Here is a 72,089-nt window from a genome sequence, read left to right as displayed (position 1 = left end):
CCTATTGCCAGATAGGACCCATGCAATAGATTGGCAGGGTTTACATACAGTTTAAACAATGGCAGACAAGAAATCTGAAGGAAAGGGGCTTAGAAGGCCCACTGCCAGAGGGAGGGGAAGTGTATGAGAAATTTCAGGGTGTATGATGTGGCCTTTGATATACAATCAGAAGGAGTTCTTGGTGATGGCCTGTTCAATTCAAGGCTTGATTATACAGATTTCTTCAATAAGAAAAGGATTAGTCCAAAGTTAGACAATAGGTGAAGATAAGGTTCACCTCCATAGTCACTTATCCTGCAATCAGATAAGTCTTTGATTGGTTTAAGGGTTACTGATTCCCTGCTTGTCCAGCTGGGTTTCCTCTTGGTCATGGCCATGCAAAGGGCAAAGGATTGTTAGTGGAGACCGTTGTTCTGGTTACCTGGATAATTGGGGGGCTCAAGCAAATCAGGGTACCCATTTTTACAACCTTGACTATTTTCCTTTCTTTTTCCCCACGCTGGAATCAATCAATCAATCAACAAGAACATGTTAAGCACTAATTATCTGCTGGACACTTTGCTGGATGCTAGGGATATGAGGACAAAGGAAAAACAGTTCCTATACTCACTTCCAGCAGGAAGGAGCATGGCAGAGAAGGGTTGACTAGCTGAGCAGCTTTGGGTGATGCCATTTTTCTTCCCATTGTCTCCCAAGGATTGGGGACTGATTTGAAAGGAAAATCACTTCTAGGGAGAGGAGGGGAAGAGATCTTGACTGGACTAGAATGACTTGCCCAAAGGGAGAAGGGACTAGGCTAATAAAATGAGAAGGGCACTCCCTTAGCTCCATAAATCATTACACTGCTATACATGAGAAACAATTCTTCTGGTTGACCTAGGTTTGCATTTAAAAATGGATGACATTAAAAAAAAATAGATAACATTAGGGGGCAACTAGGTGGTGCAGTGGATAGAGCACTGGCCCTGGAATCAGGAGAACCTGAGTTCAAATCCGGCCTCAGACACCTAACACTTACTAGCTGTGTCACCCTGGGTAAGTCACTTAACCCCAGTTGCCTCACTTAAAAAAAAAAATGTATGATATTCACATTGTTGTTATTTAGTCATTTTTCAGTTATGTCTGACTCTTTGCTGACCCCATTTGGACTTTTTTTTGACAGATACTGGAATGATTTGCCATTTCCTTCTCCAGCTCATTTGACAGGTTAAGAAAATGAGGCAAGGGGCAGCTAGGTGGCCCAGTGGCTAGAGTACTGGCCCTAGAGTCAGGAGGACCTGAGTTCAAATTTGACCTCAGACATTTGACACTTACTAGCTCTGTGACCCTGGGCAAGTCACTTAACCCCAATTGCCTCACTAAAAAAGAAAGAAAAAAGAAAATGAGGCAAACAGGATTAAGTGACTTGCCCAGGGTCATACAGCTAGTATGTTTTTGAGACCATATTTGAACTCAGGAAGGTGACTCTAGGTCTGGCACTCTATCGACTGGGTCACCTCACAGAGAAAACTAAGTTAGAAATTTAGAAGTGGTTCTTTTCTTTTTCTTTTTTTATTGTAAACCAGAAATTACACATTTGGGGGGGGGGCGGTGTATACATGTTTAGAAGTGTCATGAAGAATGTGAACCCAGAGTAACCTGTTTGGTGAAATGGGGCAGGGAATCCTTGAGTTAGGGACCTTTATAAACTTGGTGTGAAACAAGCATGCTTTGCGCACAGCTTCTTTGGGGTGTGTGCCTTTTCTTGCAAGATCATAATAAAGGCCTTCCTGCTTTGCACCAAACTGGGGGTCTTGCCTCAGTTTACCTGTTTCTTACAATTGGGGGCTGTGTGGGACAATTATGGATTTGAGTCAGATTAAACTCTGAGGATGGAGTCTGAAAGATACCTAGCCCCCCCCCCCAGAATAGCTAGCCTCTTGATTTGCCTAAAAGTTAGTTGCTTGTCAAATTCTCACTGTCTCCTTTAAGTTTTATTGTTGAGATAATGGACTTGGGACAGTTCTGTAAACTTTGGGGATGGGGTCTGGGAGATATCCAGTCCCCCAGTAAGTTTTATTACTTGTCACAGTTCTACCAATTAGCACTATTTACTTTACTTCTGCTTAGTTCCCACATGCCAGCTACACCTTAGTTTATGGCCTATAATAAAAAACTCCCCTCTCACATGTCAGAATCCCAGTCTCTGTCATGGCAGATAAGGGAGTGATTTCTGCCTCCCTCTTTCTTTGACATTCTTCAGACTTGTACCCCTTCCCCTTCTCCCCTTTGTTCTTGAACATGTCTCCATACATGGATCACGAGCTGGGTATGCATCTTGGGTGAGACAGGATTGGATGTTAGATTGTGAGCTCATCCACCCTAGGTATACATGGGGACAGTCCTTTTCAAGATTACTATAAAAACCTAGAGGATTGGGCATATCTTTGCAAGACTTCAATGTGTAATTGGGTTTTTTGTTTTTTTGTTTTTTAGTGAGGCAATTGGGGTTAAGTGACTTGCCCAGGGTCACACAGCTAGTAAGTGTCAAGTGTCTGAGGCCGGATTTGAACTCAGGTACTCCTGAATCCAGGGCCGGTGCTTTATTCACTGTGCCACCTAGCTGCCCCTGTAATTGGGTTTTGCCCGTCCTCATGAGGATGTAATAAATCTGTCTCTGCTTGACTTGGTGGTTTCCTCGAGTTATTTGGATAAACTGAGGCAGTTTGTCCCAAACAGGGGCCATCCGAGATTTGAAGGTGATTGGGTGGGAGGAGTTTCCACCAGTGATAATCACTGGAGGTGCCCCACTAGTGTTTTGTGGCTTCCCCTCTGACTAGCAACACTGGCCCAAGACTGTTGAATGGGATCTGATGCAAAACATGGAACTCAGGAGAGCTAGCTAATTGACCGGACCCCTGGGAGCAAGAAGAACAAGGTAAGAACCCAAATTAATGTCTTGTTGCTCTGGAGGGACCTAAGGGGAGACTGGTTGTGTGTTGTATGAATGAGACGCACCCAAGGTGAGTGGGAGTCCCAATTCGAAGTTCCGATAATCCACGAGGATTACTGTCGGAGACAGAGGAAGCGAGAGTATATTGAAAGGTACCAGTCAGAAAAGTGGTGGGATGGGGGGGGGGGGGCGTCAGGGATCCAAGGTACCCGAAAAATTAGGTGAACAGGATAAAATTCCTCCAGACAGCTCCCTAGGCAGAATGTTACACGATTGGAGGGAAGATGATAGAACTAAGAAAAACTCTTCCCCCTCGTTTTGTTCTGGGAGTTGCTCGGGAAGATCAGGGAGAAGTCCAAGGACCCTATTCTAAACTCTGGAAGGAATTGGAACAATGCTAGAAGTTTATTCAGAATTTCCCCCTTCCCGGGAAGGGAGCCACAAAGAAACCTGAATCCTCCTCCAACTCCAGGGGCACAGGAAAAGAGGCTCCCCAACAGGAATTATTCCCTCTTAGAGAAGTTCCCCTTGGCAGGGGAGAAATTGGTTTCGTTAATGGCTCACTTTCCATCTCAGAAGTAAGGTCCTTTAAGAAAGAGATGAGGTCACTGGTGGAAGACCCAGTGGGTTTAGCAGAACAATTAGATCAGTTTCTTGGACCTAATATATATACTTCGTCTGAGTTAATGTCTTATTTTCGGGAGAGGAAAACGGAATGATAAGAAGTGCTGCCATAAAATAATGGGAGGATGACAACCCTCCTGAGCCAGGGGTGGTCCCGGCAGGACCCCAGGTGGGATAATAATGATCAGGAAGATAGGGGTCATATGCAGGAACTCCGGAGAATGATTCTGTAGGGAATAAAGAAGGCAGGCCCAAAGGCTCAAAATTTGTCCAAGGCTTTCAAGGTCCAGCAGGATAAAGATGAAACCCCATCAGCTATCCAGGGAGTGCCCTGTGCTAGAGAAGGAAAGAAAGGTAATTACTCTCATGGCTGAAGATTTCACTGAAGACTAAGGGAGCCAGGGACTTTTTTTGGGGGGTGCAGGCAATGAAGGTTAAGTGACTTGCCCAGGGTCACACAGCTAGTTAAGTGTCAAGTGTCTGAGATTGGCTTTGAACTCAGCTCCTCCTGAATCCAGGGCCAGTGCTTTATCCACTGCACCACCTAGCTGCCCCCTGAATCTGGGACTCTTTAAGAAAGGTAAAGAATTGGTTCATGGGGATTTAGTGAAAGAAGTATTAAAAAACCTCCTCCTTCTTGAAGAAATTGTGGTGGTGCATGTGGGGGGACATCAGGCAGGATGCTTATTGGAGCCGAGGGGCAATAGGATGGCAGATGCTGAGGCCAAGCAAGTGGCTCTAAAAGAGGAAGGGGTTAAATTATTCCCTCTTATTCCATCAAACCCCACTCCTAAGGGTGTACCACAATTTACTGAATCAGAGAAAAAGTAACTAACTGAATTAGGAGCTATTGAAATTCAAGAGGCGAAGTAGGTGTTGCCAGACTGCTGAGAAATGTTTAACAAACCTGTGATGAGGGAAATGCTATCTTCCTTACATCAAGGCAGTCACTGGGGGGGGGGGGGTTCAAGCCATGTGTGACTTAGTACTAAAGAAATTCGGGTGCGAAGGAATTTATACATTAGCTAAGCAGGTCTGTGAGGGGTGTGTAGTATGTAAAAACGTAAACAAGAAAGTGATCAGAAAGACAACACCACAGCAAGGATGAGAACCAGGCTTAAGACCATTTCAAAGTATCCAGGTTGATTTTACTGAGATGCTAAAAATAGGGTAATAGTAGATCACCCAACGGGTTGGGTGGAAGCTCACCCCATGTCTTCTGCTACAGAACATTGGAACAAATATTTCCCCGATATGGACTAGTAGAAAGGATAGGTTTGGATAATGGCACACATTTTACCTCTGAGGTGCTGCAAAGAATCATGACAGGCTTGGTGTAAGGTTTAAACTTCTAGCTGTGATGTCTAAAATCTAATGAGTGGTCGCCTTAAATTAGAAAATGTATAGCACCAATCTTTGGGCATTAAGTACTTATTAAAGTAAATGAGATTTGTCTACTATCCCTATTCTGCCTGTCCCTGCCACCAAGCCACCATCTAGACATGCAAAGACCTTGCTTTCCCCGTAGCTTCTCCCAGAAGCCTCCTGTGAAACAGGAAACAGGGCTGTCCACACACACAGCTCCAAGCTAATTGGGTGGTAACACTGATTAACAGCACCCACGGGCAGCAGACATCACTTCCTGATGCCAATCTGACCTTCGAAACCCCAGAAAAGGTCACTTCCGGACACTAAGTCACATATGTTCTTTTCATGGTGGAGCTTCCCTGTAATTTCTTTCTCAGCAGGTTGGTAGCGCTCTAATTCTCACATTGGACATATCTTGGGAATTTCATGCTCCTTAGCATCCTCCCTCCTCTGGAAAGGTTGAAAGGATGGACCAGACTATTAAAAGGCAGATCTCCAAATTGATGCTCCAAACAAAATTACCATGGACCAAGTGCCTGCCCGTAGCCTTGCTCAGAATTAGAACAGTTCCTCAGAAGGACTTGGGTCTTTCTCCTTATGAAATGTTGTTTGGACTACCATATATGAGAGGGGCCAGAGAAATCCCTATGTTAGAAGCTAAAGATAGGTTTTTGAGAGACAATCTACTGGTACTGTCTTCTTCCTTATCAATTCTCAGGAAAAAAGGGTTGCTGATTCAGACACCACCCCTTGAATTCTTAGTTTACCATTTGCAGCCTGGCAACTGGGTCCTGATCAAGACATGGAAAAAGTCTAAATTTCAGCTAGAATGGGAAGGACCATTTCAAGTCCTCTTGACCACTGAAATGGCTGTCTGGACTATTGAAAAGGGTTGGACTCACCACACCAGAACTAAGGGACCTGTGCTGGAACCCCCCGAGGAATTGGCAAATAGCTTCCTCAGAACCACTAAGACTGAAACTGAAATGAACTTGAGTAAATGCAGGGGACATTCTAACAAGTACTATTATTAAGAGAGGGTGGAGTATTGGGATGATTTTGAATGATATTTATAGCCTCTCTGAAGGGTGGAATCACTTCCAGTGTAGGGAATAGATCAGGTCTATCAATAGCGCTTGGAAAAGTATGAGGGCTTTTTGGTGGGTTGTCTTTTCACTCACTCCATTGTCCGTTCCCATTCCCCCAGTCAGACAAGAAAATACCTTCCTTTAAGCTTGCAGAAGCTGTAGCAGCAGCCTTTAATCTCACCAAATATTGGGTTTGCGGGGGACTGCAGTCTGTGGGTTGGCCATGGATTTCAGTTCCTCTAGCACCCAAATGGAAACTGAGTAATAAGTCCAAAGTACGTAATGGAACTAGTTGGTGGGCAGAATATCATCAATGGACCCTAGGTCAAAGCATGGAAGGAGAATATTGTCTGCACCAGACTGGTGAGGGTTGGTTTTTGGGAAAGAGTGTTTGTGAGTGGACTTCCACCTGAAGGGTGGTTACCTCACCCCCTCTAAACTGTAGCAAGTATAGGGATCAATGGAATCAGACAGGAATTGGTCTCCCTAATGGCACTTGGCTTACAATCACCCCGCCACTCTTGATGTTAAGGGGTATTGATCTGGAGATTGTGCTCTTAAGGTGGCACACCCTCCCATCAGAGGTTTTGATTTCGCCATTCTAACTTGTCAAGACTATAACAGTAATGTGGGCAGAAATTTGGGGTCAAATTGATCGTGAGTCATCCCAAAAGAATTACAAGACTCAGTGACTCAGTTTACCAAGTTTTATTGAAATGCTGTGAGTGATCACAGGGAGAGAACTAGAAAAGTGGAAAGGTATCTCTCGTATAGTGAAAGTAAAGGTAGTTATATTTATAGTATAGATAAATTGATTTATCAGACTCATTATAATAATCTCTACCTTGGGGAGGTACCAGGGAGGGCCTGTCCTCATTATAATATTCTCCACCTTAGGGAGGTACAGGGGAGGGCTTGTCCTAATTTAAAGTTCCTGGGGTCCTAAGCCAACCCCCAAGGTGGGTACCTTTTTCAGTGGAGTTGTGTTTTGGGGGTTTATATGTCATAAGGTGAATCTGGGGACAAATTTGGCCTTTTCTGTGCATGTCTCTTTCTGGTTCCCATGACTAGTTTCAAAACATAATCATTTTTCTTTTTATTTCTGGTCTGAATTTCTATAGGCTGTCAATTCCTTTATTGTTATAGTCAGGTCTCCTCAGTCTAGCTCCCTCTGTTCCCATTATGGGTATTGATTTATGTGGGTACAAGAACCTAGCATCCTGACTTGTAAGTTATCCATTAACTGGGGTCTGACTCCCTTTTAGAGCTAATATATGAGTTAAAGCTTGGGTCTTAGGTTTTTCTCTTAACTCTTTTTTTTACCTTCTACATCCACAACACAAAGGAAATAGAAAGAGCTCCAAAATGGGCCTGGATGTGGGCTCATAAAAATGGAACTGTAAAGGCAGGTTTTCAGAATTTTGGGAGTTTGACGAATGTGAGTGGGAACTGGTTGTCAGACAGGTATGAATGGAAAGGAAATTCACAGCTATGGATGTGTGACTATAAGAAAAGGGTTGGTGTTACTACTATAGGACCACCCCTAGGAATACAGGACACTCAATACTTACTTTAGCAAACACTCAAGAAAGGATTTTTCTCAGTGTTAGACCAGCCTTCAGGGGACATTCCCGGATGTGTGGGCAAACAGCCTATACATATCTAGTCAGTAACTGGTCAGGGGTGTGTTATATTGGATTAATTTGAACACAGTTCTTTCTCCTGGAAAATATACAGGGGAAAGGGTTAGGAATACCTGTTTATGAAGAACTAGGGAGACAATGGAGAAGTATAGATACCAGTTTAACTAGTACAGGTGATGCCAATGGGTGGGGAGATGGACCCCCCCCCCCCAGAGAATCATCCAAACTTATGGGCCTGCCACCTGGGCACAGGATGGGAGATGGGGCCACAGGATCCCAATCTATATTTTAAATAGATTGATCAGGCTTCAGGTGGTATTAGAAATAATAACTAATCAAACTGCCTTAGCACTGGAATTGTTAACAGACCAGGTTTTTTTGTTTGTTTGTTTGTTTGTTTGTTTTTTGGTGAGGCAATTGGGGTTAAGTGACTTGCCCAGGGTCACACAGTTAGTAAGTGTTAAGTGTCTGAGGTCAGATTTGAACTCAGGTCCTCCTGAATGCTCCACTGTGCCACCTAGCTGCCCCTGTGTTGGCAGACCAAGTAACTCAAATGAGAGAAGGGATCTTGCAACACAGGTTGGTCCTGAACTACCAGTTAACAGAAGAAGGGGGATTTGGTGGAAAATTAAATCTGAGTACTTGCTGCCTACAAATTGACAATAATGGGAAAGCAGTTAAAGCTATAGCCACAGAAATTAGAAAAGTGGCTCCTGTACCTGTTCAGAAATGGAATTCTTGGTTTGAGGGTGGATGGTTTTCATGGCCAAATGGAAACTGGTGGAAGCAATTGGGGTCCTTTCTCCTATGTGCTCTGGCAGCTCTATTAGTCATACCCTGCCTAATTCCCTGCTTTATTAACTTAATTATTACAGTGGTAGAGGGAATACAGGTAATAACTCTACTGAAAAAAATCTGGAGAAGGATAATAATGATGATCCTCTGATGAGGGGTAGAACCAGATCTTTATCAGGAGGTGGAAGAAATGGTGGATAAGATTTACTTGGCTTGGGAGGAGAACAAAGGGTGAGGAGAGACACAAATGAACAAATAAAGAGATAAGGTATTGAGAGAATCAGACAGTTCTCCTCGTAAATTCAAAGGGGCTTTTTCCCTTTCCCCCACCATTCCTTCCCTTTTTCTGCTGAGTTAACCAGGAGAGGATGCTTCCCCCTTAGATAAGAGCAGACTTTATACATTATTCAAACCCCCAGGGGCTTATCTCCTTTCCCAAATCTCCCTTCCTGAGTTAAAGTTAGATAACAAAGAATCATAAAAATCTCAGGATCTGATTGTTCCACCGATGGGGGCAGCAGTGGCGCCACATCTGGGGAGGGGGGGGTGGTTTACATGTTTAGAAGTATCATGAAGAATGTAAAGCCAGAGTAACCTGCTTAGGTGAAATGGGGCAGTGAATCCTTGCGTTAGGGACCTTTATAAACTTGGTGTGAAACATGCATGCTTTGCGCACAACTTCTTTGGGGTGTATGCCTTTTCTTGCAAGATCATAATAAAGACCTTCCTGCTTTGCACCAGACTGGGGATCCTGCCTCAGTTTAGCTGTTTCTTACATTGACTGACTGATTATTCAAGAACTTGCCTGATTCCCTCACCCCAACTGTTAGCATCTCTCCCCCCGCCCCAATATTACCTTCTATTTATTATATGGCATTTATTATCTGGTAGGGATTGAGGCATATTGGTGTAGTATTAGGATAGAGTTAAGATAGAGTTCTATTAGGATAGAGTTTATAGGCTCATAGATTTAAAAGTAGAGGCAACTTAGAGGCCAGCTAGTCCAACCCCCTCATTTTATAGGTGAGGAAACTGAGGCATAGAGTGTGTAAATGATGTGCACAGTGACATATAATTAGTAAGTGTCTGAGGCTGGGTTTGAACCCAGTTTCCTGAATCTAAATCTTAGTTCATGAGATTTCCAGATCCCTCTCCTACCGTCCACCCCCAGGCAGTATTCTCTCCCCACTCAAATTCCTGTGCATAAATTTAGTTGCTTAATTGTAGAATGTAAGCCCTTTGAGAGCAGGGACTATTTTTATTTATTCTGTGTAACCCTGAAGCCTTGAACTTGGTATATGCTGAATAAATTCTCATTGGACTGGGTTGGACCAAAATGGATTCGTGCAAAACAGTCTTTACTGGTAGCATTTCAAATCAATTTCAGGCCTTATAGAAGCTGTTTGGGAACCAAACCTAAATCACCGGCCCACACTCTACCTTATGTTTAACCTTCATCCTGGGTTGTAATTTATTCCTTAGATGGGTTTCTGTCAGGAGGGAGAGAGAAAGAAAAAGGAAGAGTCAGTAACTTCCTTTGTTCTGCCATTCACTGACTTCCTTTTGTTTTTTCTTTTGTTTTTTTCTTTCCTTTGGCTGTCCTTGGCTCAGAGAGCTTACTATTATCACAGTGTTTACACAAGGATTTGGCAACATGAACCATTCTTTCCAGAAAGGTGAGCTTGTTGGCAGGACCCATCCTTCCAGGTAACTATGCCCTGCCCCTGCGACCTAGACTTGCATTCTTATGAAGTTTAGCAAGAAGATATAAATGCCAGCTCTGGCCTGACTTTCCTACTATCTGAAGGCTTTGTGATTCAGCATGAAGTTTTCAAGTGGCTTCCTCTTCCTCCTGGTACTCCTCACCTTCAACATGGACCAGCTAGAAGCTGGAGAGTTTTCTAGACGACGCGAGGGTAAGTCAGGAAAAAAGCATCTTTAAAAAGGCAGTCAGAAAGGAGGAAAATAGAAGCCCAAGGCAGGGAATCCTAAAACATCTTAGACATGGTATCACTAGACAAGGGATGCCTCTTTTCCATTCCCCTCCTTTCCACATAAAACTTTCCCTAGATCTTCACCCTTTATGACTTCTTTGTGAGTTACCTCAAGAGAAGTATCCTGACTCATTTCTAAAGGTTATGAGCTCTAGACCCAGAAGGGGTTTATCACACATTTAATCCAAGGGTTCTTGATCAGCTAGTCCTGGGGTCCATGAATTGGTTTTTCTAATGGCTGGATGATTGTATCCCAATGTAATTCTTTTCCTTTGTAAATGTATGTATTTTATTTTATGCATTTAAAATCATTATTCTGAGAAGGGGTCCATAGATTTCACCATGTCTAACACTTCCTAAGGTGTGCACAACACAAAAAAGGGCAAAGAACCCTTGATCTAATGTAACTCTCCTTTTTCAGCTGAAGAAATTAAGACCCAAGAGAGTTTATGTGACTTTCCCAATGTCACTCAAGTAGAACCAAGATTCAAATTCAGTTTCTCCACTCAAAAGCTAGTGATTTTTCTAATCCATTGAAATAAACTGATTGCACTTCCAACTCTAGTTAGATGATCCTTTTATCCTCTCCATTTGTGCCTTCAACCTCATCCCCTTCTACCTCTTCTATCAATCATTGTTTCTCTTCTCTCTCTAAACTTTTCCTCTCCATTGGTTTGCATGTGTCCCTTAAATTAAAGCGAATCTGCTAGCAAAAAAATCTTCCCACAAAACCTTAGACAGACAGGATCTGCTTTCCTATCTCTTTATTTCACTGCCAAATTTATAGGAAGAGTACTCTATACTCTTTACATCTACTTCTTCACCACCCACTGCTTCCTTGAATGATCTTTACATCATTCTCCTGAACTGTTCTCTCAAAGGCCAACAATAACACCTCAATCACCAAATTTAAATATGCCTCCCCCCACCAAGTCCTCATCCTCCTTGACTTAATGGATGAAACTTTTTGAAACTTTCTCCCTTGGGTTCCACAAAATTAGAGCAGCCTGATTCTCTATTTTCCCTCCCCTACCATGATATGGATGCTCCTTGTGCTTCTGTCCTCAGCTTTGCTGCTACATCTTTTCTACAGTCTCTCCTTCTATGATCCTATTCATTCTTATGGCTTCAATGATCGCCTTTATATGTAGGGTTCCCAAATCTGTAGCTCCAGTTTTGACTTATTTCCCAAACTCCAGAATTTACAATTGTGTCACACACACACACACACACACATACACACACACACATACATACAAATACAGACACACACACAAATACAGACACACACACACACCATCATCATCACCACAAACAACAACTTTATTGTTCATTATTAACAGCTCTGACCAAAGAGCCAAAGCCATCAAAGACACAGGAAGATCTTAAACTTTTACTGATTTTAAGATCATGGATCATAGATTTAGAGCTGGAATGGACCTTCATTTAAAAAAAAATCTTACTTGTATTAATATTTTGTTTTTGCATCATACTTATTTCCCAATCCATCCCTCCCTTATGCATGGAGGCATCCCTCGTGAAAAGTTGTCCCTTATAAAAAGAAGAAAGAAAAATCAGTTCAGCAAAATTAACTAATACAGACATCATGTCAAAACATATTCCAAGCTTAAATGACCTTCCTCCCCCCCAACCACTACAATTAAGAAAGGAAGTTACATTTTCTTATTTTTTTCCCAGGACCAAACTTGGTCACTATAATTAGACAATATTCTGTTTCTCTTTTGTTGTTATTGTTCTTTCTCTTGCATTGTTGTAGTTTTGTACCCTATTTCCTAGTTCTGCTTTCTTTACATTCTGTTAGTTCATATAAATCTTCTCAGGCTTCTCTGAATCTTTCATATTGATCACTTCTTACAGCTCAATAATTCCCTTACATCCATGTGCCATGATTTGTCTAGCCATTCCCCAACCAACTCCTTCATTTACAAATAAAAAAACTGAGGCATATTCAGGGTCACATAGGCTGGTCCTCTGATTCAAGAAATGATGGTGTTTTTTTTCTCTATTCCAAACAGCATCCCATCTTGTTTCCTTTCTTCCTGATAGTTATTTAAACTAAAAGTGCCAAACATTGAACCAAGGGCAGCAAAGCCACTAGGAACCAGAATAAAATTTAACTGGGAAATATTGAACGAAGCAAAAATACACCATAACAGAGATAATGTTAGCATGTGGTTTTCTAAGTCAATATACCACCTTCAGGGATCCTTAGGTACAGCTGGTCTTACTTGTTGTTACCTACCTACAACATGGCTTACTTTTTTCCCTTTGGCTCTTTCCTAATTTTAGGTACTGATTGTAAATACCACTGTCACAGTGACCATCATTGTAAAGGAGGTGAAATCTGTCTCCGCACTCATTGTGGAACTGCATGCTTTACACCTCGTAATTAGGTAAGAGGACTATTCCCTGCCCCTATTTCATTCCAAAAAAGTCATGTCATTGACTCAGCAGGTTTTCTTGAACATTCTAGTAAACCAGGGAGGAACAAAAACCTAACTGAGTCTCTGGGCAGCTCCTCCTTCTTGGGGGTCTCCTCATCACACTCTTGTCCCCCATCTCCACTGCCTTTCCCAAGGGAAATGTTGGCAATAAAGAGAAAGTTTGATTTCTCTAACATTGCATTCATCCCCCATCTTCTCTCTTCTAAATGATGAGGGAATACAAACCCCATAATAATCATAATAATAGTAATAAAATAATAATAATTTTAAAAAATACCAAAGAACCAACATGCTCCTTTCCATCTAAGTTAGGAAGTATTTTATCATGGTCCTTTCATCCAAGCACTTCCATGGATAGGGCAGGAGTCTATGAGGTTATTTAATCCATCCACCTCATTTTAGAGATAAGGAAACTGGGGCCCAGAAGCAGGAAGGGATTTGCTCAATGTCTCTTGGCTAGAAAGAAGCAAAGCCAGGAAGGAAGCAATGTCATAGAAGGAAATGATCCTTGACTCTGGATTCAGAAAATCTGGGTTCAAATCCTACCTCTGCTGCTTTCTTACCTGTGTGATCTGGGGCAAGTCACTTAAGTTCCACTGCTATCACATTCCTCATCTGTGCAATGAGGGGGATTGGATTAGATCACTTCTGAGGTCTCTTCCAGCTCTGGATCTGTAGGGGTTTTTTTGTTTTTGTTTTTTGTTTTACTTTTTGTGGGGCAATGAGTGTTGTGACTTGCCCAAGGTCACACAGCTAGTAAGTGTCAAGTGTCTGAGGCTGGATTTGAACTCAGGTCCTCCTGAATCCAAGGCCACTGCTTTATCCACTGTGCCACCCAGCTGCCTTGATCTGTAGTTTTTATCAACCAGATAGGATCCCTTTGGGGTTCCTTTCCAATTCTAGATCTATGGTCCAGTGATTTGAGTCAGGGTTCCCACTAATAAATCCCATGAACTTGCCCCACAAGGATCCTGACACCAAGGCTAGTCACTTGTCTACTTTTGTGACCTTGGTGTGGTCAGGCATTCTCACTAAACCCCAGCTTGTTCATCTGTAAAAGAGGCGAGTAGCCTCCCTGGATATTGTGACATTCAGATGTTTGTAAAATGCTTTGCAAATCTTAAAGGGCTGTTGGGATACCAGGTATTTTGATGATCTCCCCCTGCCTTGCTCTATAGGTAGTTATCTGCTGTAGTACATTCTAAGTGTATAAGCACACTGGGGGCAGGTTTTGTATCTTTCAGTGGGTTCATAAAGTGCCTAAAGCATTGTGATGACAGTTGTTCAGTGATGAAAGTAAAATACTGAGGAAACTGGAATGTGGGAGCTTGGGCTACTCCACTAATACCTGGCATCCATGACACAGACTACTGTAGAAAGGTGCCAGTTGGAACAAAAAATGGTCATCCATAGAAAGGAGATCCTTTCCTGCTTGGTCCACATGGGGCAGGGAGACCCTGGGGACCTCTTCAAGTATCTCTGGGCAAGGGAGACCAAGGTTCCCTAAGGACTCCTGTCACAGGCTTCTGTCAATATCAGGGTTGTGGACAGTGGGAAGCAATGAGAAAGGCCAGGACAGCTAGAGGCTCACTAGGGGTGGAAGATTCTTGCTTTAATTTTGCTTTTTTTTTTTTTTTTTCATTTACCAGGATCTCCCTAGAGAAGAACAACCCATTCAAGAAAAGGCCACTGGGAGTTGTTCTTATCTTGCTGGAGTTCTTACCTTAGAAAACTGGATAGATTGGAGAAGCTTATGGCAGGGGTAAGAGGGTGGGCAGGAGGTGAAAGATTAAAGGGTACAGTGGAGGGAAAGGGGAGACATGTCTTCTCACAAGCCCTTACCTTCTTAATAAACCATTAGCATTGCAAAAACTCTGACTATATGGTTATTCCTTAAGGGGTTCAGTGTTATTCCCTAAATCAAAGTAATGGCCCTCAAACTTTGCAAAGATTTGAAGACTGTGATATTGGCATTAAAGAGCCTTATTACTCACCCCATGTCCCTTGCCTCTCCTAGTTGTCTAGGCCCAGAGCACAGCAAGGAAATCACTTTCCCTCCTTAAAATAGGTGGGGGACACTGTGAGCCTGGCAGTAGGGCTATGACTGAGGGATTACACCTTCCATTGCTGCTCTGCAGGGTTCCTACTTTATTTAGTTTAATAGTATAATTTGGGGCAGCTAGGTGGTGCAGTGGATAGAGCACCGGCCCTGGATTCAGAAGGACCTGAGTTCAGATCCAGCCTCAGACCCTTGACACTTGCTAGCTGTGTGACCCTGGGCAAGTCACTTAACCCCAACTGCCTCACCCCCCCCCCCAAAAAAAAGAGTATAATTTGTTCACTCTCTCAGGCTAAGTCTGCATCCTAATAGTCATACCCATTCTTTCCTCTGTCAGTCAATATCTTCTCACCAACTTAATTACATTAAAAAAACACATAGTAAGAAACTTAATTAGATTATAAATTATTAATTATCATTCATTAGATTATAAACATATAGTAAATGTAGAATCTTTAATAGCACACAACATAGATTACACATGCCATTTAATCTCCAGCCCCAGCTCTAGAGGATCCATCAGGCTGTAGTTCATTCTCTCTGTCTCTCTCCCTCTGTATGTTTGGCTGTCTTATTGTCTCTCCCCTTTCTTCCTCCCTCCTATCTTTATTTTTCTCCCTCTATCTTATCTTCCCTCCTTTTCTCTGCCTCCTCTCTCTCTCTCTCTCTCTCTCTCTCTCTCTCTGTCTGTCTCTCTCTCTGTGTGTCTCTCTCAAACACACACACACACACATGCCCTCTATCTGTCTCTCTATCTAGATACATATGGGATTAATTTGCAATTATCTTTCTTCTTTGAGATTAGAAATACTGTAGAAGGTCCTCCTGGTCTCTGACATATTACAAAAGGGGGCGTCCAAGAAAACTACCATAAGCCCTAAAATGGTCTTGTCCACTGGGATCTGAAGTCTGCAACCTCCAGCTCTGAAATTCTGCTCAAATGTTCCAGAAGCAAAAGACCAATGGCAGACTTGACTCTCACAAATCTAATCCCACCAACAGTAGGAGGAGAGCTGCCTCAACTGCTGGTGTTCCTGCCTATTCCACCTTCAGACTCCTATGTTTTCTACATGAATCTTCCATAAGTCCATCAAACAAATCTGTCTCCATTCCAAAGGAGCAACATCAACAACCCTGAACCACATTCCAGTTGAGGAATGTAGTCTCCACCATGACCCCTCCCATCCTCATGTCCTATAGACCGGGTTGCAAAGGAAAAAGAAAAACCACATCAATCATCACTTCTTTCCCACAATAATTTTGCCATTACTCAAATTTATAATGAACTGTAATCTAGGAAGATCACAGATTAATTGTACCCACAATGTCTTCCTCCAACCAAACAGAGCTGAACAACACTGCCCACAGTAATTGAGTTTATTGTAAGAAAAGAGGCCACTGAAGCATGAGGGAACTGGAAATCTTCCCCCACTTGGTGGGGTCTCTCCCTTAGATAAAGTGCAATATATGACTCAGTGGGGATGAGGCTGCATGAGCAGGAGTGGAAGAGACATCTCACCTCCTACCCCCCACTCCCCAGCTGACTTCCACCCTCAGGGAAATGACTAAGATGCTGCTACTACCCTCTAGCTGCCTGGTGAAATGATGATATCTACCCACTCTCAGGGCAGTGCTGAATAAGAGCCTCAGCTCCTCCTCTAGCCTGCTAATGAAATTGTAAGAACTGCAGTTGGAAGCCTATCTTTGGATTCCAATGCAGAGGGATTCTGGAACTGAGGCTTGGGATTAGGAGCCCTGATTCCTGCCCCTTCCATGTAGCCTCATCAGCTTCTTCTTAGTCCTCAGGGACCCCTGCATATACACCAAATCATCATTACAGCATGGTGGCCTTCCCCTATTCATTTGTCCTTGCCCCATCTGACAACCCCCCAAAAGGTAACATGAAGAACTAGAAAGAGCATGGGATTTGTAGTCAGACAGCCTGCCTCTGCTACCTACTGGTTGTGTAACTCTGGAGGAGTAAAATGTAAAATGATTTGGAGAAAGAAATACCACACCACTCTAGTATCTCTGGAGTCAAAGAGAATCAGACAGGACTGAAAAAAATGACAATAACAAAGGTAGGTCCTGAGGGACATAAAAAATGGCAAAAGGATACTTGTGACCCTCAAGGTAACAAGATTCTACAGGGGTGGTGCTGGTTGTCGTGAGGATTGGGATAGAGAGGATACAACAGGTATACAGATAAATCAATACAAGGTAAGAAGGATGCCAGGCTCAGGTATCACTTGATAGCTATAAAGGCCCCCCTGTTAAATACCCTTCCATTAATTGCCCATTTGTAACACTGATCCTTTAGAAATAACCTAGACAGAGGGACAGAGTGTTGTAACCTAGAGAGCTCAAGAATTGAAGTTGGAGAACTGTGGTCACACCCAACCTCCTCCCCATCCTAAAGGAGAGAAGAAAGAAAGAAAAGAGAAGCAAGGAATCATTTCAAAAATGAGAAAAGAGCAGAAGAAAGTTCAGTACAATATTGGAAGTGCCATGCTGAATGAAATCCTATACACACAGGAAAACCTTTTTAGTGGGAAAAAACAAATTGACTTAACCAACTTTCACATGTGTGTGTGTACAAATATGTGTATTTGTGTGCATGCATATAGTTTCATATACAAACTTTTTTGCTTTTTCTTTATATGTTAAAGTACTTTATATTTGTTATGTTGATGTAACCCAAATTAAGTTAATAATTTGGGAAAAAAAATTTTTTAAGTGAGGCAATTGGGGTTAATGACTTGCCCAGGGTCACACAGCTAGTAAGTGTTAAGTGTCTGAGGCCAGATTTGAACTCAGGTACTCCTGACTCTAGGGCTGGTGCTCTATCCACTGCACCACCTAGCTGCCCCAGGGAATAAAATTTAAAAAAAAAGAACACAAATTCCTTGAAAGCTAGAACTGATTCACTATTGTCTTTGTATCCTTCCTCCTCCCTTAATAAATGCCTGATTTCCCAAAACAAGTGTTTAATCTATGTTCCTTGAATGAAAAGAGCTAATGTGATATAGCTGAGAAAGTGCAATGGAAAGAATCCTGAATTTGGAGGGAGCAAACATGGATTCAGATCCATGTTCTGCTATTTCTTTCCTTTCTGGGACTTAGTTTTTCCATCTGTAAAAAGAGATAGTTGGACTAGGTGGCTTTTGAGTCCCTTCTAGCTCTAAATCTATGTGTTTTCTAAATTATTTGTGGCTACTGTACTTTCTAAAATTGTTGATACTTATATATTAATGGCTATTGCACTGAATTTGGCAGTAAGTATTTCTTTTTAATTAATATCATATATACCAGTAAAAAATTGACCATGTGGCATTTAGCACACAGCCTTTCCCAAGAAGAGCCCCAAAAGACCCAAGCTGTCTCTCAGAGAGACTGCACATAGTCTCAAGCGGAGTTCAGAAGCCCTACAAAACTTACACTGACCTAAGAGGAGAGCTCCTACCAAGTGACAGAATTCCAAGCCAAAGGAGCAGGTCCAAGCACACCAAGATGGCATCTTTTATCCTCTTTTGATAAAGGTGAGTCACCATACATCGATCAAAGCTACTTTTGGAGCATCATTCAATTCCATTGGTTGACAAGACTTGAGGGTGTTCCAAATTAAAATGAGCTCTAGGGATGACATAAGGGGGAAGTGTGCAAGACTCTCACCTAATGGCAAATGGAACCCATCAGTCTTTCAATGAGCTAAACAAAAGGATCAATCTCCATCTCTGTTGTTCACCCTGGCTTATCCCAGGCAGAAGCTCAACTTTCTGGGGTGAGGGGGAGAAAGCAACTAAAACTGGGTCTCTGGGTCCCCCCAAAATTAATTATTTTTTATTTAAATTTTTTATTTTTTTGTGGGGCAATGAGAGTTAAGTTACTTCCCCAGGGTCACAGCCAGTATGTGTCAAGAGTCTAAGGCCAAATTTGAACTCAGGTCCTCCTGAATCCAAGGCTGATACTTAATCCACTTTGCCACCTAGCTGCCCCAAGAAATTAATTCTTAGTAATTATTTTCTCACACCTATGATCCCATCATCTAAGAGAAATGCTGTCTTGACAATGGCAAGGAAATCAGGACATCGGCGATATACAGGTGCTGGTTTGGACAGAAATCCCACCAGCATTTACCTCTTTCAAATTTCCCCCTAAAAATGTGGACTGAGGTGACTCACAGACATTTTCTCTCAGCCCATAATTAATCATGATTGGGGTAGCTGAAGCCTGAGGAGAAAATAAAACCTGTTTAAAATGAGAAGAAAAGGAGGAAGGGAGGGAGGGTGGGTAGGTAGGTAGCCCAAAGGGGAGCTGGCAAAACTGAATCAGCTGCAGCTTATAGTCAGGTGAGAGGGCTGAATGGCTAGTGGGGGCCGGAGGTGGGGTGTGGTGGTGATGGAAAATACAGGTGTGCCTGTGGGACATAAGAAGGAATTTGGCTATCCTACCCCAGCTGGGAACCAGGAAGAAATCTTAAGTGACAGAAGGCCCAGGTTGGGGAGGGGGGCTGGCTCCTTGGAGCTAAGAACCATAGCACACAAAGTTTTGCTGGCTGATTAATTGGCAAGTTGGCTTGAGGTTATCTTGGGACCAGAGAACAGGCCAGGTAAGAGAAAAACTTGCCCTTCCTCAAACTGAAATACCTGGGACCCTCTGAAGCTTGGGACAGTATAGCTTGGAAGTAGAGCCCCACTGTAAGAGGGAGTTAAAATTCAAGTAAAAGATGGCAAGACGAGCAAGCCAAGAAAGTTGAGAACCAAAGAAATTTCTTTAGCAGCAAGGAAGATCGAAATGCACCCTCAGAAGAGGATAGCAACGTCAGGGCCCCTACATCCAAAGCTTCCAAGAAAAATATTAATTGGTCTCAGTCCATGGAAGTGCTCAAAAGGGACTTTGAAGAGAAAGTAGTGTCATGGGGTGCAGAGCACCCCAGAAGTTCTCTGGGGCACACCAAGGAATCTTCTCCTTGAGAAACTAAACCAGAGGACAGATAACGCCTAGAGAGATAAGCTGAACCAAACCGGACTGAGCTAGCTTCGGATTCCTACCCTTCATTCTGGTCTCCCTTACCCTGGGGAGATAAGTTTGGGTGTGGCTTCGGCCATTGTGTTCTGAAGAGGGATCCGTAGCCACCCCTCACCCAATTCCTCTAGTCACTACCAGTGGGGGATGGTCCTCCACTTCTCATCCAATCCCCCCAGCTACCACCAGTGGGGGATGGTCCACCTTCACTAAAGGAACTTTCCACAGGCAGATGGTCCACCCCCATCAGGCCTCTATAAAAGTACCTTCCAGTCTCCTGTTCGAGGAGATTTGGTACCTCTGAGCCATGTGCTTTATGCCAAATGTCCCCATGAAAAGGCCAAGGATTTCTTTCATGGTTTCCCCCCACCACCACCCTTCCCTTCCTTTCTCTTGCTCCTAAATAAACTATCACTTATTCTAACTACGTTTTGTGTGCAAGAGGGTGTAATTCTTTAAAGAGGAATTCCTAAGAACCCCAACTCCTACCCCAACCCATATCAGTAGGAGAGATAGAAAGAAGATTTAGAGAGGTGGAGGAAAGAATGGAAAGAGAAATATGGGGGGAAAGATGACTTTCAGGTATTCAGGATGAAAAGCCCTGAACTGAATAGAAAATTTGACTTTCAAATACAAGACCCTAGAGAAGCATAAAAAGGTAAACAGGAAAAAGAAATCAAGAGGGATGTTGAAAGGTTAAACTGTTTACGTTCCTACATGGGAAGATGATACTTCTAACTCATAAGAACTTTTTTCAGTATTAGGGCAGATAATAGGAATAAATTTAGAGGGAGGGCATAAGGGATAAATTGATTATGAAGGGATATCTATCTGTAAAGCATTTATTTTTTGTTTATCAATTTTTTTTGTTGTTTGGGGCTGTTGGGGTTGGGTGGCATGCCTGGGGTTGAGAAGTGGGTGAGTGTCTTGTGTCTGAGGCTAGATTTGGGCTTGGGTCCTCCTGGGTCCAGGGTGGGTGCTTTGTCCTTTTTCTTTTCTTTTCTTTTCTTTCATTCTTTGGGCTGTCGTTGACTCAGAGAGCCTGTTTTAATCACAAAGTGTTTACACATGGATCTGGCAACATGAACCATTCTTTCCAGAGAGATGAGCTTGTTGGCAGGACCCATCCTTCCAGGTAACTATACCCTGCCCCTGTGTCCTAGACCTTCATTCCTATGAAGTTCAGCAAGAATATATAAATGCCAGCTCTAGCCTGACTTTCCTACTGTATGGAGCAAACTGCCTCAGTTTACCCAAATAACTCGAGGAGACCACCAAGTCAAGCAGAGACAGATTTATTACATCCTCATGAGGACGGGTAAAACCCAATTACACATTGAAGTCTTGCAAAGATATGCCCAATCCTCTAGGTTTTTATAGTAATCTTGAAAAGGACTGTCCCCACATACACCTAGGGTGGATGAGCTCACAATCTAACATCCAATCCTGTCTCACCCAGGGTGCGTGTTCAGCTCGTGATCAATGTATGGAGACATGCATACATGTTCCAGGAACAAGGGGGAAAAGGGGAGGGGAACAAGGTCAAACCAAAGGAAGAGGAAACGGGAGTGACAGTCAGATGTTTCAGATCTCACAGTTCCCACTGACTCCCCTCTCCAGGCCCCTGTCTCTACAGATATTCAACCTGAATAACAGGAAGAGTCACTCAGGTGCTTCAGCGTTGTTAAGGATGACAGGGTTAAAATTTATCTTCAGTTATGTTGGGAAGTCAAAGAAATAGAATAAAGAATAAAAGAATAACACATTGTTGGGACCCTAGGGTCAAGGGGATTCTGCTCTGAGAAAAAGAGACAATGTCACTTAACATCTGGTCTCAACTCAATGGCTGCATCCTGTGCCGAGCCCCGTCCTTTCTTCTTAAGTCCCGAGTATTGAATTGGTGGGCAAACTCCCTGACCCACTGACTGGGGTCCTGACACATGATGGATTGCAGACAAAACTAATATGTAGCTGACAAGTGGGGAGACTGAGCAGAAGTAAAAATACTGTTAATTGGCAATAAAACTTAAAGGAGACAGAATTTGACAAGCAATAAACTTCTAAACAAACTATACTGGGGCAGGGCTGGGTACCTTCCAGACCCCATCCTCAGGGTTTAAATCCATAATCATATCATACACTACTATCTGAAGGCTTTGTGATCCAGCATGAAGTTTTCAAGTGGCTTCCTCTTCCTCCTGGTACTCCTTACCTTCAATATGGACCAGCTAGAAGCTGGAGAACTTTCTTGAGGACACAAGGATAAGTCAGGAAAAAAAAGAGTCTTTAAAGAAGGCAGCCAGAAAGGAGGAAAATGGAAGCCCAAAGCAGGGAATCCTAAGATAATCTTACACATGGCATCACTAGACAAGAAATGCCTCTTTTGCATCCCCTCCTTTCCACACCAAACTTTCCCTAGATCTTTATGACCCTTTATGACTTCTTTGTGAGTTGCCTCAAGAGAAGTATCCCCAACACTATTTTTGGTCATTGACAAATTCCAGAATTCATCTTGACGAAGAGGAGTGAATGATGCCAACAAATTTATGGAAAACTGACTGATCCCCACCCAGGCAGGTGAATTGCTTGGGGCTGACCAGTCTTTGTTAATTCCAGTCTCTTGATCAATTTATGGACCTTTCCCCACCTTATTCCCCAGGACTTTGTTATTATGTAAAAGGACCCATCTACATTAAGTAGCATCTATTTAGAGTTAAGTAGCCTTTATACTTAACTCTAGAGCAGTTCTATAGTTTTTGTCAAAGGTTCGGTTACACTAAGTAGTTAAGTAGTTTCTGTACCAGACTCGGGAGAAGTCTTTTGGTTCACTTTTGTTCGGTTACCCCATAAAAACACTGTCCTCAGTTCCCATCTTTGGGTATCCCTAGCTTCTTGCTTTGCAATACCACAATTTGCCCAGATTAAAGAGCTTGTTTTCTCTTATATTGGTTGTCTCCTTAATCTACAGGTTAATAATACATGTAAGACATTCAAATACAAGTGAAATATTTCAAAATATCACCAAAAGCAGAAATCTTAAGCCTTTTCAAATTGCATATATATTCATTTGATCTTAGTGTTTTCTCAAAATTTTACTCAATTGCTTACTTTACTGTGAGGGAAAAATCAGTCCTCAATAATTCTCAGGAACTCAGCAGCAAAGTGACAAAGGCTCTTTATTTCCTCCTCACGAGAAGGAGGCACCCTAGTGTGCAGCTAGTGGATGCCCAGAATGGAGGCTTGCAGGCCCCATTTTATACCCTAGTCCCTAGTGCGAATAGATCCTCCTCTTTGTCATCACTAATTGATTACTCAAGGGTTACAATCTACCAGCAAAGACTAGCTAATCAGAATGCAGTATTCCCAACCCTAATTATTGACCTAATTGAGACCAGCTCAGGCTCCTAGGGTCATGTGATTTTGTTAGCCTGAGGGGGAGGAAAGGATCTGAGACCTTTGTCCTACAAGCAGGTCAGGAGGGGTATGATTGACTGTTATATCCTCATTGAGAGGAAACAACTACCCATTTTCTCACAATGCCTCCTCTTTATTTTGGACTATTGGTCTCCTCTCATTCCATTTATTGAACATCTCCTCTGCCTCTTGGTCTAAATCTGTAAATATTAACATTTGAGTGTTTTCCTTTACTTTCCCAAATGAAGTAACCTGTGTGAGAGAAGTCTCTATTAGCCTCTGTTTTAACCCTTTGAGGAAGGGAAGGATACAGTATCAAACTCCTGCCAATATAATGAGAGTGGTGAGGATTGAGGCAGTGAAATCTTTCCATTTCCCAAACCAGAATTCTACCCATCCCATCCAGGTGGCATCAACCCCTAAACATGTCTTTCATGTACTTTCTTCTTTTTCTGTATCACTAGAGGTGGCATTCCTCATCTTACTTAGTCCTTCAACACAGTCTTTAATGAACCCTTTGAATTCTTGGGAACCACCCCTGCCTGGCACACTTCTTGGCATGCCCACCTATGAACTCTAACCGCCTGGCACACTTCTTGGCATGCCCACCTATGGACTCTGACTGCCTGGCACACTGCTTGGCACATCCACAACCAAGAGAGAGAATCCAGGAACCCCAGGATCCTGCATCAGGATTTAGGCCATGCTAGAATTTTAAAAATACATTGCCCCTTTGACTTTCAAGATCACTTCTAACCAAGAAAACCTAAAATAACAGCTATTTTTCCAAATAGTAATTACAAATATATAACTTCCATGAATGCATATATAGAACAAAGTACAAGTGGAGGAATAAAAGACAATGAGAATCAAACTGGCTTAAACACAATCTTTTTTTTTTTTTACATATAAGGTATTTTATTTTTTCCGTTACAGGTAAAGATAGTTCTCAACTTTTGTTTACACATGCTTTACAATTTCAGATTTTTCTCCCTCCCTCCCCTCTCTCCCCCCTCCCCTAGACAGCAGGTAATCTGATATAGGTTATATCTATATATCTCTATACATATACATATAGATAGATATATATATATACACACACACATATATATATATACACATAATAACATTAATCTTATTTCTGCATTAATCCTGTTATAAGAGAAAAAATCAGGGCAGTAATGCAAAACCTCAAAATAGAAAAAAAACAAACCAACAGCACCCAAAACAAAAGAAATAGTATGGTTCAATCAGCATCTATACTCCACAGTTCTTTTTTTTTTTTTTCTTGGATTTGGAGATCCTCTTCTATCATGAGTTCCCTGGAACTCTTCTGTACCATTGCATTGGTGAGAAGAATATAGTCCATCACAGTAGGTCAACACTCAATGTTGATGATACTGTGTACAATGTTCTTCTGGTTCTGCTCATCTCACTCATCATCAGCTCACATAAGACCCTCCAGGTTTCTCTGAACTCCTCCTGCTCATCATTTCTTACAGCACAATAGTATTCCATTGTATTCATATACCACAACTTGTCTAGCCATTCCCCAATGGATGGGCACCCCCTCAACTTTCAATTCCTTGCTACCACGTAAAGAGCAGCTATAAATATTTTTGTACATGTGGGTCCCTTTCCCCTTTCCATGATTTCTTTGGGAAAAAGACCTAAAAGTGGAATTGCTGGGTCAAAGGGTATGCACAGCTTTATCGCCCTTTGGGCATAATTCCAAATTGCTCTCCAGAATGGTTGGATCAGTTCACAGCTCCACCAACAATGAATTAGTGTTCCAATTTTCCCACAGCTTCTCCAACATTTATTATCTTCTTTTTTTTGTCATTTTAGCCAATCTGATAGATGTCAGGTGGTACCTCAGAGTTGTTTTAATTTGCATCTCTCTAATCATTAGAGATTTAGAGCATTTTTTCATATGGGAATAGATAGCTTTGGTTTCTTCATCAGAAAACTGCCTGTTCATATCCTTTGACCATTTCTCAATTGGGGAATGACTTGGATTCTTATAAATTTGATTTAGTTCCCTATATATTTTAGAGATGAAGCCTTTATCAGAAGTACTGGCCTCAAAAATTGTTTCCCAGCTTTCTGTCTCCCTTCTAATTTTGGATGCATTGCTTCTGTTTGTACAGAAATTTTTAAATTTAATATCATAAACACAATCTTAAAAGAATGAAAATCTCTATGAATAAAAAACTTTTATCTGAGTCAATGAGGAGGAGGGCTACATAGGTACAATTAATTTTCTCCTAATTCTTCAGCCAGCATACTTAAGCCTTTCAAGGATCTAGTTATTGAACCATTAGGGGCAGTATTATTTGGAATAAAGGTGCAGCATTGGCCTCCCAGCATGGCACACACTCCCACATTTTCTGCTGACATCATATCAAGGGCTATTCTGTTTTCCCAAGCCATTTTTCTAGTTGTAGTCACATCCCTAATGTAATTGATGAACCTCTGTTCGTTCCAATCTACATTTTTAGTTATGGTTACCCACCATAGGTGAGATTCTGGCACACCCTGTGGGATTCCTATGCCATCTAGGCAGATTGGAACATCAGATGACACTTTTTGCACCTCTGGGCTGCATTTCTTTCTTGATTTAAACTTGGATTCAGAGAAATGCTCAGATGCCATGGTAAAGGTGGTGGCCAGCTGCACCAACTCACTAGTCCCAGCCCAGTTAGGGGGTAAGGTTGGTCTTCCACCAAAACACCACCATAGGTCAGCTCGGGGGAGGATCGGGGACGAAAAAAATCTACTGAATTGTTCTCGGTTATTTTCCATGTTTGGACACAGCTCATTATTACCCAAGACCAGAAAACCTTCTCTCACCCATCTGGAGAGATAGGTGGTATGATTTCCTGGGACTCAAACAAAGGTGGGTATGATCTTTTCTGCTGTCCTTTTTATTACAGGAAAGAGTAGCTGCAAATCCCTGAAACTCTCACCCTTTGCCAACCTGTTCTGGTATAATTGAAGGAGACACAGGAACCCCTCCAAGCTTAAATCTGGACTTAGAGCATGGGCAGCTGGTCTTCCCAAAGCACTGACCCATTCCATCTGAGCATTTGAATCTCCAAACCCAGTCTCTGTCTCCACTATCTGTACTATAGGGTTAGTTTCTCCTTCAGATGCCCATATACCAAATCCTTTTTGCTCCTCCACTACTTGTTTGCCTGAGCAGCTCCCACTACCCCAAAATGTTACTTCCTTTCCCCCTTTTTGTATCAGGCTTGGTATATTGTACATTAAAGTCTCTTAAAACTTTACCCTTGGTCCATTAGATTCCTTATTCACGGTCCACTGATCATGCTTTGGCTCTGGTTTTTCTTCTGGAAAAGGTGCCCTTTTTACTTGAGAGTAATGAGTAAAGTTTCGCTCCTCAGTCCTCACTGCAGTGTCAGTGAAAAGTAACACCAGGAATGGCCCTTCCCAATCAAGTTCCAACTTGTTGCTCTTCCAGGCTCTTATCAAAACCCAGTCTCCTGGCTTAAATTGGTAAGCTGGAAACTCGAGAGGAGGAGTCTGGGCTAGAAGTCCCTTCTTCTTACACAAAAGCTGCAGTGAAAGCTTTCAGTTAATCAATACACTCAAGCAGTATTTAACCTGTAGCAAAATGATAAAACCAATTTACAATAGCATGCAACAGTTGCTAAATATTACCATAATTTCCATCTGTCAACAGTTTACCAATTAAAACATGGAATCAACAGTTTTTAAAAAATGATTTCTCACAAAATAGCAAGCCAAATAATAAAGTTTTCTTAATATACCAATAAGTCCAGATTAAAACTTTCACAGTTTAGTGCAGCAATTTGGATGCCCTAGTAGAATGAGCCCCCTAAATCCCACAAGTGTTATATACATATAACTTTCTCTTTTCTAAGGCACTGAATTCCCACTCCCCTTCCCCAAACAAATGAATTGCATGGGGCTAACCTATCTTTGTTAATACCAGACTCTTGAAGGACCCATGGGAGTCCCCTGTTACTGCCATAGCCCCAAAGAATATTGCCTTCTTTTCTAGCTTTGAAAATTTTAATGAGTTATTTCAGGGTTGGGGAAGGAGTTTGAAGGAAGAAAAGAAATCTTTAGGATTCACAGTAGAGGTTTTATTCCACATTAAAATTTGAACTAGTTTACAAGGTACCATCAGAACAGAAAGATTCCTTCTTATCTTGGGAGTATGATGGGATGTTATCCATTACAAACAATCAAATAAACTTTCCTTCTAGACTGTGTACACAATTACAACTTCCAACAAGACACTTAAACACACATTAGAGACAAAGCAGACCCAGATGCACATGAGGAACAAACAAATGAACAACTGAGATAATGCTCCCAATATTAAGATTACTTCTTCCTGTTTCCTTATTAGGAATATCCAAAGGGGCCATATACCACACAAATACATATAGCCTAAGAGTTTATTATCATTTTTTCTTTTATCAATCATATCCCAAATAATCTAAACCATGTTATGTAGTGAGCAACTGCCATTTCAAAGTCTTTCTAAACAGTGCTGAAAGTTCTCATATTTGTCTACGTTAAAGATGTTTGAATTAAGTTTAAAATGCCCCTTTGACTAAAATTTTAGATGTTTGGCCCTATTGCCAGCATTACCCAGACACTTAAGCCCTTTTTCATAGTGCTGAAAGCTGTTACCCAAGGTATATGGAACTTGGACCCTCTTTCCAAAATCAAGGAAGACAATGTGAGGGCAAGGCAAGCCCTACAGAACCAGTTCCTCTTTCCTTTCACCCCAAAGACAGATATTTACCCAGGGTCTATGGAATTTGGACCCAGTTTCCAAAAGTATGGAAGACAGCCGGGGACAAGGGGATGAGCCCTAGAGGACCAGTTCCACTTTTCCTTTGCCCTCGAAGAAGGGAACAAAGAAGGAAGACAACCAGAGACCTACCCTAGGGGGAAAATAATAATTTACCAATCCTTCCTTGATAAAGGAAGGAAGCCCAAGGCCTTGTAACCAGTATCCTGATCATAAGGATAATAAAGGAGACCTCACCTGATAGAGATATGAGTGTGGCTTTGAATCTGGGTGACAGCTGACCACCCTGCCAAGGCCATGGTGGAGATAGGTTCGAGTTAGCTGTAGCAGGTTGAACTCCAACCTGGTATGGGAGGGCTAACTCACCCAAAGAATTGGAGGCTCAGAGCAAATCTTGTGATATAGAGACTTATTAGGAGAGAGGAATACATGGCCAGGAGGCAGAGTTCAGATGGAGACTGACTCTCAGAGTGAGGAAAGAGTTCATTTTACATATGTTTACAGACAAAGAATGCTATGAGTGAGGAGACTGCAAAACAACTGGGGAGGGGGTGCCTGAAATTTGAATAAAGGGCTATCAGTAAGATATGCAGCATTCATCCTGTTGACAAGGGGCCCAAATCTCAAAGTGTGGAATTTGCATATCATCTTTGCTCTTTGTAGACCTTGGTATGCTTCTCAGTGGTTTTACCATACTGCTTTTGTGAAGTGGGAGGCAAAGCCGTTTTTCACTTCTGGACTCTTTAGTTTTAATGTCCAAAGTAGAAGGATTCCTTAGGGGTTGGGGTCTCTAGGTTTCTTGGGGTCCTGCTTCCCACTACAGGCCCACAATAAAAACTCTATTTTAGCATCAAAATGTAAACTGAGGCAAACCTCTCTTAAATGGAATTTAGATCTCTCAATCCCCAAAGGGGAAGACTGAAGAACACAAAGTCCAGTTCTTGAGATTGAAATCAGAGAAAGACAATGTAGCTGTGTGACCCTGGGCAAGTCACTTAACCCCAATTGCCCCACCAAAAAGAAAAGAAAAAGAAAGAAAGAAAGACAATGCCTGTAAAACTTAAAAGAAAGCTTTTATTAAGCAGAGAAGAAAACCAAGCATGCTTATGGGTGCTATTCAGCCTATTGCCAAATAGAACCCCATGCAATAGATTGCAAGGGTTTACATGCAGTTTAAACAATGACAAGCAATAAATCTGGAGGAAAGGTGGGCTTAAAAGGCCCACTGCCAGAAGGAGGTGTTTGGAGGCAAACTGCCTCAGTTTACCCAAATAACTCGAGGAGACCACCAAGTCAAGCAGAGACAGATTTATTACATTCCTGCAGGAATGGGCAAACTCAATAACTGAGTCACAATAGCTAATACATGCCTTGACCTTTTATAGGGGAAGGCCCCACGCACACTAGGGCAAGCTCACAATCTAACATCCAATCCTGTCTCACCCAGGGTGCGTGTTTAGCTCGTGATCAATGTATGGAGACATGCACGTATTCCAGGAACAAGGGGGAAAAGGGGAGGGGGAACAAGGTCACACCGAAGGAAGAGGGAACGGGGGAGTGACAGTCAGATGTTTCAGATCTCACAGTTCTCACTGACACCCCCTTCCCCTCTCCAGGGCCCCTATCTCTAAAGATATTCAACTTGAATAACAGGAAGAGTCACTCAGGTGTTTCAGCATTGTTTTGTAGTCGTGTTAATTTTAGAAGGATGACAGGGCTAAAATTTATCTTTGGCTATGTTGGGAAATCAAAGAAATAGAATAAAGAATAAAAGAATAATCCATTCTTGGGACCCTAGGGTCAAGGGGATTCTGCACTGAGAAAAAGAAACATGTCACTTAACATCTGGTCTCAACTCAATTGCTGTATCCTGTGCTGAGCCCTGTGATCGCCTGCCCTTTCTTCTTGAGTCCCGAGTATTGAATTGGTGGGCAAACTTCCCGACCCACTCAACAGGGACGGGGGTTCTGACACATGATGGATTCCAGATAAAACTAAGATGTAGCTGACAAGTGGGGAGACTGAGCAGAAGTAAAAAATACTGTCAATTGGCAGTAAAACTTAAAGGAAACAGTGAGAATTTGACAAGCAATAAACTTTTAAACTAAATATACTGGCGCAGGGCTGGGTATCTTCCAGACCCCATCCTCAGAGTTTAATCTGACTCAAATCCATAATCATCTCATACAGAGGGGAAGTGTAAAAGAAGTTCCAGGGTGCAGGATGTGGCCTTTGAAACATAATCAGGGGGAGTTCTTGGTGATAGGCTGTTCAATTCAAGGCTTGATTATACAGATTTCTCCAATAAGAAAAGGATTGGTCCAAAGTTAGACAATAGGTGAAGATAAGGTTCATCTCCATAGTCACATATCCTGCAGTCAGATAAGTCTTTGATGCATATCCTGTAGTCAGATAAGTCTTTGATTGGTTTCAGGGTTACTGATTCCCTGCATGTCCAGCTGGGTTTATTCTTGGTCATGGCCATGCAAAGGGCAAAGGATTGTTAGTGAAGATAGTTGTTCTCATTACCTGGATAATTGGGGGGCTCAAGCAAATAAGGGTACACATTTTCTTTTTTTTTAATTAATTAAAGTATTTTATTATTTTCCAGTTACATATAAGGATAGTTTTCAACATTTGTTTTCACAGGATTTTTAGTTTCAAGTTTTTTTCCCACCCTCCCTTCCTTCCCTCCTCCCCAAGTCAGAAAGCAATCTGATATAGGTTATATATGTGTAATAAAATTAAACATATTTCTGCATTAGTCATCTTGTGAAAGAAGAATTAGAGCATAAGGGAAAAACCTCAAAAAAGAAGGAAAAAAAACCAGTTCAAAAGTAGAAACAGTATGGTTCAATCTGCATTCATAAGCCACAGTCCTTTTTTCTGGATGTTGAGAACATTTTCTATCATGAGCTGTGGTAGTTGGAATGACACCCATGCTGAGAGGAACATTGCAAGCTCTGACCTGAGGGGAGACATGATACATTAGCATCCGGAAGCCAAAAGTTGCGATGTTTTGATTACTTTTTGAAGATTCTTTTTCTTTCCTTTTTGTCATTTATGTGATTTTATTTTTCACATGTAATGCAAATTCATTTCCTATATATACTGTGTATGATGCTATGGTATTGTAGATTAAAAACAAAAAATAAGGGGGTTATTAAATATTGAAACCCTTTGTGATTTATGGCCCCCATGTGTGTATGTATATGTGTATTCATACATACATGCACACATATGTGTATATACGTGTGTATGTGTATACACACATGCATACATATCCACATATATTCAACACACACATACATGATTATATATTTATAAGACAGACACATATCTCTGTGGGGGGGGGGCGTAGGGCGGGGGTGTAACACATGATTTTCCCTTGGACTGGGGATCACTAAAAATCTCTTTCTGGTCTCTTTGCCTGTGCTTTCCCACAACTCAATCCTCTTCTAAAGTAAGGGCCAGGAGCCTGAGAGAAATGACTATGAGGAATCGGTGATGGAAGGTCTTTGGTCTGAAGCTTGGCTTTGGAAACAGAGCTGCCTGGCAAGGCAGAAGTCAGTCTTAGCCTCAGGCTCTCAAACTCTGTTAGGGAAGAAAGACAAGTGCAGACTGTTTCTACTTCCAAGCATTCCTCCTGCCCCAGTTCCCTATTCTACCTCCTCTCTGTAGGTCAAGTGCTGGGGTGGGGGTATGGTGGCAGGCACACAAGTAGCTAGAGGAAAATGATCCCTGGGGGTACTCCAATATCTCTCAGAGAACATAAAATTCCTTACATATTTTATGCCCTTTTTCGTGCTCATATTCTTTAGGTTCCTGTAAATCTCACTTCAAAAATACTGTTTGGCATTCAAAATTAAGGGCAGCTAGGGGGGACAGTGGACAGAACACTGGACTTGGAAACAGGAACTCTTCCTAGTTCAAATCTGGCCTCAGACACTTACTGGCTTTGTGACCCTGGGCAAGTCACTTAACCCTCTTTGCCTCAGTTTCCTCATCCATCAAATGAGCTGGAGAAGCAAATGGCAAACGCCTTCAGTATTCTTGTCAAGAAAACCCCAAATGGAATTTTTCTTGCCTCCTGGCTTCCTTTAAGTCCCAGTGAAAAGAATGATCTTCTACAGGAAGTTTTTCCAAAGCCCCTTTCATTCTAGTTTGTTCATATGAATGTTTGGATCATCTGGATTTGATGGAGGTGCCTTATTATCCTCAAGTATTTTTTAGGTTAATAGGAGCAAAATGTCCTTCAACTGAACTCCAAACTGAACCCAGATAGCTAGCAAGCAGATAAAAATCCCTACCTGGTGACTTCTTTCCTCAGGGTGGTAAGTCTCTATCTTAGGGGAACATCTGGGCGTCCTCATTCTTGCCAAACCCTTTTTTGGAATCCTGTAATCTTATCATGATGCTTCTTCTGTATTTCCTCCATACTTGTTATAACTGAAATTGTTAACCTGCTTTTGCTTCTGGGTTGAATTTGTATCATACTATTGAAACTGATAACACTCTGTAGCCAGTGGACAAAAAATCCTTATATACCCTCAGAAAGAGGGGGTCCCTGAGCTCTCTTCCTAGGAGGGAGTCTACACATGATCATGTTTCTTTCTTCATGGGACAAAATACATTGGTATTATGTTTTTCCTGTCTGTCTCTGTTCTGGTTTTTCCTGGAGGAGAAATTATGAAAATAATTTCTCTGATTTGTTCTGGTTTTTTCCTGTAGGAGACATGTTCTCTGATCTATCAGGTTGGGGTTTTTTTTTGGGTAGGAGATATTATAAAATTAATTTTCTCTGATCTGTTCATTAATTATTTTTTTTTTTGAGGGAGACAGGCAGATAAAAATATATTTAATTTTCTACAAGTTCCTTCCCTCTGTTGCTGAATTCCTATTGATTTTGCATGTAGCTGGATTGCATACAGTTGTTTGTATATCATTTCCTCCATTAGACTGTGAGCTCCTTGTTGCAGGGATTGGCATTTGCTTTTCTTTGTCTCCCCAGGTCTTAGTACAGTGCCTGGCACAAAGTGCTTAAAAGTGTTTACTGACTGACTGATTATTTGAGACCTTGCCTGACTCCCTTACCCCATCTGTTAGTACTTCCCCCCAAAATATGACCTTCTGTTTATTATGTGGCATTGATTTTGTGAGGGCCAAAATTTGATGTATGGAACATTATTTGGGTGACTCACCTTAATATTGGGGTCCCGGAAATATGAGCGACCTTTGAGGTTCACCCTCCCCTCTGAACTGCCCTTTTTAGATATTTTTCCCAGGCCAATAAGAAAAGAGCATTTAAGCTTTATTTCACAAAAGGATCAGATTTTATTAATTGGGCATTAATTAAACCACAAAGGTGAAACTAATGAAAATCAAAGATAAGGAAATAGGAAAATAGAAATACAGATAAATACTCTTAACTCTACACTCAACCAATTCAATCCTCAGACCATTTCCTATTAAGCTAGTTCAAAGGAATTTAGGGTTTTCTGTAATTAACTCACCAACACCTGGACGTTCTACAGTTGCTCGAACCACCAAGGAAAACAGCCACCCGAAGAAACAGAGAGAACTTGCGCCACCACCAGGGGAGAGGACCAAGGGACTGCATTCTGGAAGCTCCTTCCACCTCCCTTCAGGGAGCATTCAATCTTTCCTCCCCCAAAAGGGGAGGTCCTTCAAAAACTGCCTATGGAGAGTTCTCCTTCTCACCTCAGTAGCATATGTAACCTCAGGGTGGGCCAGGCGTGGGCCCTCCCAAATGAGTCAGCTAAAAACTGCGATATTAATCTTTACCACAAATAATTTTTACCACGATTATCCGGTAGGGACTTGCTGATTGAGGCATATTGATGTAGCATTAGTATAGAGTTAGGATAGAGTTCTGTTAGGATAGAGTTTATAGGCTCATAGATTTAGAACAAGAGGCAGCTTAGAGGCCAGCCTGTCCAACCCCCTCATTTTATAGGTGAGGAAACTGAGGCATAGAATGTGTAAACATTTTGCACAGTGACATATAATAACTAAGTGTCTGAGGCTGGGTTTGAACCCACAGTTTCCTGAATCTAAGTCTTAGTTTATGAGATTTCCAGATCCCTCTCCTACCGTCTACCCCCAGGCAGTATTTTCTCCCCACTCAAATTCCTGTGCATAAATTTAGTTGCTTAATTGTAGAATGTAAGCCCTTTGAGAGCAGGGACTATTTTTGTTTATTCTGTGTAACCCTGAAGCCTTGAACTTGGTAGATGCTGAGTAAATTCTCATTGGATTGGGTTGGATCAAAATGGTTTATTGCAAAACAGTCTTTACTGGTAGCATTTCAAATCATGTAGAAAAGTAAAGAATTTCAGGCCTTATAGATGCTTGGGGACCAAACCTAAATCACTGACCTACTCTCTACTTTATGTTTAACCTTCACCCTGGGCTGTAATTTATTCCTTAGATGGGTTTCTGTCAGGAGGGAGTGAGAAAGAAAAAGGAAGAGTCAGTAACTTTCTTTGTTCTGCCATTCATTGGCTCCCTTTTTCTTATTTTTTTTTCTTTATTTAGAATTTTATTTTCCCAAATTAAATGTAAATACAAGTTTTGACATGAATTTTGTAAAAATGTCATGTTCCAAATTCTTTCCCTCCCTCCCTCCCTCCCCACCCTTGAGAACTCAAACAATTCAATACAAGCTATACATGAGCAGTCATGCAAAACATTTCCACATTAGCCAGGTTGTGAAAGAAAACAAGAGAAAAACAAACCTTCAGATAAAGGAACTAACAAAAAAATTATGCTTCAATCTGTATTCAGACACCATCAGTTCTCTCTCTGTATATAGACTGCATTTTCACAAGACCTTCAGAGTTGTCTTGGATCATTGCATTGCTGAAAATAGCCAAGTCATTCACAGCAGATCATCTTACAGTATTGCTGTTATTTTGTATATGGTACATTTCATGTTGCATCAGCTCATGCAGGTCTTTCTGGGTTTTTCTGATAGCATTCTGCCCATTAATTAAATAGTTCTTTAAAGAGAGATTTCCTTATAATAAACCCATGAGGTTGTTTCTTGCAACAACAGTAATAGATAACATTTATATAATACCTAATACCTGACAAAGAATTTTCTTCACAGTAGGCCAGCAAAGTAAGCACCACATGTTTTGTGCTCATCATCAATCAGTCCTCATCTTCATCAATCACTCCTCATTGTCATTCAATCCTCAATCAATTCTCATCTTCATCCTATCATTATCAGTCCATCAATCATTCATCATCATCTTTCATTACACTTGCCTCTGCTTTAAAATTTTTTCACATTTACTATTGTAAACTGTTTCCCACCATCCTATTCCCTCCCCTATGATATTTACTGTATTTTCTATCTTCTTTCACCTTATCCCACTGCCCCCTCCCCCAATCTGCCCTCCCTTCTTTCACCCCTCTCTCCTTATCCCCTTCCCCTCCCACCCTCCTGCAGGGTTCCATAGATTACTCCACCCAATTGAGTGTGTATGTGTGGGATTTCACCCCATTTGACCTTTCTTCCCCCTCTTCCCAGTACAATCCTCGCATTCCTCAATTTTACCCTAAGATGTCATCATGGGGCAGTTGGGTGACACATGATCAAAACAAGAACTTAGACATCATCTTCCAAGAGATTGTCAGGGAAAATCGCCCTGATATTCTAGAAACAGAAAGTAAAATAGAGATTGAAAGAATCCACCAATCACATTCTGAAAGAGATCCAAAAATGAAAACCTCTAAGAATATTATAGCCAAATTCCAAAGTGCTCAGGTCAAGGAGAAAATATTGCAAGCAGCCAGAAAGAAACAATTCATGTACTTTGGAGCCACTTTCAGGATAGTGCAAGATCTAGAAGCTTCTAACTTAAAGGATCAGAGGGGATGGAATATTGTAGGCATTAAAATTAGCTTCAGGTTCCCTGAGCAGAGTTGCCCCTCCCCCACCCATTTCAGCTGAGGGGGTCCTCTGAGCCAGGCTAAGCAGTGAGGATGAAAAACCCCGGGTCCTGGGCATGGCAGGGATGGCTCATGCGCACAGCAGAGAGGCATGTGAAAAATCTCAGGGACGCCAGAATTTGCTTTGCCCAGACCCAGCTCCTATGGCGCACAGCATGGGGCTGGGCAGCAGCCCTGAGAGGGGACAGCCCGAGTTTCACCTGAGAGAGAAGGTTAATAAAAAGGGACCCAGGGAGACATCAAGGGGGATCGACAAAGTGAAGGGGGCTTTGAGTTAGAAGAAAGGAGTAGTGAAGCAGGGGGCATTTCAGTAATGTGGGGACGCTAGAAGAAGGCCGGTTGGTACAGAGGATGCTAAGGAGATGGAGGGGTGAGAGAGACAAGCAGGAAGGAGCCAAAGTTTAAAATGCAGTCAGGTCATATAACTTTGCATTTCTTTACCCTTATCTTTTCCATTTATTTTTATAGATAAACCCTGCTTTGATTATTTTAAATAAAAGAGGTGGTTTGCTTATCGATTGGGGAGGAGCAGTGTGGGATTTTATAAGAGGCCCATATTATATTAAAAGCAGTCAGATAGCCAGCCAAAAGTCCACAGATTAGGCCCAGTTAGTTAAAATATTTTTATAATATGATATTGCAGAGGGAAGAGGAATTGGGATTTGTAAAGAATTAATTGTCATTTGAGATTTTTATTACCCCATCTTTTGGCTAGAATTTACAAAACCCGGGTGTGTGCACTGGCCTGGGGCTCAGGAACAGCACCCTGGCAATGTGCATGGTGCTCCACCCCCTGGTTGTAGCCGTTGCCATGGTGCTGGCACCTCATGTGATCACCACTCGCCAATGCCTACGTGGGCCTGGCAAAATTAGAATGACTGGAAGCCCAGTGAGGGCAGTCATGTGACTGTCAGTCAGGGTTGTCAGTCAATTGGCTCGGGGCTGTGTGTGGTCAGCCTCGGGTCTGCTGGGAAGAAGGGAGGAGTTTCTTCATTCTAGCTTGAAGCTGGAAGGTGACAGGATGCCACCATGTGTTTGTTCTCAGCTGATTCCTGGGTGATGGTGTTATTTAGGTTGTATCATTTCCCTTCCCCCATTTTATTTCCTTTCCCTTAATTCTATTGTTCTTGCATGTGTTCAGTCTTGTTAATAAATCCTGTTCTATTTTTATGGGAGGCTGTCAGTCTCCTTCCTTGCCCCAATATTGCGGTGAGCCAAATAGCTAAGTCCCCAATTAAAAATTGGTCCCTACAGATTACAACCAAAAATCACCTTCTGAGCAAAACTGTGTATATTCTTTCAGGGGAAAAAAATGGGACTTCAGTGACAAAGAGGACTTTCAGGTATTGATGATGAAAAGACCTGAACTGAATAGAAAATTTGACTTCCAAATACAAGACCCTAGAAAAGCATAGAAAGGTAAACAGGAAAAGAAATCAAGAAGGAAATCAAGAAGGATGTTAAAAGGTTAAACTGTTTATATTTCTACATGGGAAGATGATACTTCTAACTCACCAGAACTTTGTCAGTATTAGGGCAGATGATAGGAATAAATTTAGACAGAGGGCATGGGCGGGAATTGATTATGAAAGGATGATATCTGTAAAGCATCTTTTTTTCTTTCTTTCTTTTCTTTTTTTTGGTGTGGGGTAGTTGGGGTTGGGTGGCATGCCTGAGGTTGAGAAGTGGGTAAGGGTCTTGTGTCTGAGGCTGGATTTGCGCTTGGGGTCTCCTGGATCCAGGGTGGGTGCTTTGTTCTTTTTCTTTCCTTTCTCCCTTTCCTTTCCTTTCTCCCTTTCCTTTCCTTTCCCCCTTCCCTTTCCTTTCCCCCTTCCCTTTCCTTTCCCCCTTCCCCTCCCCTTCCCCTCCCCTTCCCCTCCCTTCCCTTCCCTTCCCTTCCCTTCCCTTCCCTTCCCTTCCCTTCCCTTCCCTTCCCTTCCCTTCCCTTCCCTTCCCTTCCCTTCCCTTCCCTTCCCTTCCCTTCCCTTCCCTTCCCTTCCCTTCCCTTCCCTTCCCTTCCCTTCCCTTCCCTTCCCTTCCCTTCCCTTCCCTTCCCTTCCCTTCCCTTCCCTTCCCTTCCCTTCCCTTCCCTTCCCTTCCCTTCCCTCTTCCCTTCCCTCCCCTTCCCTTCCCTCCCCTCCCCTCCCCTTTCTCCCTTCCCTTCCCTTCCCTTCCCTTCCCTTCCCTTCCCTTCCCTTCCCTTCCCTTCCCTTCCCTTCCCTTCCCTTCCCTTCCCTTCCCTTCCCTTCCCTTCCCTTCCCTTCCCTTCCCTTCCCTTCCCTTCCCTTCCCTTCCCTTCCCTTCCCTTCCCTTCCCTTCCCTTCCCTTCCCTTCCCTTCCCTTCCCTTTTTCCTTCTTTCTTTCTTTCTTTTTGGCTGTCCTTGGCTCAGAGAACATGCTTTCATCACACAGTGTTTACACATGGATCTGGTAACATGAACCATTCTTTACAGAAACATGAGCTTGTTGCCAGTGCCTGTCCTAAACAAATATGCCCTGCCCCTGTGCCCTACACTTTCATTTTTATGAAGCTCAGCAAGAAGATATAAATGCCAGCTCTGGCCTGACTTTCCTACTATCTGAAGGCTTTGTGATTCAGCATGAAGTTTTCAAGTGGCTTCCTCTTCCTCCTGGTACTCATCACCTTCAACATGGACCAGCTAGAAGCTGGAGAGCTTTCTAGACGACGCGAGGGTAAGTCAGGAAAAAAGCATCTTTAAAAAGGCAGCCAGAAAGGAGGAAAATGGAAGCCCAAGGCAGGGAATCCTAAGACATCTTAGACATGGTATCACTAGACAAGGGATGCCTCTTTTCCATTCCCCTCCTTTCCACATAAAACTTTCCCTAGATCTTCACCCTTTATGACTTCTTTGTGAATTGCCTCAAGAGAAGTATCCTGACTCATTTCTAAAGGTTATGAGCTCTAGACCCAGAAGGGGTTTATCACACATTTAATCCAAGGGATCTTGATCAGCTAGTCCTGGGGTCCATGAATTGGTTTTTCTAATGGCTGGATGATTGTACCCCAATGTAATTCTTCTCCTTTTTAAACCTATATATTTTATTTTATGCTTTTAAAATCATTATTATGAAAAGGAGTCCATAGACTTCACTATGTCTAACACTTCCTAAGGTGTCCACAACACAAAAAAGGTAAGGAACCCTTGACCTAATCTAACTTTCCTTTTTCAGTTGAAGAAATTAAGATGCAAGAAAGTTTATATAACTTTCCCAATGTCACTCAAGTAGAACCAAAATTCAAATTCAGTTTCTCCACACAAAAGCTGGTGATTTTTCCTTTCTTTCTTTCTTTCTTAAAATTATTTTTATTTATTTATTTATTTTTGATGGGCCAGTGAGGGTTCAGTGATTTGCCCAGGGTCACACAGCTATTAAGTGTCAAGTGTCTGAGGCAGGATTTGAACTCAGGTCCTCCTGAATCTATGGCCAATGCTTTATCCACTGTGCCACCTAGCTGCCCTGAATTTTCTAATCCTTTGAAATAAACTGATAGCACTTCCAACTCTAGTTTGATGATATTTTTATCTTCTCCATTTGTGCCTTCAACCTAATCCCCTTCTACCTCTTCTATCAATCATTGTTTCTTGTTGCTGCTGCACCATTTCTACACTCTCTCCTTCTATGATCCTATTCATTTTTATGGCTTCAATGATCACCATTACATATAGGGTTCCCAAATCTATAGCTCCAGTTTTGAACTATTTCCCAAACTCCAGAATTTTCAATTGTGTCACACACAGACACACACACACACCATCACCATCACCATCACCATCACTTCTATTTAAAAATATTATCTTATTGGTATTGATAAATTTTGTTTTTACATCATGCTCATTTCTCAATTAATCCTTCCCTTATACATGGGGCCATCCCTTATAAAAAGAAGAAAGAAAAATCAGTTCAGCAAAATTAACTAATACAGACACCATGTCAAAACATATTCCAAGCTTAAATGACTTTCCTCCCTCCCAAACTCTCCAATAAAGAAACAGTTACATTTTCTTAATCTTTTCAATATTCAGTTTCTCTTTTCTCGTTGTGGTTCTTTCTCTTACATTGTTGTTATTTCCTAGTTCTACTTTCTTCATATTGTGTTAGTTCATATAAATCTTCCCAGACTTCTCTGAATCTTTAATATTGATCACTTCTTACAGCTCAGTAATTCCCTCATATCCATGTGCCTTGATTTCTCTAGCCATTCCCCAACAAAATCCTTCATTTAAAAATTAAAAAAAAAAAACTGTGGCCCAGAGATATTGTGACATATTTAGGGTCACACAACCTGGCCCTCTGATTCCAGAAGTGATAGGTTTTTTTCTTCCCCTATACTCAACAACCTCCCATGTTGTTTCCTTTATTCCTGATGGTTATTTAAACTAGAAGTGCCAACCATTGGGCCAAGGGCAGCAATGCCACCAGGAACCAGACTAAATTGTAATTGGGAAATACTGAACCAAGCAAAAATACACCTTAAAAGAGATAATGTTAGCATGTGGTTTTCTAAGCCAGTATGCCACCTTCAGGGATCCTTAAGCACAGTTGGTCTTACTTGTTGCTACCTACCTACAGCTTGGCTTACTTTTCTCCTTTTGGCTCTTTCCTAATATTAGATTCTGATTGTACAATCTACTGTAAAAATAACGAAGATTGTAAAGAGAATGAAAGCTGTCTCCGAACTGATTGTGGAACTGCATGCTTTGTTGATTAGGTAAGAGGACTAAGGATATTCCCTGCCCCTATTTTATTCCAAAAAAGTCATGCCACTGACTCAGAAGGTTTTCTTGAACATTCTAGTAAACCAGGGAGGAAAAAAAACCTAACTGGGTCTCTGGGCAGCTCTTGCTTCCTGGGGGTCTTCTTATCACAATCTTGCCCCCCACCTCCACTGCATTTCCCAAGGGAAATGTTGGCATTAAAGAGAAACCTTGATATTCATCTTTTCACCTTCCATCTTCTAAGTGAAAAGGTAATACAACCCATATAATAATAATAATAATAATAATTTTTAAATAACAAAGAACCAACATGCTTCTTTCCACCAAAGTTAGGAAGTATTTTATCATAGTCCTTTCAGCCAAGCACTTCCATGGATAGGGCAGGAGTCTATGAGGTTATTTAATCCATCCACCTCAATTTAGAGATAAGGAAACTGGGGCCCAGAAGCAGGAAGGGATTTGCTCAATGTCTCTTGGCTAGAAAGAAGCAAAGTCAGGAAGGAAGCAATGTCATAGAAGGAAATGATCCTTGACTCTGGATTCAGAAAATCTGGGTTCAAATCCTACCTCTGCTGCTTTCTTGCCTGTGTGACCAGGGGCAAGTCACTTAAGCTGCATTGCCATCACATTCCTCATCTATGCAATGAGGGGGATTGGATTAGATCACGTCTGAGGTCTCTTCCAGCTCTGGATCTGTAGTTTTTATCAACCAGATAGGATCCCTTTGGGGTTCCTTTCCAATTCTAGATTTATGGTCCAGTGATTTGAGCCAGGGTTCCCACTGGATGAATCCCATGAACTTGCCCCACAAGGATCCTGACACCAAGGCTAGTCACTTGACTATTTTTGTGACCTTGGTGTGGCCAGGCATTCTCACTAAACCCCAGCTTGTTCATCTGTAAAAGAGGCGAGTAGCCTCCCTGGATATTGTGACATTCAGATGTTTGTAAAATGCTTTGCAAATCTTAAAGGGCTGTTGGGATACCAGTTATTTTGATGATCTCCCCCTGCCTTGCTCTATAAGCACACTGAGGGCAGGTTTTGTATCTTTCAGTGGGTTCATAAAATGTCTAAAGCATTGTGATGACAGCTGTTCAGTGATGAAAGTAAAATACTGAGGAAACTGGAATGTGGGAGCTTGGGCTACTCCACTAATGCCTGGCATCCATGACACAGACTACTGTAGAAAGGTGCCAGTTGGAACAAAAAATGGTCATCCATAGAAAGGAGATCCTCTCCTGCTTGGTCCACATGGGGTAGGGAGACCCTGGGGACCTATTCAAGTATCTCTGGGCAAGGGAAACCAAGGTTCCCCCAGGACTCCTGTCATAGGCTTCTGTCAATATCAGGGTTGTGGACAGTGGGAAGCAGTGAGAAAGGCAGCTAGAGGCTCACTAGGGATGGAAGATTCTTGCTTTAATTTTGCTTTTTCTTTTTTTTTTTCATTTACCAGGATCTCCCTAGAGAAGAACCTACTCAAGAAAAGTCCACTGGGAGTTGTTCTTATCTTGCTGGAGTTCTTACCTTAGAAAACTGGATAGATTGGAGAAGCTTAAGGGGGATGAGGGGGTGGGCAGGAGGTGAAAGATTAAAAGGTATAGTGAAGAGAAAGGGGAGCCATGTCTTCTCAGAAGCCCTTCCCTTCTTAATAAACTATTAGCATTGCAAGAACTCAGCTATATGGTTATTCCTTAAGGGATTCAGTGTTATTCCCCAGTTCAAAGTAATGGCCCTCAAACTTTGCCAAGATTTGAACACTGTGATATTGGCATCAAAGAGCCTTATTACTCACCCCATATCCCTTGCCTTTCCTAGTTGTCTAGGCCCAGAGCACAGCAAGGAAATCACTTTCCCTCCTAAAAATAGGTGGGGGGCACTGTGAGCCTGGCAGTAGGGCTATGACTGAGGAAGCACACCTTCCACTGTTGCTTTCCAGGTTTCCTACTTTATCTAGTTCAAGAGTATAATTTATTCACTCTCTTAGGCTAATTCTGCATCCCAATTGTCACAACCAATCCTTCCTCTCAGAGCAAACTGTCAGTCAATATCTTCTCATCAACTTAATTAGATTAAATAAACACATAGTAAAAGTAGAATCTTTAATAGCATGTAACATAGATTACACATGCCATTCAATCTCCAGCCCCAGCTCCAGAGGTTCCATTATGCTCTAGTTCATTCTCTCTCTCTCTCTCTGTATATGTCTCTGTGTCCACTCTTTTTCTTCCTCCCTCCTCTCTTTATTTTTCTCCCACTCTCTTACCTTCCCTCCTTTTCTCTGAATCCTCTCTCTCTGTCTTTCTGACTCTGTTTTTCTCTCTCTCTTTCACACACACACACACACACACACACACAGAGGCACAAGCCCTCCCAGTCCATCTGTCTAGCTGACTGAGGTAAGGCCCCAAACCTCTAGAACTCAATTCCAGTACTACTTGCCTACTAATTGAAGAGAGGACCATCAGTAGCTAACAGATTCCTAGTTCAGGACAACTTTCCCCCTGGGTTACTACTCAGTCTCAACCCTGCAGCTATATTGGCATATCAAGCAAAAAGAGAGAAGCTAGTATGGGTATTTCTCTGTAGTACCCCATCTTTGGTACTCCTGGAACTTGCCCTTAACACATACAAGTTGGGTCACTAAAGGGTGGCTGCTATCTCAAGCTTCTAGAGATAATTTATACATACCCACTTCTAACACTAAAGCTCATCAGTCCCCACCAACTTCCTGTCCCCTAACAATCAGCTGGTAGACACAATTAACTCTTAGCAAAGGTATTTATAAAAATGGCATAATATAAAACATAGTTAAAAAGCATTATCTGTATAAATCTGGAGCTTACCTTTCCAGAAACACATATAACCTCCATGGGAAGAATGGATTCAGACTTAGAGAACCATGGAAGTGAGGCACATGGGTAGGAAGGCAACTCACAATTCCTGGTACTTCGAGATCTAGAAGTCCTTTTTGTAGCTCCATTTGGGAGCAAAACTTCTGCTTCGTGGGTCACTTAGCTGAGTTCCCAGAATCTCTTCAACACAGCTCTCTTATCTACTCAGAAATGTTGGAGGTGCACACCACTTGTACCACAGAGTTATATCAGGGCAATTAGCCCATCATGAACATGAGCAGGTTGGAACATCGAACCAATGAAGAACTTTGAAGAAAGCAGATCCAAAGATGTCATCAAAGAAATATAGGATAGGAATAGAAAAAAGATGAGCTGGCTCATCTCTTGTCATGGGTGGAAAGTCAGAATGCTCCACAGGGAGCTTCACAGCATAGTGGGTAGACTCCTGATGGACAGGCATGCATAGGTTACCATCTGGTCGATGGGAGGGAACTTCCAACTAGATTGAGTCACAGATCTATTGAACTGAAGTAGAGTTGATCAGCCCTTTGTTGGATCCCCACTAGTTTCAGATACAGGCAGAGATAACCAGAGAAGATTGCCCCAAACAATGTCATTCCTCTGTAATATTAATTCCTTATGACCACACATCACCAATGCGCCCTGAAAATGCAATTCAATTAAACAAACACTGATTGAACACCAGCAGGTGCTTAGCAAAGCACTAAGGTGGTTTCCAGGGCAGCTAGGTGTCTCACTGGACAGCATGCTGGGCCTGTAGTCAGGAGGACTCCTGTTCCTGAGTTCAAATCTGACCTTAGACACTTACTAGCTGGATGACCATGGGCTAGCTAGTCCCTTAACCCTGTTTGCCTCAGTTTCATCATCTGTAAAATGAGCTGGACAAAGAAATGCCACACCACTCAGACATGACTGAAAAAAAAAATGACAACAACAAAGGTAGTTCCTGGGGGACATAAAAAATTGCAAAAGAATACTTATTACCCTCAAGGTAACAAGATCTACTGGGCTGCTGGTGGTGGTGAGGATTGGGGTAGAGAGGCTACAATATGCATACAGATAAGAAGTATCCCAGGATCAGGCATCACTTGATAGTATCAATTGCCCATTTGTAACGCTGATCCTTTAGAAATAACCTAGACAGAAGGCCAGAGTGTTGAAGCCTAGAGAGCTCAAGAAGTGAAGCTGGAGAATTGTAGTCCCGCCCAGCCTCCTTTACATCTTAAAAAGAAAAGGAGAAGGGGCAGCTAGATGGCACAGTGGATAGAGCATCGGCCCTGGAATCAGGAGTACCTGAGTTCAAGTCCGGCCTCAGACACTTAACACTTAACTAGCTGTGTGACCCTGGGCAAGTCACTTAACCCCAATTGCCTCACTATAAAAAAAAAAAAAAAAGAAAAGGAGAAAAGGGAAGCAAGGAATCATTTAAAAAATGAGAATAGAGCAGAAGATAGTTCAGTAGGGAACCCAGACAATATTGGACCTGCCATACTGAAACTACACACACAAAGAGCTTTTTAGTGGCAACAAGCAAATTTTACTTAACCAGCTGTCCCATATATATGCGTGTGTCCATATCTGTGTGTGCATGCATGCATGCAGTTTCATATACACTCCTCTTTGTTGCTTTTCCTTATAGATTGATTTTTTAAATATGTTATGTTTATGTAGCCCAAATTAAGTTAATAATAAGGAATCAATTTTTTAAAAAGAATGCAAATTCCTTGAGAGCTAAAACTGATTCACTGTTGTCTTTGTATCCTTCCTCCTCCCTTAATAAATGCCTGATTGTCCCAAAACAAGTGTTCAATCAATGTTCCTTGAATGTAAAGAGCTAATGTGACATAGTTGAGAAAGGGCAGTGGAAAGAACCCTGAACTGGGAGGGAGCAAACGTGGATTCAGATCCATGTTCTGCTATTTCTCTTCTTTCTGGGTCTCAGTTTTCCATCTGTAAAAGGAGATCATTGGACTAGGTGGCTTTTGAGTCCCTTCTAGCTCTAAACCTATTGATGTAGGGGTGGATTTAATTGATCAGATTGATCATGAGGCATCCCAAAGAATTATTTTTTAAGTTTTTTTAAAGGCAATGAGGATTAAGTGACTTGCCCAGGGTCACACAGTAAGTGTCAAGTGTCTGAGGCTGGACCTGAACTCAGGTCCTCCTGAATCCAGGGCCAGTGCTTGATCCACTGTGCTACCTAGCTGCCCCCAGCATCCCAAAGAATTACAAGACTCAATGATTCAGTTTCCCAAGTTTTATTGGAAAACTGTTGACCACCAGGGGGTGGATCAAGCACTGGCCCTGGAGTCAGGAGTATCTGAGTTCAAATCAGGCCTCAGACACTTACCACTTACTAGCTGTGTGACCCTGGGCAAAGTCACTTAACACCAATTGCCTTACAATAAAAAAAGAAAGAAAGAAAGAAAGAAAGACTGTTGACCACATTGAGAGCACCATTGAAATAAGTGTCTCAAATAGGGGGAAGAATAGTTATATTTATAGTGAGAAAAAGAAGATTATCTCCCCCTTATCTTAATCTTCTCCTTGTGGGAGGTTCATGGGAGGTCTTATACTAATTTGGACTTCTTGAGGTCCTAAGACAACCTCCAAGGTGGGTACCTTTTTCCTTGGAGCTGTGCTTTTTTGGGTTTATTCGCTATAAGGTGAACCTAAGGACACATTTGGTCTTTTCTGTGCATGTTCCTAAAGACATGCTTAAACTTGTCAGACCCAGAGGGTCTCAGTGTTTATGATATCTCTTTAGATTTGGTTTCTAGGTGTCCTGTCATCTAGGAATATTAGTGGTTATTAATGGTTAATGGTTGGGGCAGCTAGGTGGTGCAACACCAGCCTTGGATTCAGGAGGACCTGAGTTCAAATCCAGCCTCAGACACTTGACAGTTACTAGCTGTGTGACCCTCAGCAAGTTACTTAACCCCAATTGCCTCACCAAAAAGAAAAAAATTAAAAAAATGAAGGAAGGAAAAAAAAATGGTTAATGGTCCCTGGTTACTGTCTAAGCCTCTATTGACAGTGTTGGTTGATAGGGATGAACCCTCTTGGTTACTGTAAGAACACAAACCTAAGTTTCTGTTAACACTTTTAAGTACTATTGATAACTCAAGTCTTAGGTTACTTATTAATCCTTTTAGCCTCCTCCATCACTTCGATCCTGTCATCTAAGAACAGTGCTGTCTTTATAATGGCAAGACACTGGGGACATATAGCTTATGGTTTGGACAGAAATCCCACCAGCATTTCCTTCTTTCAACTGTTCCCCTAAGCATGTGGCAGATGTGGGCTGACGTGACTCACAGACCTGTTCTCTCAGCCTATAATGAATTATATTTGTTTGTTTGTTTATTGTTGTTGTTGTTTGCATGGCAATGAGGGTTAAGTGACTTGCCCAGGGTCACACAGCTAGTAAGTATCAAGTGTCTGAGGCTGGATTTGAACTCAGCTCCTCCTGAATCCAGGACCAGTGCTTTATCCACTGCGCTATCTAGCTGCCCCTTTCCCTGTATTCTTAATTTTAAATAGTTTCTCATAAATAAACTCTGATATGATGATTTAGTTAAGAGGCTTTTTAATCCTTTGCTTATCAATTTGGGAGTGGAGCAGTGTGGTGGAACTTTATAAATGGCCCACATTAAATTAACAGCAGTCAGATAGTCAGTTAGTCAAAAGTCCCCAGATTAGTCCTCCAGTCAGTTTAGCCCCCCAATTAGGCCAGTAGTTCAAAATATTTCTACAAAAACTTATTTTTTTTTGCAGTTTTTAAACACATTGCCCTGGTGTCAGATATTTGGGGACAAAGGCATTTCTCTAGATTTAAATTAAACGAAATTATAAACTTTAGCTAAACCTGAATTATATTTAAGTGTCTCATTTAATGGATCTCACTTAAGATAATGGCTTTGCTCCTAAGACTCAATCCCAGGAGCCCACAGGGCTGCTGTAAGTATTGCCTGTACTTAGAAGTACTTATACAAGTTTTACAAAACAGTTGAAATCATTCCTGTTACCATCACCTTGGAGTATGCTGGGCTAAGTGTTATGAGTTATGGCTCTTGGAATTTCCTTACCCCAAGATTCTGGATGACTGACTTCTTTTCCCAGGCAGGTAAATCTAAGGGGTTTTCTGACAAGGTGTTGCCAGTTTTCCCAGGCCGAGATTTTGGAGAGCTTTTTGGTGGTTTCCTGATAACACAAAACTCTTCCCCTGTTATTGCCATAGCCCCCAAAGAATATTGCCTTCTTTTCTAGCTTTGAAAATTTTAATGAGTTATTTCAGGGTTGGGGAAGGAGTTTGAAGGAAGAAAAGAAATCTTTAGGATTCATAGAAGAGGTTTTACTCCATATTAAATTTTAAACTAGTTTACAAGGTACCATCAGAACAGAAAGATTCCTTCTTATCTTGGGAGTATGATGGGATGTTATCCGTTACAAACAATCAAATAAACTTTCCTTCTAGACTGTGTACACAATTACAACTTCCAACAAGACAGTTAAATACACATTAGAGACAAAGCAGATACAGACGCACATAAGAGACACAAATGAACAACTGAGATAATGCTCCCAATATTAAAGATTACTTCTTCCTGTCTACCTTATTAGGAATATTCAAAGGGGTCATATACCACACAAATACACACAAATACATGCAGCCCAAGAGATTATTATCATTTTTTCTTTTATCAATTATATCCTATATAATCTTTGTTTTTTAAACTATGTTATGTAGTAAGTAACTGCCATTTCAAAGTCTTTCTAAACAGTGCTGAAAGTTCTCATATTTGTCTAGGTTAAAGATGTTTGAATTAAGTTTAAAATGTCCCTTTGACTAAAATTTAAGATGTTTGGCCCTATTGCCAGTGATAAGGGGAAACCAATAGGAGAAAGCACGTGGGTCCTTAGGATTCCTCTGTAAAGAATTATACTCTCGCACAAGACCTAATCAGGAATAAGAGAACAGGTTTATTGGGGTACAAGAGAAACCGGCCGGGAGGAAGGTTTTGCCAGAACAAAACGCTTTCCCCCCCAACTGACTTGTGGGGTGCCATTTTGTAGGGTTTAGATGGGGGGTGAGTAAGAGTCTCTTATTGGGTGAGGGGCTGGTGGTCTTCCCGCGTTGCACTGTGGTAGGAAGAATCCCTCGTGAGAGATCTGGTGGTGGGTGTCAACTTTGTCCTGATGGGTCTAAGCAGTCTGCTGATGGGCGGTTCCAGGTGGTCTTCTCCTGGATTACCTCATCCAGATGCTTAGGAGGACTGGAATGTGGGGCATGCTCGGTTCAATCTGTGCCGCTTATCTCCGTTAGGTGAGTGTGTGCGTCCTTGATTGTGTTCAAGGAGAGGCCTACTTGATTTCAAGGGAAAACCCCTGAGGTTTCAAGGAAAAGGTTCCTTGAACCCCCCAGAGAATTGTTGGGGTGACCGGGGCCCATAATCCTCCCATGACACCAGCATTATCCAGACACTTAAGTCCTTTTTCATAATGCTGAGAGCTGTTACCCAAGGTCTATGGAACTTGGACCCTCTTTCCAAAATCAAGGAAGACAATGGGAGGGCAAGGTAAGCCCTCTTTCCCTTCACCCCAAAGAAAGGGGGGGAGACAACTAGAGACCTACCCTAGGGGGAAAAATAATTTACCAGTACTTCCTTGTTAAAGGAAGGATGCCCGAGGCCTTTAATCAGCATCCTGCTCAGTAAAAGAGGACAGGAGTCTGGCTCTGAGTCAGGGTCCCAGCAGACTACCCTGCCAAGGCCATGGTGGAGATGGGCTCCAGTTAGCTCCAGCAGGTACCATGCTCTCCTCCATGGCTGAGGCTATTGGTCCCCTGGGCCTGTTGTGGGAGAAATTCTAACCTGGTTCAAGAGGGCTAACTTACCCAAAGAACTGGAGACTCACAGCAAATCTTGTAAAATAGAGAGATTTATTAGGAGAGAGGAATACATGACCAGGAGGCAGAGTTCAGATGGAGACTGACTCCCAGAGTGAGGAAAGAGTTGATCTTATATATGTTTACAGACAAAGAAGGTTATGATTAAGGAGACTGCAAAACAACTGCAGAAGGGGTTCCATTAAATAATGGGCTACCAGCAAGATACACAGTACTCATTCTGCTGACAAGAGGCCCATATCTCAAACTTGCATATCATCTTTGTTCCTTGCAGACCTTGGTATGCTTCTCAGTATTAACACCATACTGAATTCTTAATGGGGGAGGCAAAGCTGTTTTTCATTTCTGGAGTCTTTGGTTTTAATGCCCAAAGTTTAAGGATTCCTTAGGGGTTGGGAACTCTAGGTTTCTTGGGATCCTGCTTCTCACCACAGACCTACAATAAAAACCCCACATTTGGGCTCCAATATTTAAAATCAGGGCAGCTAGGTGGTGCAGTGGATAAAGCAATGGCTCTGGATTCAGGAGGACCTGAGTTCAAATCCTACCTCAGGCACTTGACACTAGCTGTGTGGCCCTGGGCAAATCATTTAACCCTCATTGTCTTGCAAACAAAAAGCAAAAACAAAATTTAAACCAAGGCAAATTTCTCTTAAATGGAATTTAGATCTCTCATTCCCCAAAGGGGAAGACAGGAGAATGCAAATGCCAATTCTCCAGAGAACACAAAGGCCAGTTCTTGAGATTTAAATCCCCTCCTTCCTAAAAGGGAAGTAAAACCAGGGAAAGACAATGCCTGTAAAACTTAAAAGAAAGGTTTTATTAAGCAGAGAAGAAAATCAAGCATGCTTATGGGTCATATTCAGCCTATTGCCAATAGGACCCCATGCAATAGATTGTAAGGGTTTACATACAGTTTAAAGAAAAGCAGGTAAGAAATCTCAAGGAAAGGGGCTTAGAAGGCCCACTGCCAGAGGGAGGAGAAGAGTATGAGAAATTCCAGGGTGCAGGATGTGGCCTTTGAAACATAATCAGAGGGAGTTCTTGGTGATAGGCTGTTCATTTCAAGGCTTGATTATACAGATTTCTCCAATAAGAAAAGCATTGTTCCAAAGTTAGACAACAGCTGAGGATAAGGTCCATCTCCATAGTCACATATCCTGCAGTCAGATGAGTCTTTGATGCATATCCTGTAGTCACATAAATATTTGATTGGTTTCAGGGTTACTGATTCCCTGCGCGGTCAGCTGGGTTTACTCTTGGTCATGGCCATGCAAAGGGCAAAAGATTGTTAGTGAAGATAGTTGTTCTCATTACCTGGATAATTGGGGGGCTCAAACAAATCAGGGTACCCATTTTCAAAACCTTGACTACTTTTTTTTTTTTTGGTGGGGCAATGAGGGTTAAGTGACTTGCCCAGGGTCACACAGCTAGTAAGTGTCAAGTGTCTGAAGCCAGATTTGAACTCAGATCCCCCTGAATCCAGGGCCGGTGCTCTATCCACTGTGCCACCTAGCTGTGCGCCCCCCCCCCACCCCCCCCCACTTGCCCACTTTCTTGAATTTGTTAAGCACTACTTATCTGTTGGGCACTTTGCTAGATGCTAGGGATATGAGGGCAAAGCAAAAACAGTCCCTATCCTCACTGTGCTAATCCCCTTCCAACAGGAAAGAGGTGAGAGACTAGCATGGCAGAGAAGGGTTGACCAGCTGCGGAGTTTTGGGTGATGTCATTTTTCTTCTCATTGTCTCCCAAGGATTGGGAACTGATTTGAAAGGAAAATCATTTCTAGGGAGAGGAGGGGAAGAGGGCTTGGCTGGACTAGAAAGATTTACCCAAAGGGAGAAGGGACTCTGCTAAGAAAATGAGAAGGGCACTCCCTTAGTTCCATAAATCATTACACTGCTACACATGAGAAATAACTCTGCCAGGTGAACTAGGTTTGCATTTTTTTTTTTGGGTGAGGCAATTGGGGTTAAGTGACTTACCCAGGGTCACACAGCTAGTAAGTGTTAAGTATCTGAGGTCGGATTTGAATTCAGGTCCTCCTGACTCCAGGGCCAGTGTGCTATCCACTGTGCTATCTAGTTGCCCCTAGGTTTGCATTTTAAAATGGATGACATTAGTGCAGTCATATGAGTAACTACTAGGCCAAGGCCCAGTGCACATTGTGGTTATTTAGGCATTTTTCAGTCCTGTCTGACTCTTTGTTGACTCTATTTGGACTTTTCTTGACAAAGATACTGGAGTGGTTTGCCATTTCCTTCTCCAGCTCATCTGACAGGTTAAGAAAATGAGGTAAGGGGCAGCTAGGTGGCACAGTGGATGGAGCACCGGCCCTAGAGTCAGGAGTACCTGAGTTCAAAACCGGCCTCAGACACTTAACACTTATAAGCTTTGTGACCCTGGGCAAGTCACTTAACCCCAATTGTCTCACAAAAAAAAAAAAAGAAAATGAGGTAAACAGGATTAAGTGATTTGCCCATGGCCACACAGCTAATATGTTTCTGAGGCCATATTTGAACCCAGGAAGAGTAGTCTTCCTGACTCTAGGCCTGGCACTCTATCCACTGGGCCACCTCCCAGAGAAAACTAAATCAGAAATTTAGAAGTGGTTATTTTCTTTTTCTTTTTTTATGATGTGTTTTTTTTTTTATCATGAACTAGAAACTATCAGCAAACACAAACATTTTTGTATACAAAGAAGTCCAGGAAAAGAGAGATGTACATGAAAGAATGAATCCAATACAGGGCAGCTTGTTTATTAAAATATATCCATACATACATATGTGTATATACACACACATACATATCATAGATAAAATGTACCATGATAGCACCAACACTTTTTTCCTGTGTCTAAGAACTAGCTATTATTGTTTCCAGTTTTTGCTATAACAAAGAGTTTTTATAAACATTCTTATGAAGTGGTTGTTTTCAAAACAAAGAGACTTGCCTGTGGTTTTGTCAAGATAGCTTAGGTATATAACTATATATGGGTGTATATACATATATGTACATGCATGTGTGTAAACACACACATATGCACACATACATACATACACACATAAAGGGTAGGCCAAATGTCACAATGTTTTAATATCATTTTGAAAATTATTTTTCTTTCTTTTTTGCCATTTATGAGATGATTTTTCACCTGTAATGCAAATTCATTTCCTATGTATACTGTATAAGATGCTATGGTATTATAGATTACAAACAAAAAATAAAGCAGTTATTAAATATTGAAACCTCTTTGTGACTCCCCCTTGTGTATGTATGTGCCTGTATGTATGCATGCATGCATATATGTATGCAAGTATATATGTGTATATATACACATATACATGTACATATACACATATATTCACTACACACTGTAATGATTGGAATGATGCCACCTGCTGGAGACTTACTGTAGGAAAGCTCCACCATGAGGAGAAGTCCTCTGAGGGCAAGGCCATGCAGCTTTTCTTTGGCATCAGGAAGTGAAATTTGCTTGTGGGATGAAGAGGTGGTGAGGAGGGCTCTCTCACTCTCTTTCCTCAGGACTCTGGTGGAGAGCAGAGCTAGAAATGCGCTCTCCCTTTAATAGATAGATGAATCTAGACCTTTCTCTTTCTTTTCACCAAATTCTTATTCTCCTTAATAAATGCTTAAAAGTCTAACTCTTGCTAAAGTTTATAATTTATTAGAGACCACTCATTAGATATTTTAGACAGACTAGATAGAATTTTAGCCCCTTATAACACATACATTATATATTATATATTTATATAACTCACATACCTATCTGTGTGTGTGTGTGTGTGTGTGTGTGTGTGTGTGTGTGTGTGTATAAAACTTGACTTTTCCCTCAGACGGGGACTACTGAATGTTCCTTTCTGGTCTCTTTGCCTGTGCTTTCCCAGAACTCAATCCTCTTCTAAAGTAAGGGCCAGGAGCCTGAGGGAAAGGACTGTGAGGAGTCTGAGGAGCAGGTGTTGGAAGGTCTTTGGTCTGAAGCTTTGGAAACAGCTGCCTGGCAAGGCAGGAGTCAGTCTTAGCCTCAGGCTCTCAGACTCTGTTAGGAAGAGACTGTTTCTACTTTTTTTTTTTTTTGCTGGGACAATGAGGGTTAAATGACTTGCCCAGGATCACACAGCTAGTATGTTAGTATGTTCATTCTTTTTCTTTTCTTTTCTTTTTTTTTTTTTTTTTACTATTTCTACTTCTAAGCATTCCTCCTGCCCCAGTTCCCTACTCTCCCTCCTCCCTCCTCTCTGTAGGTCAAGTGCTGGGGTGGGGGTATGGTGGCAGGCACACAGGTAGATACAGGAAAACAATCCCTGGGGTTGTTCTAATATCTCTCAGAGAACATAAAATGCCTTGCATATTTTATGCCTGTCTTTGTGTTCATATTCTTTAGTTTTCTGTAAATCTCACCTCAAAAATACTGTTTGGCATTCAAAACTAAGTGCAGCCAGGTGGTGCAGTGGGGAGAACACTGGACTTGGAAACAGGAAGACTCCTCTTCCTGAGTTCAAATCTGACCTCAGACAGTTCTTAGCTGTGTGATCCTGGGCAAGTCACTTAACCCTGTTTGCCTCAGTTTCCTCCTCCATCAAATGAGCTGGAGAAACAAATGGCAAACCACTCCAGTATTCTTGTCAAGAAGACTCCAAATGGGGTTTGTCTTGCCTCCTGGCTTCCTTTAAGTCCCAGTGAAAAGAATGATCTTCTACAGGAAGTTTTTCCAAAGCCCCCTTAATTCTAGTTCTTTCCCTCTGTTGCTGAATTCCTATTGATTTTGCACGTAGTTGGATTGCACACAGTTGTTTGTATATCATTTCCCCCATTAGACTGTGAGCTCCTTGTTGCAGGGATTGGCATTTGCCTTTCTTTGTCTCCCCAGGTCTTAGCACAGTGCCTGGCACAAAGTGCTTAAAAATGTTTATTGACTGACTAACTGACTGATTATTTGAGACCTTGCCTGATTCCCTCACCCCAGCTGTTTACTCCCCCCAAAATATTACCTTCTGTTTCTTTTGTGGCATTTATTATCTGGTAGGGATTGAGGCATATTGGTGTAGTATTAGGACAGAGTTAGGATAGAGTTCTATTAGGATAGAGTTTATAGGCTCATAGATTTAGAACTAGAGGCAGCTTAGAGGCCAGCTAGTCCAACCCTCTCATTTTATAGGTGAGGAAACTGAGGTATAGAGTGTGTAAATGATTTGCACAGTGACATATAATTAGTAAGTGTCTGAGGCTGGGTTTGAACCCAGAGCTTCCTGAATCCAAGTCCAGTGCCCCACCTACTACAAGATTCTGACTTTCAGTTCCCTGGATCCCTGACCTGATCAATGTGGGTGTGCCTTCTAGCAATTCAAATTGTAATCCACCTGGGTCTTCTCATCCAGTGATGTTCTTTTCCAGGTTCCCCCAGAGATCCTACTCCATGGGGACTCCACTCAATGTGCTTAGGGTCTTTCTCTAAGACTTTTCCTCAGTAGGCACCAATGTAGAACTCAGCTTGTCCACCTCTCACCCTCCCAATTGATCTACTTCCTTTTCTGGTTATTCATTTCCTGTATTTCTTATGCTATTCTCTAACCTGGATCTTCCTAACATCATTGGAAATGTGCTGCAGCATTCCCTACATCTGTCTGTCTGTCTGTCTCTCTTGGGGCCACCAACAACTTGGATTTTCTTATCCTTAAGAATAAAAAATAACCTGACTAATGTTGAAATGGTTTGCATGACTACACATGTATAACTTATATTGAATTGCTTAAATTCTTAAGGGCGGTGTTGGGAGGGAGGGAGGAAGAGAATTTGGAACACAAAGTTTTAAAAATTGATGTTAAAATTTGTTTTTACATGTAATTTGGGGGGGAAATATAACAAGAAGGATGAAAAAGAACTAAGGAACATAGAACTTATCTGTTGCCACCAAAGGCCTCAAGTCCAAAGGTCCAAAGTTGGTCCTTATAAATCAGGCATTTATTTAGCTTCTACTAGGTACAAGCCATGACACTGGGTACAGTGGGGAAATAAAAAGGAAGCATGAGACATTCTACCCTGGGCAGCTACTCATGGGACTACTGAAGTTGTGTCTCAGGTTAAAAATGACTCAGCAGAAAACTCCCTCTTTTCACAGAGCTTGCATTTTAACTTGGGAGGCTGAACAAAAATAGGAAACAATTTAATCAATTTTTGAAGTAACATTGCAACAAGTGCACAATAATATGACACAAACTAAACCCATCTTTGTAGAGAGGATACAAAGAAAAGGAATAATCTGTTGAGTATAATTAATCTAAGAAGAGTTAGGTGAAAAGGTGAGCTTTTGAATATTCTAGAAAAAGATTGGTGAGAAGAGAGTAAAGATATTCCAGGGGCAAAGATATTAGATTAAGAAAAGAGTCAGGGGCAGCTAGGTGGCACAGTGGATAGAGCACTGGCCCTGGAGTCAGGAGTACCTGAGTTCAAATACTGCTTCAGACACTTAGCACTTACTACTGTGATGTTTACAATCTATATTGTGGTCGCCTTAAATTAGAAGCTTCAGCACCAGTCTTTGGGCATTAAACATTTATTAAAGCATATAGGTATTAACATGGAGTTCAGAAAGCTAAGAAAAGGTCTATCTAGCCTAGAGTTCCGGCCTGGTTGGATTATTCCTCAAGTCCTCCTCCACAAGCTGCTTTAATCAGGAACTCTACAGCAAGCTGATTGTGGAAGCTTTTTATAAGTCTGGAACAGAGGCAGTCCTTACACACTGCTTCAAACTGATTGGTTGGCATCATCCAAATCCATTGGTTTTGAAGGTGTTCTCAAGTTGAGTTCACAGTCTAGCTTCTGAGAACAATACCTTCTTAAGGGATAGCCAGATGTGATTACAATCCAATTAACTTGAAGTAGGCTTAATCAGCAGTCAATCACTCTCACTCGATTCAATCAGTCTAGATTAATCTCCAGGTGGGTCTTTGAGTATCTGCAAAATCCCATTATTTCATCACACTACTTACTAGCTGTGTGACCCTGGGCAAGTCACTTAACCCCAATTGCCTCACTAAAAAAAAAAAAGAAAAGAAAGAAAAGAGTCCTTTGGGAGCAGCTAGGTGGTACAGTGGATAAAGCACTGGCCCTGGATTCAGGAGGACCTGAATTCAAATCCGGCCTCAGACACTTGACACTTACTAATTGTGTGACCTTGGGCAACACTTAACCCTCATTGCCATACCAACAAATTAAAGTACTTTGCACACAGTAGACTTTGGAAGACCAGGCGGAAGATATAGGATTGAGAGCCGGAAGAAGGGAGGGAATAGTCAAGTGCTGCTAGAAGGCTTAGAGAAAATGGGGACTGAGAGTAGGCCCAGTGGATGTGGAGAGGAAATCAATGGTAAGGTAAGAAAACAATTTTAATTGAAGGGTGGGGATATAAACCAGATTGCTGGGGGTTACACAGGAAATGGCTAGTGAGAAAATGATGTTAGTGTTTGTTAGCCACTCACTCCAAAAATTCAACAGTAAAAGGAAGACAAGAAAAAGGAAAGGAGCTGAGGTAATCTACCAAAATTGGCTAGGGTTTTCAATGCAGGTAAAAGGAAGGGAATGAATGTTTTCAAACAAGAATGGAATCAATGAGGAAGGAAATATTTATAGCCATAGATGTGGTAGATATAGATAAAGATATGATCAAGGTGACTCAGATGCTGGGAAGAGATGGGGTTTATAGCATAGGAAAGGAAGGCATCTTTAGAGGAAGGACCTCTGTTTTTTCTCAGACTGGAGAGACGCATTAGAGGAATTATAGAGACAGAGATGTATTTGGGATAGAAGGAATGGTCATGACAAGCAGTGAGACAAGGGGCAAGATTGGCACTCCAGGAGAGTAATGTCCCCTTCTCTCCACTCACATAACTACTTCCCTAGATCCCCTTTGCCTAGACTATTGAAATGAAGCTCCTCATTGGTCTTCCTCCCTCACATCTCTCCCCTCTTCAATCCATCCTCTCCATAGCCCCAAAGTAATTTTCCTAAAATATGTCTCACTGTATTATATACCACCTCCACTCAATATACTCCAGTGGCTCTCTATTACCTTCAAGATCAAATAGAAACACTTCTGCTATGCTTTTAAGACCCTTCACAACAAGGCCCCTTCCCTATCTTCTTCTTCTTCTTCTTTTTATTTTGGGCGAGGCAATTGGGGTTAAGTGACTTGCCCAGGGTCACACTGCTAGTAAAGTGTTAAGTGTCTGAGGTCGGATTTGAACCCAGGTCCTCCTGAATCCAGGGCTGGTGCTCTATCTACTGCGTCACCTAGCTGCCCCCTCCCTTCCCTATCTTCTTATACATTACTCCCCCGACCCACTCCAGATCTAGCCATACTCACCTAACTTGCTGTTCCTTATATAAGGTCAGGACCTTCCATTTCTTGTCTCCCACATGTTTGCACTGTCTTGCATACTTCAAATGCTCTCTCTCCTGACCTCTACCTCTTGGAATCCCAAGTTCCCTTTGAGACTCAGCTCAGTTGCCACCTTCTGCAGGAGGTCTTATTTGGTCCACCTAGGTACTGGTGTCTTTTCCTCTAGGTCCATGTAATATCTACTTTGCATGTATTTTGATTTTATCTACATATGTATATGTGGTCTTCCCCTCTATCTTAGAAAGTAAACTTCCTGAGGGCAAGGACTGTATGTCTTCACATTCCTGGTACTTTGTCCAGTGCCTGGTATATAGTTGGTCCTTAATAAATGTTTATTGTTTGCTTCATTAAAAGGTGGAATTTATACCTTGATGAAAGGAATGGGGAAATTTAGCCTCGAGAAAGAAGAAATAGGGAAACAAGATAGCTATTTTCCAGAATCTGAGATGACTGTTGTAAGGAGTATGCTAGGAAATGAACAAAAGAGGAATGAAAAGATTGATGGATTGATGGGAAGGGCCAATCTGCCACTAAACAGTGTGAGTTACAAAAGGCCCTCTCTTCACCATTCTGTGTATTCTGCTGCAGTGTTCTCAAGTCTCTCAACCACTAAGGGGGAAAAAGCCAATCACATAAGCTTTACACAGTCTCCAGCAGGATATGTGGTGACAACCATCAGCTGTTTTGACTCATTTGCCCAGCAAGTGTTACTAAGTGCTGCTAATTTCTTACTCAAGACTCAACTTCCCTTCTGAACTCCTCACCAAAGTGGAGACACTGGACATTGTTCTGGTGGGACTTCCTTTCCTGGTTAAGCACATTTGTACAGCACATAACCTTACATTGGGTCTGTATGCACATGATTTCTTGTATGTCTCACACGATCCCCTCCCAAAGCTAAAGCAAGACAATGGGATGAAGAGTGGTCCCAGAACCTTTGTGAATATTCTACTGCAAAGGTAGATTCTCTTGGGGTGATTTTAGTTGTTGTTGAATAAAAACATGAATCAAAACAGCTCTTAGAGACACATACAGGGTGTGGCAAAAGTCTTAGTTCAGTGACACCCTGTGTAATCAGGCCAAAGAGAAAGCCCAAGTGTCTACCCTTTGAACAAGACCCATTCTAGGGAAGCTTAAATTAACAAGGAATTGGGGTGGCTAGGTGGCTAGGTGGCGCAGTGGATAAAGCACTGGCCCTGGATTCAGGAGTACCTGAGTTCAAATCCAGCCTCAGACACTTGACACTTACTAGCTGCTAATTAATTTAGAAAATGATGAAATAGGGCAGGCACACTTAGTTCTTTGAATGATTGCTTGGAAAGGAAATGATGGATCATAGCACGAAGTGAATTTGCAATCATACTTTAATAAGGTACAGAGCAATAGCACAGAAATTACAGAGACAGGGGCGGTGAGGTGGCGCAGTGGTAAAGCACCGGCCCTGGATTCAGGAGTACCTGAGTTCAAATCTGGCCTCAGACACTTGACACTTACTAGCTGTGTGACCCTGGGCAAGTCACTTAACCCCCATTGCCCTGCAAAAAAAAAAAAAGGAAAAAAAAGAAATTACAGAGACAGTGAAAAGAGGTGTAGAGGCAGACGGTGTGCGGGACAGTCAGTGGGAAGAGGATGGGAAAGGGGAGAGGTACAGATGAACATGCACAGAACCATGGATTAGAGTTGGGAGCTCTTAGCAATATGGACCCAGATGGAGGTGGAAAACTACTGGGGTTGGGACTCTCATTTTTATTGTCTTGGGGGGGTAAGAAACTAACTGTTATCTATCTTGAGGTTAGTTCTTTTTTTTGGGGGGGGGCAATGAGGGTGAAGTGACTTGCCCAAGGTCACACAGCTAGTACGTGCAAGTGTCTGAGGCTGGATTTGAACTCAGGTCCTCCTAAATCCAGGGCCAGTGCTTTATCCACTGCACCACCTAGCTGCCCAGGTTAGTTCTTAACAGATCCAAATTATCTCAAAGTTGTTAGTAAACCTTTAAAGTTAGTATATGTACATCATCTCAACATTATCAGTACCATTTGATGTTCTGCTGATCTTACTGCAAATATCTGGAAGTCATAAGAAAATTTACATATCATAGGACCCAAAGGCCCTTACAGCCAAGTCTAGATGACTTCCTCTCCCTGATTCAGCACATGTTACCAGTGTGATTTTGGGTTAATATATGACATAGTTTGCAAATCATGTTCCTTTGATCTTTGGGACAGTCTGTATGTTACTTCTAGGTTCCCTTTAACAATTTTACTTCTTGCCATTGGTATTCTATACAGGCTATTTATAAACTTACTAATAATGCCCAGAATGGGGGGGGCAGTGGTAGTCAAGGGAACCAGTACAAGATACAATTTTAATACATCCCAAAGATACTAGTACCTAGAATATTTTTTCCTCTCATTTGATACCACCACCCTAACTGTCCTGAGGATTGCCTCAACTTCTTTCCCTGACTTATGATTTCTTTAGTGTATGGAGCTCCCAGTGTGGAAATTACCTCTACTGGTACAGATCAGCAATTCCTCTATAAGTTAGCATCTTAAAGAATCATCAGGAGCTAGTTATCAAAAAGATTGTTTCGAAAATATCAAGTGATTTGCCCAGGATCACACAGCCAATATTTAAATGCAGATCTTCCTGATTCCAAGGATGATTCTGTCTCTCATTTTTTTTGGGGGGGTGGCAGGGCAATGAGGGTTAAGTGACTTGCCCAGGGTCACACAGCTAGTGTGTCAAGTGTCTGAGACCGGATTTGAAATCAGGTCCTCCTGAATCCAGGGCCGGTGCTTTATCCATCTGTCTCTCATAAAAAAACAAAAAAAAACAAAAAAAAACCAATCAACTTTACTCTAGGGGGCAGCTAGGTGGCTCAGTGGATAAAGCACTGGTCCTGGATTTAGGAGGACCTGAGTTCAAATCCAGCCTCAGACACTTGACACTTACTAGTTGTGTGACCCTGGACAAGTCATGTAACCCTCATTGCCCTGGAAGAAACAATAACAAACAAAAACCTTTACTCTGATTATATTAAGAAATATATTCAGTTTAGACACATTTTATATACATATGTAATGTATATACATATGGGTATGTGTATGTATGCATATATTCATTCTTGTGTGTGTGTGTGTGTGTGTGTGTGTGTGTGTGTATGTGTATGTGTGAGAGGCAATTGGGGTTAAGTGACTTGCCCAGGGTCACACAGCTAGTAAGTGTTAAGTGTCTGAGGTCAGATTTGAACTCAGGTTCTCCTGACTACAGGGCCGGTGCTCTATCCACTGCATCACCTAGCTGCCCCTGTTCATTCTTTTCTAAGGATTTAAAGCAAAAATGCAAGGAAGGGGAAGCAAGCAGAGCTTTCTAGGAGGGATTTTACTTTGTTGCTTTTTTGGGCCATTTCCTTGAGCTGGGAGTTAGTGAGACACACTTCTCCTAATTAAACCAAAAGTGAGAAGTTGGCAGAAGGTCAGGTCTAAGTCACTCAGTGGAATAAGAAGTTGTTCAGCAATGACTCTTGTCTAGAGAATAGAATAAATATTTAGACTTATAAAATTGAAAATTGATTTTAATTCTATTTTGATGACTTACTTGTAGGTTTATTATTCTCCCAGATCAGTAGAAGTCTAAAATCTTTATCTTTGTAACTCCACCCTTCATCCATCTACATTGCAGAGAAACTTGCCTGAAGACCAGGGTTTTTTCTTATAATTACCTCTACTCAGGACTGAATTCTATTGGAAATTGAATCTCTACCCTTTTTAACCCACTACCCACTTACCCCAAATTCCAGTCCCTTTGTAACCTTACCTACAACCCACTTAAGTCAAATTCCAGTTGATTCAATCAAAGCCCAAGTCTCAAGTCTAATCCTATCACTTAAGGATTACTTCCCATCTCCCAAGGAAGAAGTAATGGGGAGAAACAGAAATGATTCTTAACTCACCTCCTCATTAAAATGTCTACCGATCGATCAGGATTGCCATGATGTCAGGCCAATACAAAAAAGACACTACTATAGTGCTTGAGATTTTTTCTTTGTCATCGTTCTAATTGTTAGAAGACTTTGTCAGCCCTCACTCAAGGTTTTTGGTCACTGAGAAAGGCCATTGACTCAACTCACTGGTATTACTAGCCTCGCTAATAAATTTATCATGCTTGGAACCTTGTCTCTCAATTTACCTTTTTTACTACACTAGACTTGAAACAAGAGCTTGATCCCTTGAATTAAGGCAGTGCCATAGAAAACCAGGGCTACTTATCCACCTCTGATATCCACCTGTCAGCCAACTCTCACTTGTAGCTCCAAGAAGCTGTAGCACGCACAGCAGCCACACACTGGTCACAACCATCTTGGCAGATGGGCTAACCTAGGTTGAGAGTAGCTGACGGGCCTCAGACCCATTGTTGATTTAGGGAGATATCTACCCTGAGCATGTGAAGACTTCCCCAGTGGAATGGGTGGATGAGAACAATTTATTCCAATGGCTGTGAAGGCAGCTGAAGGAGGCACTGTGGAGTCCTCAGAGCTTGGTAAGACATGGAAGACACCAAGATCATAGACTACCCCCCAGGCTATCACCTGGACTTTTATCTTGCCACTGGACTTTAGTGACTGGAAGAAAGAGTGAAGCTGATAACTTTGTGCCACTCTACCTTCCTTAAGTCCAATTCACATGCAAGTCAGGACATCACCCATCGCCCACTATTTTACTGTTTCGAGATTTTAGTCTTTTTCTATTTTACCTATCTTGAAGTACTGTGGTAACAGGTAAGTGACAAAGCAGCAGATGTGGATGTAACGATTGGAATAACGCCACCTGCTGGATACTAACTGTAGAAGAGTTCTGCCCATGAAGCGAAGGTCTTTGAGGGCAAGACCAGGAGTCTTGTCTTTGGTATCAGGAAGTGACGCGAACTAGTGGGAGGAGGAAGGAAGAGACTGGCGCGGAGTCTGGGGCTCTTTCCTGAGGACGCTGGTGGAGAGCGGAGCTAGAAATGTGCTCTCCCTTTAATAGATAGAAATCTAGGCCTTTCTCTCTCTCTTTACCAAATTCTTATTCTCCTTAATAAATGCTTAAAAGTCTAACTCTTGCTAAAGCTTATAATTTATTGGCGACCACTCATTAGATATTTTAGACAGTTTAGCTAGAATTTTAGCCCTTAACAGATGGCTGACCACGAAGAGGAAAGCTAACCCTCAGTCTTCTTCTGATCTGCTGGTTGGGTAAGAAATTTCCCCTCCCTCTCCCTTTAACTGCTAAGTACTGGTGTACTGGCTGTGTTTTTCCTTTGAATTTTTTCGAATGGACCTTTTAAACTCCCTAATTATCCTATTTTTGATTTTGGTCTGTTTAACCAGACAAATGGGAGATAAGATCATGTTAATGCTTTGTTTTTGTGGATTTTCTATTTTTCTTTTTATTTTTGTTAAAAGAGCCAGCAACTTACTCACACAAGGAAATATCTCTCCCTCTCCCAACCATGCTTTTTCAGAGAAATCTGAAGAGATTCCTGCAGCCTTTCCCAGTTCTAACACTAATTGTTGCTCTAATTTTGCATGCCTGGAGGCAATGACCCACCCTCTAGAAGCTTTTAATCCCCTAGCACCTGGAGGCAAAGTGGGGGAAGAGGAATCCAGGCCTGAGTTCAAAATCAAGTCTGATTCAAATTGCTCTGGTCCCTCCCCTCCTCTCCAGACCCCACCCTCTACTCCTCCTATGGCCAAGCCCATTGCTTCCCCTGCCTGGGAAGTCCAGAGATCTGATGCGCATGCTCAACTTTTTCTACCTGCATTTGCAGCTTCAGGCTCAGCCCTTCCCCGGCCTGGCTGTGCTTTTGAGACAATCTTAGAAAACTCTTTAAATTCCAGATATGCTTGTTTTGTTCATAATTTTGCTAACCTGCTTTTGTCTTTAATTAGTAATCTTATAAAGCATTTGTATGGTGAAAAGACTGACAGACAATATAGAGGGGTTAAAGAAGAAAAACTTAAGCTGAATAAGAATGACAATCAACATAGTTCAAGACTCTGCTTCTTTTGCCATGGAAGGGTATATATTTTACAGAAATGTAGAAGTAAGCAGCAAGGTATTGATATGAGTATTGGGGATTTTAGATATCGGAATCAAAAGTGTTCTAAATTCACTCAGATTATTAATAGTATCAGTTCAGAGGTTACATAGGATTTCTATGCTATTACATATACATTTTGAAATTAATGGTATGGGTTTATTTTCATAGAGATTTTCATGCTTTTGAGATTGTGTCTTATACTTAGTTTTTAAAACAAGGAGAATATTTGTAAAAGCTTTTTATAGTCATGTGATCAAGTTTATATTTTATAATACTCTTATTAATATTAAGTTCACATTCATTTAGACTTCCTTAGTTTGAATTTCATTGTCTTTTATTGTTCCATGTGTATTTTCTTCTATTCATTTGTCTATCTAATTTTGAAACATTGCAAGATGGTTTTGATTTCATAATACAATGTTAATTCTAGGAGTATTGTGCTCCCATATTCTGAGTTGTTTGTTTTTGTTATTTTTTCTCAACTGATTATTTGATCAAACTCTTTGAAGCATTTCCCTGGCAAATTGGTTGCCATGGCAAGTGTAAAGAAGTATTATTTTTGATAAGCATATTCCGAAAAAAAAAAAAGAGGGGAACATTTGTAAAAGTTTTCTTTGAGATTGTGTTGTGCTTTAACTTGTATTTAAATATGTTCAGATTTTTCAAAAAAGTAATTGTATACTAAGTTAAAAAAAGGGGTATTATTTGAAATTGTTGCATAATTATATATTGTGTTCTGAGTCAAGATGTAATTCACATTTTTTGCAATCATTTATTATCCTCAATTTTAAATCCATATGAGACTTGGATTATGGGAACTTATCATTTAAGACATTAATTGCCTTTATTCTGAGTTATCAGATGCCAGTTGGCCAAGATGCCATCCAATCACAAGAGGAATACACGCAAGAGCAGACACTGAACTGTCACATGAGGGGAGACATGCATGAAGTCAAGGTATGGCCAAGGGAACGGCTTTTGACAAATGTTGAGGTTGGATTCTCTTGGTTTAATATTTTATTTTTCCCCACAATATTGTACAGATGGCTGGAAGTATTGATCCCACCCATCTCACTTCTACACCTGGCTTCTATGCTCCCTCCTATATGCCTGATGCCATGGACATCTCAATCCCATGCATCTGATTAAGTCTGACTCAGTTTCTTCCAATATGTTCGGTGGCATGGACATATATTCCATCCACCTCTTTTAAGCCTGGCATACTGTATGGGCAGTACATACTGCTCAAGTGTGGGAATGCTCATATCCCATCATTTCTCTGTTCTTTTATGGTAACCCCCATAATTATCTCAGGTGTCATGATAAATACAGTGTTGAATTTGGCCTTGACATCTGTTACCAATTATATTAGATTTTTTAATTTCTCATAATGGCATGAGGATAATTAGGCAGATTATGCAAAAAGTGATGAAACAAAGATAAAAAATTATTTTTAATAATTAATATTGCAGCAATTGTCTTCTCAATTACCCTCCATAAGGGGGGACTATAGTAATATTATAATTTTAAAGAATGTTTCAATTTTTGTTTTATTATATGTTTCATGTGTAACAACTAAGATTCTGTATTCCCTTAGACATGTTTTTGAGAACTTTCATTGTTTGATTTTATTATTGACAAAGCTATTTTAAAGTTGTGTTAAGCTCAATTTTGTAGGAAATTTCCTGGCTGATTACCAGTATCCACACATCAACCCCTGAAAAGACTTCCATTCCACGACTACACCTAGAGGACATCTAAGAAAAGACTTTCAGAGACTTTAAATGAACAGTTTTGATTTGTTGTTTTTGTTTTTGTTTTTTTTTTCTCTTTCTGTTATAATATACACCATCTGTAATATGTATTCTCTGCAGAGGCCCTCCCTTTGCAAGACTAATGTCAAAGCGTCAGTTCATGAGGACAAAAAAAAATCGCCCCTCTGGACAAAACTTTCCTCTCTTCCTTTTCTATATTGTTGTTCACATATTATTAGTTATCAATAGTTATTATATTCTTTTTACTGTTCCGTCAAGGAAACATTTTGTTTCTTGAGGAACAACAGGGGGCACTGTAACGATTGGAATAACGCCACCTGCTGGATACTAACTGTAGAAGAGTTCTGCCCATGAAGCGAAGGTCTTTGAGGGCAAGACCAGGAGTCTTGTCTTTGGTATCAGGAAGTGACGCGAACTAGTGGGAGGAGGAAGGAAGAGACTGGCGCGGAGTCTGGGGCTCTTTCCTGAGGACGCTGGTGGAGAGCGGAGCTAGAAATGTGCTCTCCCTTTAATAGATAGAAATCTAGGCCTTTCTCTCTCTCTTTACCAAATTCTTATTCTCCTTAATAAATGCTTAAAAGTCTAACTCTTGCTAAAGCTTATAATTTATTGGCGACCACTCATTAGATATTTTAGACAGTTTAGCTAGAATTTTAGCCCTTAACATGGATACACTGGGAGCTGTAGCCACAACCCTGCACATGGGTGGCCCAGGGGATTAAGCAGTTGTTTCATTGGACTGAAGCAGTAGAATTCAGCCATGCCCCCTCCTCCTCTTCCTCCCCTTCCCCCTCCTCCACTTTGCCACCCCTCCCCTGCCCTGTATCTGAGTAGTTTTTTGTTTTTTGTGTGTTTGTTTGTTTGTTTTTTGGTGAGGCAATTGGGGTTAAGTGGCTTGCCTAGGGTCACACAGCTAGTAAGTGTCAAGTGTCTGAGACTGGATTTGAACTCAGGTCCTCCTGACTCCAGTGCTGGTGCTCTATCCACTGCACCACTTAGCTGCCCCTGAACAGTTTTTTTTTTTTTTAAAGAACTGTGCTGCTCACTGACTGACCTGAGGAAGGGGCTAGAAAAGGTACCCTAGAAATTTTCTGTTTCACTCAACCCTGGCCTGCTTACTGGGGCAGGTGGGGATCCCATCCTGCAGTTGAAACACAAAAAAAGCACATTTTTGTTTGTTTGTTTGTTTGTTTGTTTGTTTTTGGTGAGGCAATTGGGGTTAAGCGACTTGCCCAGGGTCACACAGCTAGTAAGTGTTAAGTGTCTGAGGCCGGATTTGAACTCAGGTTTTCCTGAATCCAGGGCCAGTGCTCTATCCACTGAGCCACCTAGCTGCCCCAAAGCACAACTTTTTTGCAAAGATGATTCCACTCACCATAGGTACATGGAATATGCACACACTCATGGACAACATGAAATCTGGTAGACTTGAGAGACAAACGGCTCTTGTTGCAAGAGAACTCAGCAGAGTTTGCACCCAAATACCAGCCCTGAGTGAAACAAGGCTGGCAGATGAAGGCCAGATTACTGAAGTCAGGAGCTGTATACACATTTTTCTGCAGTAGTCAATGCAATGAAGAGTGTCCTGAAGCCGGCTCAGGTTTCCCAATCAAATCTAATCTAGTTAGCAAGTTTGTCTGCCTCCCAAAAGGAGTGAGTGACAGGCTCATGCCAATGTGACTGCCCCTTGCAGGAAAATACCATGCCACCATCAGTGCATATGTTTCTGCCACAACGAATCCAGGCGAGATCAAAGAAAAATTGTATGAAGACCTGGAGACCCCCATTATCAATGTGTTAAAAGAGGACCAGCTTGCAATTCTGGGTAACTTTAATGCTAGTGTAGACACAGACTATCAGACACAGCAGGGAGTCCTTGGGAGGAATGGAGTTGGAAACAGCAACAGCAAGGGTCACTCACTACTGAAGACTTGTGCATTTCATGACCTCATTACCATCACTGTCTTCTGTTTACCCAAACACAACAAAATGTCATGGATGTACCCTCTCACCAAACATTGGTATTTGATAGACTATGTCATCATAAGGAGATGAAACAGACAGGATGTGAGAGTGAAGTAGTCAATATGTGGCACATCCTCTCCAAGCCAAACATTCACATTCAGCAAAAGCAACAGCACCAAGGCAAGACAACCGCCAGGAGACTAGATGTCAATGGATTAGAATATTTCTTCTGGCATCAACAGTTTGTTGCTGACCTGGAGGGAAAGCTGAGTCAGCACACAGTTAGCACCAGTGGAGTGGAAAAGGAGTGGGCAGCTTCCAGAGGCTTGGTAAACAACCCTGCATTTGCTCATCTGGGTCAAAACACTCGAAAACATTGGGATTAGCTTGACAAAAACGATGAGGAAATTCAGAAGCTATTATACTAGAAACATGAACTCCACAGGGTTTACCAATAGGACAGCTCATCCATCTCTAAAAAGGCAGCATTTAAATTCATTACAAATAAAGTGTTTCGCCCAACTGTGACCTTCTTACTTGTGCAGGTGGGGATCCCATCCTGAAGTTGACACACAAAAAAAGTACAAAATTTTTGTAAAGATGGTTCCACTCACCATAGGTACATGGAATGTGTACACACTCATGGACAACGTGAAGTCTAGTAGACTTGAGAGACATTCTTGTTGCGAGAGAACTCAGCAGGTATTGCACCCAAGTAAAGCTTAGAGAAATGCAGAATTTTTGGCTCAGTAAGAAGGCAGATGAGATTCAATTTTAGGCCAGATAGCAACAATCGAAAGCACTACTACAACGCCCTGAAAACTATTTATGGGCCAAAGGCCTCTGGTGCATCTCAACTATTCATCTGCTTTAAAAAAAAATATTCATAGAATAAAGCATTTCAATAATACAGGATAATAAAAAAGATGATTGCACATGAAACTCCAAATCTGCCATGCACAACTTTCTATTCCCTCCAAATATACCACAATTTTCTTTCCCGCCCTTTTTTCTTCCTTCCTCCCCCCCTTCCACTCCTAATGGCTATCATTAGATTACTCATCTACTATTGGAGTCACAGGGATCAATGATAAGGACATGATCTTGGAGAGATGAGCTGAACACTTTCATAGTGTTCTCAACAGACCGTCATTAACCAATACTGAGGCTATTGGCTATTTGCCTCAGGTTGTAGTTAATCCTTCCTCTAGCTGAACTTCCAACTGAAGAAGAAGTATTGAATGTCATCTGGCTCCTCTCAAGTGGCAAAGTGCCTCGGACTGATCCATTCCAGCAGAGATCTACAAGGCAAGATGCCCATTGCTTATATAGAAGCTAACTGAAATCTTCCAGATTATATGGCAAGAGGAAGTTATTTCCAGGAGATCAAGGAAACCTCCATTTCCATCTTTTTTTTTTCTTGTTTTTTTTTTTGGGGGGGGGCAATGAGGGTTAAGTGACTTGCCCAGGGTCACACAGCTAGTAAGTGTCAAGTGTCTGAGGCCAGCTTTGAACTCAGGTCCTCCTGAAACCAGGGCCGGTGCTTTATCCACTGTGCCACCTAACTGTCCCTCATTTCCATCTTTATAAAGGAAAAGGAAACAGGTTGTCCTGTGACAATCACAGTGGGGAGAGAAGAGGTCTCACTCTTAGTCACTGCTAGCAAGATTCTTGCCAGAGTCCTCCTTAATCAGCTGATCCTTCACCTGAAAGATGGTCACTTGCCTGAGAGCTAGTATGGCTTCAGAAAGGGCAGAGGAATGGTCAATATGGTGTTTGCTGCCTGATAACTCCAGAAGAAATGACAGGAGCAGAACAGAGGTCTTTACACAACATTCATAGACCTGACCAAGATCTTTGATACTGTCAGTCATGAGGGCTTGTGGAAGATTATAGGAAAACTTGGTTACCTGGAGAAGTTCATCAGTATCATATGCCAGTTTCATGATGGAATGCTCACAAGGGTTTTGGATGATGGACCATGCTCTCATGCTTTTCCAATGACCAGTGGACAGTTGTGCGCCTGTACTCAGGCTTTTCCATGATATCAGATGCTTTCAGTGAAGATGAAAATTGTCTCAAGGTCAGCAATCACACTTGTGGCAAACTAACTTGAAGAGGCTATAAGCCAAGACCAGAATGGAAGGAGAGTTGGTACTTGATTTTTTTTTTTTTGCGGGGCAATGGGGGTTAAGTGACTTGCCCAGGGTCACACAGCTAGTAAGTGTTAAGTGTCTGAGGCCGGATTTGAACTCAGGTCCTCCTGACTCCAGGGCCGGTGCTCTATCCACCGCGCCACCTAGCTGCCCGGTACTTGATTTTTTGTTCACAGATGATCATGTGCTCAATGCAGCCTCTGAGACTTTGATGTAACAGGGTATGGATGGATTCTCTGCCACTTGTTTTCATCTTGGCCTGACAATCAACACCAAGTAAACAGGTCCTCCACCAGTCAGCACTGCTCCATCCATATGTGGAATCATCAGTCATAGTAAATGGCTCACTTGCCTTGGCAGACTACTTTCTGGAGATGTCCATATAGATAGATGATGAGGTTGGTGCATACACTGTCAGAGCCAGCTCAGTATTTGGGAAGCTCCTAAAGAAAGTGTGGGAGAAGTATTAAGCTGACTGCCAAACTGAACGTCTACAGAGCCATATGCTGACTATACTGTTGTGTGTCTGTGAAACCAGCATCATGCCAGAAAACTGAACAGCTTCCATTTGAATTGTCATGGGAAGAGTCTGAAGATCACCTGGCAAAATAAGTAGCAGCCACTGAGATCCTCTCTTGAACTGAACTGCCAAGCATTTAAACTCTACGATAGAGTGCAACTCAAACAGGTCAACCCAGATAGTCTAATACCAAATACAGCTTACCTAAGAGATTATTTTATGTAGAACTTGTACAAGGCAAACACTCACATCGTGGTCAGAAGAAGCAATAAAAGGACATTCTCAAGGTCTCTCTAAAGAAATTTAGCATTGATTTTGAGACAGAGGAGACACTGGCACAGGACTGCCCAGCATGGCATGACTACATCAAAGAAGGCATCTGTACTCCACCAGCAAAGCAGAATCACGGAAGCATAAAGGAAATATGAGTTATGCAAATCCAGACATCTCCTTCCCGAATGTTCTAATGGACTTGTGCCTGACCTGTGGGAGAGCCTTCTGAACTCCTGTTGGATTGATCAGCCATGGCTGAACACACTGTATCCTGAACTCAACATCATGATGTCATTAGTCATCTTTGAAAATTGACAAGGGGTGGTACAGTGGATAAAGCACCAGCCCTGGATTCAGGAGGACCTGAGTTTAAATCCGGCCTCAGACATTTGACACTTACTAGCTGTGTGACCCTGAACAAGTCACTTAACCCTCATTGCCCTGCAAAAGAAAATGGACAAACAACAATCTATATAGTCCTCCACCATTAACCCCCACCTCTGGGGACAGAGTTGTAGCAAGTATATTTAGTTCTAGGTGTAACCCTTTGGGTCACAACTCCTAGCATTGTAGCTCATGAACCCCTACCACCCTACCACTGTACGTCACATTATGAATCAACCAGGAGACTCAATTAGTTCTCAGAAAAGGTCGTTATTCAAATGGAAGAGAAATAACAGTAGTTGCAAGACATTTCCTGTAAAACCCTGGAGCTCACAGTCCACAATCCACACAGAGTATAAAGAGGAGGAGAGAATGGGCACAGACTTAAAGCGTAATTGTAGTGAGGCACGTGAGGAAGGAGCCGCTTGTGATGAAGACAGCTCTGTAATAGCAAGGTCTCAATGACTTTACCCCTCAGTAGTCCTTTCCGATATTCACTGGAGATGAACAGGTCACTCTCTTGTGAGGTTGTGCTGGCTGCCCATATGGTTAGATGGGTAACTTGGTTGGGTTTGCTCCTTGCAGGGCACCACATCTCAGCTGAATGGTTTGATCTGCTGGATACCCCAGCCTTGCTCTCTAATAAGCAGCTGCAGCTTTCCTCACCTCCAGCCTCAGGCTCAGGTGGCTGATACTGTACTTTTTCAGAAAAGGGCAGAGAAGTCTCCCCAGTTCTACTCCCTTAAAGCTTTGACCCTGTCAGGTTAGAAAGGTATATCCTCTCCTGTTT

General features: G+C 41.8%; 1 long non-coding RNA gene across 1 annotated transcript; it reads left to right on the top strand.

Annotated features, from left to right (window-relative positions):
• Positions 1 to 38,705: 38,705 nt before the first annotated feature.
• Positions 38,706 to 42,610, top strand: LOC122726377. Its single transcript, XR_006352792.1, has 3 exons — positions 38,706 to 38,894; positions 40,835 to 40,932; positions 42,393 to 42,610. It is a non-coding gene; the product is annotated as an uncharacterized LOC122726377 (long non-coding RNA).
• The last annotated feature ends 29,479 nt before the right edge of the window (positions 42,611 to 72,089 follow it).

The sequence above is a fragment of the Dromiciops gliroides genome, chromosome 4 (assembly GCF_019393635.1).
Source record: "Dromiciops gliroides isolate mDroGli1 chromosome 4, mDroGli1.pri, whole genome shotgun sequence".
NCBI classification, from domain to species: Eukaryota; Metazoa; Chordata; class Mammalia; order Microbiotheria; family Microbiotheriidae; genus Dromiciops; species Dromiciops gliroides.
This window is presented reverse-complemented; position numbering and strand designations above follow the sequence as displayed.